The sequence below is a fragment of the Solanum lycopersicum genome, chromosome 8, assembly GCF_036512215.1.
Source record: "Solanum lycopersicum chromosome 8, SLM_r2.1".
NCBI classification, from domain to species: Eukaryota; Viridiplantae; Streptophyta; class Magnoliopsida; order Solanales; family Solanaceae; genus Solanum; species Solanum lycopersicum.
The window spans coordinates 31,700,788-31,772,876 of record NC_090807.1 but is presented as its reverse complement, the minus strand read 5'-3'; the positions used below and the strand labels follow the sequence as shown (position 1 = coordinate 31,772,876).

The 72,089-nt window shown below is 32.6% G+C and overlaps 1 protein-coding gene across 1 annotated transcript; it reads left to right on the top strand.

The window, feature by feature from the left end:
• Positions 1-20,863: 20,863 nt before the first annotated feature.
• On the top strand, positions 20,864-54,511 carry LOC138337649 (uncharacterized). The gene is made up of 3 exons (XM_069287791.1): positions 20,864-21,099; positions 27,387-27,453; positions 54,188-54,511. Exons 1-3 carry the CDS (start codon positions 20,876-20,878, stop codon positions 54,416-54,418), a joined length of 522 nt encoding a protein of 173 aa, XP_069143892.1. The 5' UTR covers positions 20,864-20,875; the 3' UTR covers positions 54,419-54,511.
• Positions 54,512-72,089: the final 17,578 nt, after the last annotated feature.

Genomic DNA, 72,089 nt, shown 5'->3' with positions numbered 1-72,089 from the left:
ATATTGAATTGCTATTGATTTGTATGGTCCACTTATGGTGGCGGTTCTTAATTATTATAATTGTTACGAACATGATCTTGTTGGCATTATTATATGAATTGTAGTGTTATCAACCAAGGCAATGCACCGAGTGGATATTACAAACAAGGCAAAGCACCGAGTGGATATGCTTAAGGTAGTAGCTCTACTTGAAGTATGAGACTAGAGTACAAAGAAGCCTTTTTATATCCCCTAAACCATGAGCCGAAATGGGATGTGTCCTCATTCTACCCTTGGCAAGTAGAACAACATCCACGGGGTAGGGTAGACTACGAATTCCATACCTAGCTTGTGTGGCCTATGTCGGTTAATATCTTTTCTTATCATGTGAGATTTACACTTTAGCTATTGGATAGGTTCTACAATGTGTAGGTAGTGGAATGGGATGCTATTTACACATGCCATTAGTAGGATTTGGAGATACTAGAGTGGGTTCCCTAGGTTTTCAAAGACCATTATGTCAAGTCCCGTAAATGTATAAATATCTCCTTTAGGATTTTTAGTAAGGAATATTGACTTGGTGTGGTTGTGTTGGGAAGGAAATATCCTTATATTTGGTAGTCTTGAGGAACACTTATATGTGTATTGAAGAGGTTGTATGGGTGGTCTCTTCATGGCTTACCTAGGTGGATCTTAGGATAACCTTAGATAGATGGTCTAAATTGCTAAATGGGTTACTTAATCATTGTGGTCTTACCTTATATTTTAATATTGACTTAAAGATATTTTTTATACTTGTATTATGAGATATTTACCAAAACGAGCATAAGAAGCATATTTCAACTAGAGTGTCCCTTTTTGCATGGTTTTCTTTCATGTTCAACATACTTAGTGCTTAATTGTACTAATTCCATATTCTTTTTATGTCTCCATGTGTAGGTGGTGGCAAGTGAGGATTTCTAGAGTTGAAGCTTGTGAAGTATTCTCTCAAGATTGGTATCTCCTCATATGTTCGAGGACATGGATTTTATTTCTACTTCGCTTTTATTAAAGACTTTGTATTAGACTATGAGTTTCTTTTTAATGTAAGAGCCATGACCCTATAATAATGAAATCTGTCTAAGATGGCTCATGTTGAGACTTAGTTCTGCTAATGTTTTATTTAAGAGTTTCCTTATTGACTTTATTGTGAAAAGTTTATATTCCACACTACTTTTCATACTTTTGTGATTAATGTATGCTAAGGGCTTGTAAAAGAACTCTAAGTGGTCAGGTACACCGTATCACAACTTGGGGGTGCTCACGGTTCGTGACATTCAACCTTTAAATTTAGTTATTATTTCACATACCCATGTAATATAGTCTTATATACAGTGTACTAATGTTAATCTACATCCATTGTTTTATGATGCATATGCATATGTTCAGGATCATAAACAGATGTTTGGCTTAGATCACCTTGTCACTTGTCAGCTTTTTGTTAGGCCTCCTAGATTTTTGAGGACTCTAGTCTAAATTTTACGTGGTAATATTTTAAAGTTTTTTTGGGTCTTGACATAGTGCTTCTCTTCAAACAGTAGAGGCTTCATGAATAGATAATATTGAGAGTTTTTCATTATTGCTATTGAGATGTTCTGTTAAAATAATTATTTCTTTCAGTTTTATATAGTTTAATTTAGTATTTTGACTTAATGATTTAATTCCATTTTGAAGTCTACATCTGCTTGAGTGAGTCTTTCTCTAAGTAGTTAGCCAGTCCCAGGTTCTCTCAAGGACTACCAAGGTTTTCGAGTGTCAACCACCTCCAGGGGTTGGCTGGGGCATGATAGTTATTATTGGAAAGTGTCTTTTTTTCCTTAAATGGTATTATGTGAAGAGTTTTAGTTCATGTAGTTTGTCTACATGAGCATTGCACGTGTATGCTGAGTCAAATGATGTATGATTCTATAGGATAATTTTATGTAATAAATGTCTAATGGAACCTAGTAAAAACTAAGTGATTATTTAATTTAATTGGATGATGATATATACGTCCACTTCAAATATTGTCCCTCCAACTGTCTATTCCAAAACCAAATGCCTTGTATTTTCCGTAATATCTTTCGTTGTATGCTTTTTTAAAGAGCCCAATTTCTCACGAAGTATGAATATGATTGTTAAATGGCCAAAAAATCAGAGACTTGTGAATCCAAATGGATAAGTTTGCCATTATATGTAAATGCTTCATTATTACATGAAAAAATAAAAATAGTATCAATCTCAAAATATTCTTATGTAAAAAATTTTATAGGTATTTTCCACCGGTCAAATTCCAAAAGTCGTGTCATCATCAAAAAAACCAAAACACCTCATTTGTGTTCACTACAATCAAAGGATTATGGACTGTCATAAAGTCATTGTTGTTACCGAACATTGATATACTTTCTTGTGATTTGAAAGGATTATTTTTGAATGGTTTCATAAATAACTACTTGTTGAACTTTTCAAGTAAAACTGAAAAAATCTTATGAATCTTTCAATATCATTTAAATAAGTGTTGCCTAGATATCATCAAAGTAATTCTTGTATATTTCATTGTACTTTTTGAGGTTAACATATTTTTTGTCTAATAAATTTGAAAATATAGTTTTCAATATTAGAGGAGTACGTTATACTTGGCAAAGATTCTAACCGTTTTACTAGGGAGATGATATCTCTTTTCAGACATAGAAAAAGAAAACTGTTAAAATAAAAAAGGAAAAAAATCAAAGAGGATTAATACAAGATTGAAAAAAATTAGGATTTACGGACCTTGAGAAGATAGGGAAGTTCAAAGGTAACAACATTGGAGCCTCACGAATAATGGTTAATGGAGTTGTTTGGAATCTTGTGTATTGAAGAAGATATAGATAAAATGAGTGGAAACATGGTAAAAAAAGCTGGTGAGATTTTTTAAATCTAAAACTGTCACGACCCAAAACCGGGCCGCGACTGGCACCCACATTTACCCTCCTATGTGAGCGAACCAACCAATCTAAACCTTAACATTTCAATATAATATCAACAAAAAGTAATGCGGAAGACTTAACTCATTAATAAAATCAATAACTATTATTATCCCCAAAATCTGGAAGTCATCATCACAAGAACATCTATGATCAATCTACTAACTAAAAATGTCTAAGAAGCTAAAAATACATAAGAAGCTAGTCCATGCCGGAAGTTCAAGGCATCAAGACTTGAAGAAGAAGATCCAGTCCAAGCTAGAAGCATTAGCTCACCCTGAATTTCCGATGTAGTAAAGACTGGCTTGAATTACTGTTGAGTCGAAGACAACGGCACGTTTGCTGCACTCCACAAATAACAAAGAAGAAAACATAAAAGTAGGGGTCAGTACAAAACACGGGTACTGAGTAGATATCATCGGCAAACTCAAAATAGAAAACAGTACATACCAAGTAATATCATAAAATCAACTATGATACTCAACATGTAGCAACAACAAGTACTATATCATTAACAATTACCATCAAGTTCACACATGAGGACTCAAGCCTCAATACCATACTGATTTGGGAATTATGTTCATTTGATTGAGTATATTAACATCTTTCAAGATTCATTATCTTTATTTCTCTTGTGTCGGTACGTGACACTACGCTCCGTCATATTCATTAATCCTCTTGTGTCGGTACGTGACACTCCGATCCCCTAAATCTACGTGTCGGTTCATGACACCCGATCCCCTAATTCTACGTGTCAGTTCGTGACACCTGATCCCCTAAATCTACGTATCAGTTCGTGACACCTGATCCCCTAAATCTACGTGTCAGTTCGTGACACCTGATCCCCTAATCTCATTCTATCAATTCATCAAGCCTTCTTTTATACCAAGGCATCATCAATCTCATTACTTTAGTTCATCAAGCCTTCTCACTTACGAAGGCATCATCATTAACAAAGAGATTAGGGTTTTGCAAGATTTGGGATTCAATAACTTCATCATGCTTAATATAATCACAATTATATAATCACGTTCATGCAAGCATACAATTAAGTACATAGCAGGGTTTACAATATTATCAATACATATCATTCGCTATTAAGAGTTTACTACGAATATCGTAAGAGAACCATAACCTACCTCCACCGAAGATTAGTGATCAAGCAAGCAAATTCCCCAAAGCTTTGTGTTTTTCCTCTCGTTTGATCCTCTCTCTATCGTTTCTCTCTTTTTCTCTTTGTTCTTTCTATTTTCTTTATTCAAACCCTCTTTCTTTTACCCTAATTAGTATATAATTAAGAATAAAAGATGGCAATAATAACCCACTAATTAACTTAAGGTTACCTCTTTTAATCCCCAAGTAATTAGACTTATTAGAATTAACCCACTAACTTTATAATTAAAGCAGGAATAGTCAAAAACGTCCCTTAAAACGTATAAAGAAATCCGACCCAGACTGGGATTGCGCAACCTGCGACGGCCCGTTGTGACTGCGACGGTCCGTCCTGCAGGTCGTCGCAAGGTCCAGAGAGTGGATTTCCACTAAAGGCTCTGTGACGGTCCGTCACACCTGCCATTTCGTTACGAAGTTCAGAGAGTTGATTTTAGTACCCAATTTCAGATTTTCTAAGTGTTTTGAAACGAGACCTGCGACGGTCCATCGTGCCCATGACGGTCCGTCGTGGGGTCCGTTGCCTCAGCCTATTTTTCCAGAAATAAAATCTGCTGTTCCAAACGACTAAACAGGTCGTTACAAAAACAATGCTATAAAAAATGATAAAATAGTTCCTAAAATTGATGGATATTTAGAGTCAAGATAGTTCTATATTTATTATTGGAAAAGAAGTTTTTGATAGTCTACGTGAAAGTAGTTTCTCGGTATGTGCCTTGCACGTATATTGCATGATTTTGTTCAATAATATTAGTGGTAAATATCTAACCAAAATATAGAAAAGATAAGTGATCTAATAGTTCATTTTTTTGAAAGAGAATAAATATGTCAACTTCAAATGTTGTCATTCAAAAACCAACTACCTTTTATTTTCTTTAATTTCTTTTATTTGTTTTGTTCTTTCGAAGAACTTGTGTCCCCAAGGCCTAAATTCAATTGTTAAAGGGAAAAAACTCAAAGATCAGTCAATTCAAAGGGAAGAAGTTCAATTTTATTTTATTCCTCTATTAGTATCCAAAAGAAGAAAAATAATGTCAATATCAAAATATTCATATGTGATAATTTCTATTGATGTTTAATGAAACGAGAGCAAAGATAGGAAATTTGTATGTCTTATTATTGACTCTAAGGCTTCTGTATAGAGAATCTATATGATACATAGAAAACATAAAGACTATTAAATAGATTCTAAGGATTCGGAAGTACGACAATGAATTCTACAAAAGTAAGGAGTCTCACCTATTATTACGCCCTCGTAAGTCGGTAGTGTAAACAACACCCAACTTGTAGAAATGCTTGACAAAAGGACCTCTTGAAAGTGGTTTTATAAGTATATGTGTCACTTGGTCAGCGAAGTGAAGGTGTTGAACTGCGATATGCTTGTTTTAAACTTTTTCACGAACAAAGTGAAAATCAATAGCAATATTCTTCATCCGAGTATGAAACACCAGGTAGGCACAAATATATGTAGTTCTGACATTGTCATAAAATATGTGAGGAGTGGTGGAAATATGAAAACGATGTTCATGGAGTAAACTTGTTAGCTAATTTTTTTCAGAATCAGTACCAACAACAACCTGATATTCTGCTTCTGTGGAGAAGCGGGACGCAGAATTTTGCTTTTTAGAGGACCGAATACAAGAGAACTGCTAAGCAAAACAACATAACGTGTTGTGAAGGTTCAATCAATAGACCCCCAATCCAATCAGAATCTTAGTAGGGTATAAGATTCTGGTCATATTCTTTGGCAATTCGAAGGCCAAACGAAGATGTCTGGAGAAAATACCGAAGGAGACACTTTATTATTATCCAATGTGATAATAAGGGCTCGTGCATGGACTGTGAGAGTTTTCTAACTGCAAATTCTATGTTTGGATGTGTAAGATAAAGTTAATGTACTTCACTAATTATCCACATATAAAGATAGCCATCAACTAGAGATTCTTCAACAGACTCTGGGAAAGCATCAGTAGAAGCGATTGGTATTGGAACACCTTTGAAATTGTACATATTAATTTCCTGCAACATATCTGTAATGTGTCTCTGTTTAAACAATAAAACACAACCACGATAAGGTAAGACTTCAACACCAAGAAAATAATGAAGTGGACAAAAATCCTTCAATGAGAATTGGGTTGCATGATTATCAATGATGTTGTGAACACTACAAATATGACTACCCGTGGAAATTATTTCATGGGATAATGCACAAGTACCCCCTCAACCTATTCCCGAAATCCCAGTGACACACTTATACTATACTAAGGTCATATTGCCCCCCTGAACTTATTTTATTAATAATTTTCTATCCCTTTTCGGCCTACGTGGCACTATCTTGTGGACCCAATGCTGATTGATTTTTTTCAAGTTTGTGCCACGTAGGATGAAAAGGGGTAGAAAATTACTTATAATATAAGTTTAGGGGCGTAATAGGACCTTCGTATAGTATAAGTGTGTCTCTGGAATTTTGGACATAGGTTTAGGGGGTACTTGTGCATTTTCCCTTATTTCATCAATGTATACCAGAATACAAATAGTAAACAAGGAATAATGCAAGATGAACAATGAAAAATTATATTGGAATTTAAAAAATCCCAAAGTGACTAAGTAATTTCTGAGTTCAGCGTAGCAGTCACTCATAGCCTATTTGAGGCCATATATATCTTTGTGCAGCTTGCAAACATGCGTCGGATGCGCAGAAACATTAAAGTAGGCCATTGGTGCATAGAGACTTCTTCATCACAACGACCTTCCAGGAAGGCATTATTGATATGAAGTTGGTGAATTGGACAGCTTTGTTGTGTTGTCATCGCAAGAACGAGTCAAATAGTTGCAAGTTTTATCGCAGGACTAAAAGTACAGTGAAAATCAAGTCTAGGTCTTTGTATAAACACTTTAACAAGCAAATAAACGTTGTACATGTCAAAGAACCATTAGGATAACATAGTAATTGGAAAATCCACTTTCAATCTACCACATTTTATGAAGGATAACATAGTACCAACTCCAATGTTTGGTTCCGACTAAGATATCAAATTGATTTCTCATAGCTTCACGCCATTGTGGGACATGTTGACCTTGATAATGTTTCTAGGTAGGTGGGAAGTGATTTGAACAATTGTGTGTAATTATTTAGGCTTAAGGCTATTGGTCTTAGACCGAGTAATCATTTGATGAGTGGGCATGACTATAGAGGTAGAGGCTACAAAGAAAGGTTGTGTGGCCATGGGAGGTTGGACAAGCGATGAGGAAGAGGGTTGTACTAGGGTTTTTTTTATCAGACGACCAGTGGGATTATTTCGGCGTTAGTAAGTGATCATTGTTGAATGCAGCTGAGAATTTATCTTGGGAGAAGTATGAACTAGTAAGGTTTAAACAGTTGGTTGTGGTGAATTGTGGCATGAAATGTGATTTTAGTTGGTTTTGGTATGGGTCAAGGGAGGAACTAGAGAAGGAGAAGAAGTATCATATGAGGGAAAAATGGAAGTACCTAAGACGGTGGCACCTATTGAGGCAGAGGAGATGGGTGAATGTGTCTCCACGGGCTGCTGCACAATCTGTGATGTAATCTGACAAAAATCGTACGATTATCGAGTATTATCATGTGATTGTTGTGTAGACAAACAGATTTTCCAAGAGACATTTTTTATGATGTTTTCTTTTCGAATGATGAAAAATATTGTCAAATCGGAACTGATTTTCCAAAAATAAGATGTCACTTGATAGATATATTTTGGAAGTTAAAGGATCAAAACATTGATGACTATAATGTTTATTCGAAAAGACTAAATAAAGACATGGTGTAGAACGGGGCTCTAATTTATTTTTTGCATATAGTTTGAGCCATGGATAACAGAGGCAGCTAAATATTTTAATGGAATCATACTTTGGCGTCTTTTGAAATAAAATTTCAAATGGACTCTTATGCAAAAATTGGGTGTAGTTAGCCTGTTTATAAGATAGACAACTTGTTGACGCCAAAACATGACGATTATGTTTAGCTAAACCATGATGCCATTGGTGAATTTGAACAGCCACATTCGTTGAGGAGAATGATATATACAGATCATTGGAAACCCATACAACTCATCTTTATTCTGACCATGAACTAGATACGTGCCCATATTCAGATCCTTCACAAGATAATGGTAAGGGAAAAATTCAATAGAGGAATGATCATCACAACAAAATTGAGAAACTGAAATAAGATTAGTCTTTATTAGAGGGGAGCATACAGTATTGAGAAATTTGAAATGGTGATTTCATGCACTGGTGTTAGAATTACCTGTTTGGGATATCGGAATGGTGTGACCATTTCTCATAGTGATCACTTCATTTTCGTTGTACTCAGTGTGTAGGCTTTGAGCAACAAATGCAATATGATGAGCGGATCCGTTTTCCATGATACAAGGAGTCTTTTGAGGAGGGAAACAACCAACAATGCTTTCCCAAGATTGTAGATGGTTATGAGATTGAGATCTGCAGACACTAGTAGAAAGACATACGTGATAACATAGTTGACAACGAAAGACTTTTCAAAGGGCTGGTTCTTGTTGTTTCTTTGTGGTCGACATGGTTGTTCCTGCCATTGTTGACTGTTGGGAGGATTTTCGCACCTATACGGTGGCTGAGGGAGTAATTATTTTTAGCCTAGTGAGGAGGAGTTGAGTAGGTCTATTATGCTATAAAGACGATGATATAAGTTGATAGCGGCTTCTTGTCGTCCTCATACTTTAGAAAAAGCTCGTGATCCAGAAGATTTCGTAAATCTCTTCATAGCAAATTGTTGAATCTTTAGCAAGAATGGAAGAAGAGAGTTCACAAAATTCAGATCCAAGTCCACTGAAAATTTTAACAATGTGTTAGAGATTCGATACATGCACATGAGCAGTTGCAAGTTCATCACAAAGTTGTCGAATCTGATGGAGATAATCTGCAACTAGATAAGTGTCATTAGTGAGGCGAGCGAACCAGTCTCCCATGCTGAAAATTCTTGTTTGAGATTTGTTTGCAAACGCGGCATGTAGAGAATCCCAAGCAACTTTGGCGGAGATTGCAACAACAACAGTGAGGGCAAGTGTAGCATCAAAGAAGGCCAAGATAGCACTTTTGAATTTACTGATCTTGGCTGTCACAACCAAAGCCTATACCCTTGGTTTGGCCGGCAGTCAATGACTATTGCTGACCTCGAACAGACCCTTGGCCTAACTTACTTAAATCAGCGAAAAATAACAATCAATAGCTTAGTGATTAAAGAACTTAACTAAAATGAACAACTAGATATATGGGAATGTTTTCATGATTTAAAAGGCAACCCAAGTCTTCAACATAAGAATGATAATGCAATGATCACTAAACAGAAATGAATGTTATGAACAAACCCTACAACTTCCTTATGAACTTACTACAAAACAATAAAAGATGTCCTTCGGAATACAATTACACTCATCAACTTACTCCGGATTGCTCAACTGGATCAACGGTGAGCTGGATGCTGATCCTTATTACCTGTGTCTGCATAATTATACGATGAACGACAACTGACATCAGTACATTTAATGTATGAATATGCAAGTTTAAATTCTAAAACAACTTAAGCTTGAAAAGAGTAAGAAGGAACACTTGCCATGGATCTGCTCAACCCTTTAATTGCTCTGTTTCGATATCTTTTCTAAAATTTAGTTAGATTTCACGTACCCATATCATATATACAAGGATCTAACCCAGTGAATTCAAGAAGAAACACTTCGATCATCAAAGAACTCCTAAATCTCAACTCATGTTCAAGAACGAAAGCAATTTAACAACAACATTCAAGAACATTCAAATTCCAAAACTTTTAGAATGAAAACACGTAAATCAAACATGCTTGGCACGTGGGTGGACAAACCTAACGTTGAGTTAGACCCACATACATTTTTAGGTATCACCCCGACAAAATCTACAAGTTAATTCGACGATCTTGGCGAATCTTGAACGGCTTTCTCCTTCTCCTCTTTCTCCTCTATCAAAACCCTAAAAATTTTGGTAGAAGTGTAAACTGATCTAAATCAACTTAGACACCTAAACTTATTAACAAAAACTAAATAAATTCATATGATAAGAAAAAGACCAAACTACCCCCTAAAAATCCAGATTTGGGAATTTCCTTATTCCAACTGCCCAACTTGCAAAGCGCATAACTCACTCATACGAAGTTGAAATCTCGCAAACTTTGAGGAATTGGTAAGATCGTTCCAGATATCTCCGACCGTATTTGGAACTACACCTAATTCATCCTGATCTAGTAGTTATGGCCATTTGAAATGGACAAAAACTCACTTTTCAACTTAAATTTTCAGATTTTTCTGATTCTTTCCAAAAATAAGTAGTTCCAGATTCTAAAATCTTTTCTATTTCTTTATAGTTCCGAGATTTTACAATATCTCCCACTTGAAAACATTCATCCTAGAATGAAGTTATCTTTACTATACTAAGGGTAGTAACTTCAAGTTCAAACACCAAACAAGCAATTGCAACAATAACATGCTCACTCATAACATAAAGAGTACTAAGAATTAAATTACTGCCTTGGTCTTCATTTTCTCCGGATTCAAAGAAATGTGGATATATCTTCTTCATGTCCTCTTCAACTTCCCAAGTAGATTCTTCAAGAAATTACATCCTTTAAAAGACCGTGACTGATGATACCTCTTTTGTTCTCAACTTGCGAACTTGGGGATCTATGATCTCAATCGAAATCTCTTCATGAGATTGAGTATCCATGATCCCAAAATTTATAGTTGGAATTATCAATAAAGGATCGCCCATTCACTTCTTCAACATAGAGATGTGAAACAACGAATGAACTGCTTCTAACTCTTTGGGTAACTCTGACTCAAAATCTACATACCTAATCCTCTTGTCTATTCGATAACGTCCAATATACTGGCAACTAAGCATCCCCGTCTTACCAAACCTCATAACACTTGTCATGGGTGAATCTTTTAGATATACCCAATTAGTTACTTCAAACTCTAGAAGCCTCCTTCTAAAATCAGTGTAGGATTTTTGATAACATTGAGTCATTTTCAATCTCTCTGTAGTCACCTTCATCTTTTCCATAGCTTGGTGAACTAAATCTAGTCCTATCAACCCTTCTTCATCAACTTCAAACTATCCCATAGGAGATCTGTACCAATAAAAAGTTTCATGAGTAGCCATTTGGATGCCAAAGTGATGACTGATAATGTAAGAAAATTCAATGGATAGGTGATCATCCCAGTTACCTTTAAAATCGATCACACATGGCCTTAACATATCCACTAACGTGTGAATTGTACGCTCTGCTTGCCCTTCAAGGATGAAAAGGAGTACTTAAGCTCACCTTTGAACCCAAACCATTCTAAAAGGACTTCTAGAACAATGAAGTAAATTTGGCAACTCTATCTTAAATAATTGAGATAAGAACTCCATGAATTCTTACAACCACTTGAATTTACAACTTAGCATAATCCACAACTGAATGAGTAGTCTTTACCAGCAAGAAGTAGAATGGTTTTGTCATTCTAATGACAATCACACAAATAAATCATGTTGTATACGAGATCTAGTTAAATATAAGATGAAATATATATTAGTCATATCTGTCACGACCCTCAAGAACAACCTAGAAGAACGGATCACTCTTGAGTTGTAACAAGGTGTACTTGACCTTTTGGGGTATTGTACTAGACTCTTAACTATCGCTCATTACATAAGACATGAAAAGTAGTGCGAAAATTAAGACTTTTCACGATATTAATAATAGTAAGGAAACATCTTTTATAAATACTAAGGATAAGTCTCGTCGTCACAAGCTAACTTAAAGAAACAACTTAAATATCTTATGGACACGACCAGTTACATTGAAGGAAAATACATACTAAATATTATACAAGCCTTAACGTAAAACTAAATAAACATAGACTATGTCCTCGAATATATGAGGACATACCAAGTCTTGAGAGAGTCGTTTCCCAAGCTTCGCCTTCTAGACATTCACTTGCTTTGAACCTATACTTTTAGAGTATAGAAATGTATGGATGTTAGTACAAATATTGTACTAAGTATGGCATATTAAAAAACATGTAAAAGCGGACATTTAAGTTAAAACAAGCTTTCATGATATATAAGTAAAACATTCATCAATATAGAAGTAAAACAACATATAGATCATCATTTAGCACATAGATCTAGAGTAGAACTTCCATAATCTTAGAACAAAACTATACTTTACAATGAACTTAAGAAACCTTATCCTAAACTCTTTTTTCTTGAACTTACAGTGTACCCATTTCATAGCAACTCACAGTGAACTCATTCAATTTTTGAAGTATCGCTAACAAAGGTTATCCTAAGACTCACTAATGTAAGACATGAAGGAAACGACACAATCCCTTCAATATACACCTAAGTGATCCTCAAGACTACCCATTATAGGCTTAGTTTTTTGGGGTAACAAGTCCAAATTCTATTTTAGACACTAGAAAAAGATGCTTGCATTAAAGGACTTCATGTAAGTGCCCTTCTCCACGACAGCCCTCAAGTTACACATAGTGCTATGTGAGAGTAGCCTCCCATACTACTACTCCAACCAAGTGCTCCTTGAGGATTCTCTTAGATTAGACATACCACATTAATCAAATATAAACTTCATCAAACAAGACATAACTTTAACATGATTTCATAACATTAGACATTGAGTCACATGACTTCATTTACATCACATAATGACATATTCACACATTACATATAAAGACAAGGAAGATTCCCCTTTCAAGTGTTTACTCGTACAATGGATAGATAGCGTCCTATATCACCACTTACCCTAAGTAGTACACTCTTGAGGAGACTTATTTCAATACATTCTTTTGTGTGGGCTAGATTTGATTCAACATAGATTGTGAAAGCTAGACATGCAGTCCTGGCATTATCTCTTACCGGATGAGGGATTCCAACTTGCCTAAGGTAGGGTCATTCTTGAGCCTTTCCATGAAATATCCGTTAGCTAGTCCTATGAGGTCGCATAGTTAAGGGATAAGGAGATTGCTTCTAAGTAACTAATTCTCTACTAATGAGGAGTACTCACCTCAAGTGATACGTCGGGTACAAAATCACATCATGAAGTGTAACTACCCCTTCTTCAAATCCTCTCTTTGCTAAGCATAAGTCCCCCACAAATTTTTAACATTCATTACTAAAGGTTAAGGGATAACTATTGGAAACCACATCTCAACTCATGAAGGGTATCCATCCTCCAACCTAACTTAGAAAGCTCTTGGGAATAGTGAGGTTGCTACTTAACACTTCATCTCAAGTCACGAAGAGTGTCCACCCCAAAACTCCCCTTCTTCTTACTATAGGAATAATAGGTATGGTGTAGACACTTCATTTGTACTCACGAAGAGTTTCCACCCTAAAACTCCCCATACACATTCATTACTTTAATTCATTCATTCAAAGTGTGTGTGTGATTACATGTGAACACATCTTTCACTTCATCACCATTTCCTTAACATTGACATCTAGACATGTTTACACCCTGATTATTCACATATCACACACTCGCATGCTTAACATATGAATATGCTTAACTTAGACATAATCTAAACAAAACATACAATTCAAGCTTCATAAAGCATGTCAATCATGAACATCATCACTATCAACTTATTTCACATATTAAGCCTTCAAGACTGTACGCGTATTACACATATAATTACATAATCATATGCTTCATATAAACACCTCCACAAAAAGTGGACCATACCACTCTAGAGTCATTTCAATGAAAACTACACAAGATAGAACAACTTACTCTTCATCCAAGATCTCACCACTTTTTATCAATATTTCACCAAAACATCATACACATACATACATAGGCAATAGCTAATCCATAATACAACATCAAACACTCAACCTTAACAATATCTAGCTAAAAGTAACAAACCCACTTCATAAGCCAAAAGTTTATAATAATTATAATCATGGTTTCATTGATGTTTTGACATTAAAATTATCAACTAACACTTATAACTACATATTTGAATCCTTAAAACATTTTCATGAAAAGACCCATGCATATAGTCAAGAATAGAAGAAGTTAGAGTTTTAAAACCCTTTTTCAAATAACTTTGAAGTGACTTCTTGAATGAAATAAAGTTCAAAGATGAACTACCATACCTCAATCAGAACAAACCCACGAAATCTTGTTGAAGAAAACGTGTAAAACCTTCATGCCAAGCCCTTCCTTGAGTTCTAGCATGAATGGAGTCTTGAGAGTTCTTTTCTTGAGGGAGGGGTTTTGAATATTTGAAAATGAAGTCTTGTATAGGTATATGGTTTTTAACCTAATTAAAATAACGTAAAAACCCCAAAATAATCATCCATTGTTCGCAAAATACTTGGGTGAATTTACTAAACACCCCAAGCCTTGGCCGATTCAGTAGATTGTTTCACAGGTGACCATCGACAAGCCCTAGCAACGAGGCGTCATCTGATTGATGGTCCATGATGCTAGTACTTTGTTTGGTTCAGAGACTTGTATTGTGGGGAAAATATCCCCACCACAAAGTATGGACCTACGACCAGCACAACGGGGCGTTGTTCCATGTACGGTCCATAGATTAGGGGGAGTCCATTGCCCAGTTTTGGCAACTTGGTTGCAAAGTCTTGGTTCCTAGTCTAGAACCCCTTGTGGGTACTAGGGGGATTCCTACCCGGAAGCTAAACCCTTATACTTTGTCATCTAGGTCTTAGGAACTTCTACCATTAATTTCAACAAAAACGAACACGTATAACTAGCAAAAGCATACTAAGACACACAAGCACTTACAAGGCACATCTTTCGAACGTCATGGACGTTCTCGGTCGTCCGACCTCCAAACTTAAATAAATTATAGACTGACTCAAAACATCATTACTAATCAGTTTAACGCATAATTAAATTATTCGAAACCTTTATGGAGAGGTTTTTCTCAAGAGAATCGAGGGAGGCAAAGGCTAAGAAATATATGAACCTTACCCAAGGAACTATGAATGTCTAAGACTATGGGCTCATGTTTATCCTACTCTCCAATTATTCTTCTCATAGGATTTGATTCCATAGCTCATATGAATAAGTTTATGTATGTAGTGTTAGACTTGGTGAAGACGGTATGTAGGAATTCTATGTTGCTTGAAAATATGAGAACCTATAGGCTCATGACTCACGCTCAGCAGGTTGATGTTGATAATCTTAGGGAACATGCTAAGGGGAACAAGAAGGCTAGATCAAGGAACTATGAATATTCTCATAAAAATTGGGTGGTAGAAATTACTCATAAAATCAGCATAATTTTTCATCCATATCCCCTTCATCATCTAGTGTTTAATCCTCCAAGAACACCTATGATAAAAAAGGTAGGGCATCAGGTTCTAAGTCTGAAGGATATGTGTTTAGGTACGAAAACATACCCCCAGTTGACCTATGTATGGTAAGAACCATCCGGGTGAGTGCCTTGCACAAAAAGAAAGATGATTTTTATGAGGTTAGTCTGGTAACATGTTGAGGGATTTCTCTACTAGACAGGGTCATGGAAGTAGTAATGGTAAAGCTTAGTCTACAAAATCAGCAACACCATTACGTAACTTGGCTTAACATGATAACTCTTCTTTTACAGGTGGCGGACAGTGCCAGAATATCTTGTATGCTCTTTAGGATTCCTACGATTATTAAGGTTCTCCTACTCTCTCTAACTCATTTTATAATAGTGAAGTTCTATGTCAATCTACAAACCTCTCAAAACCTTTCTCGCTCTCTACTCTACACTACAAGAAAATGCACATACGACAACAATAATTTGGTGACATTTCAAACAAATGTCGGAAAATTAAGAACTTTACGATATTTAAGAACAAAATGTCATAAAACAATGACATTTGATGTCAAATATCGTAAAAATAATGGCATTTGTTATCAAATATCGTAAAAAATAATGAAATATGGTCCAAAATGTCACTATGATAATGACATTTATTGCAAAATGTCATTGTTTTAGCGACATTTAGTAAAAATGTCATATAAATGATGACGTTTGTTACAAATTTTTAAATATAATAATAACATTTTGTTGCAATATGTAATTGTTTTAGCGCCATTTTGCGAAAAATTCAGATAAATAATGACATTTGATACAAATGTCGGATATAATATGACATTTATTACCAAACTTAATTGGTTTTGGTAACATTTACAAAAAAATCGCTTCAACAGTGACAATTGGCATAGATGTCGAATATGTTATGACATTTATTGCAAAATGTCACTGATTTTAGTGACATTCAGAAAAAATGTCATCAAAATAGTGACATTTGTTGCCAAATGTCATTGAATTTAGATACTTTTAACAAAACCGTTCCAAAAATAGCGACTTTTAATACAAATGTCAAATAAATTATGACATTTTTTTTGCAAAGTATCGTTGATTCGATCGACATATAGTGAAAATGCTGCTAAAATATTGAAATATTTATACAAATATCGAATATATTATGTGACATGTTGAAAAATGCCAATGATGTCTATGGCATATGATTAAAATTAATGTTAAAATCCAGGGCGGACCCTCGTGTGTTTGTGAACCCCCTTTGCAAAATATTACATGGTATAAATGAGGTAAATTTATTTATTTCTATAGATATATATTTTGAACGCTCTCAATAACAAAGAGAATCTAATGGCACATTGGTAAGTCCCCTTGAAATTAGGTTGTACGTTAATTATTCGTATCTTTGTGTAAGCATTTTATCTTTCTTTTTTTTGTTCAGTTTTTTTATTTTTTTAATTTCATTTTTCGGTTCTGTTCTTCAAGATCCTTGTTTACTTTTAAAAAGATAATAAGTCTCGCTTTAAATCCAAAAGAATTCAAGGTTTCCATTTTTAAAGGCTTTTACACATTTATACTTTTATTTTTCTAACCCCCTAAACAAAAATCCTAGGTCCGTCACTAATTAAACATATTATTAGTTAGTAATTATGGACGTTTACACCTAATTTTAATATTTTACTTATTTGCTTAAAAATTATTTATCAATCTATATGGATAAAGATTGACAAAATTTAACCCCCTCCCCCCCCCCCCCCAGATTATATGATTTGAACAAAATTTACTTTATCATAAAAATATCTAATTTTTACCCTCGATATTGTTAAAATGACACAAGTTTAATTTTTATGAGCAAATGTAACTTGATTTGATGACAATATTCATTGTGGAAGAAGAAATAACATTTTGTTGTTATTCTAGAGAAGTTGAAATATCCCGAAACATCGACATATTTGTCAATTGAACCTCACCTACATAAATGACTCATTGGTCAAGGTTCCTATTTGTCTTTTTCTTCTCACTTTTATGACAATTTTTTAATCTTTTTTTAGTGTAAAAAAGAATGTCACAATTACCACCCTAAAAAAATCGATTGTTTTTACTTTTGTTACTCCCATAATTTTTTATAATCATAACTCCTAAATCATATTAAAGTTAATGTTTATGGTATCATTTAAAATTCAATATTATGTCCTATAAATAGAGACAATAGAAAATATTGTTACAAAAGAAATGATCAATTTTTAGGGGTCGTTTGTTTTGAATACTAGTTATGTTGAGATAAGTTATATTGGGATAAGTTATGCTGGAATTAGTTTTTATTACTTGTTTGGTTTGTTAAATTCAAATCATTATTCTTTGTATAATTTTTTGAAATAAGTTGTTTGTTTACAAAAATACCTTCACCTTATGTAGTTTTTTTTTATTACATTTTCTTTGCAAGCATTAGTTATTTATTCCTAAAAATAAAATTTCCATCTTATTGATCTTAAATATTTTTATATGTGAATTTCCAAGATTGTGTCGTATGTTTTAAAAATTAAACTTTAATCATATTTAACTTAAAAATTAAACTATCATCGTATTTAATTTTAAAATAAAATGTTCTTCTTATTAAGCTTAAAATAAGGTTTTCATCTTATTTCTCTTAAAAATAAAACTTTCATCTTATTTAGTCTAAAGTAAAATTTTCATCTTATTTAGCTTCAAAATTAAGTTAAGTTTATTAAAGTAAAAGAAAGTTTATTATAAAATTTATCTACATTTTATTTATAGATAAAATATAATTTTCAATGAGTAATAAACTACATATTGAAAAATATGTAATTTATTAGTGGAGTGAAAATTTTAAGAGAAATCAAAATACAAATAAATATAATAATAAATAAATAAATTCAACTTATAATATATTCACAAATAAAAATTTTAATTGTAAAATGTAAATTTTTAATAGAAAAATATGGTTATCATAAAAACAACGAATAATTAGAGTTGTGAATGTTATTATAAATGTTGTTAATAATTTTGTTAATTTGTTTGAACGTAAAAGTGGTGTATTAAAGAGAGCTTAAGGGTAATTTTGTTCATTTACCCATCTAATCCTAAGATAACATATCATTGGATTACTATACCTCCCCTAGTGGGGGATAATTTATCCATGGACTAATTGTTAATCAAGGGATAAATTATCCCATCTTTGCAACTAAACACTGAATTAAGGGGTCGTTTGGTTAGCCGCATTACAGTATTGAAAAAACATTGAATCATAACCAAAAAATTACCGACCTCAAATGGAGTTCGGTAATTTCTGACCTCCGGAGGTCGGTATTGTTAAAAACAATAATATTAAAAAACCTCTATAAAATCGACTAATGTAGTCGATTTTTATGAAAAATAAAGTGGAAAAAACAAATTTTGATCTCTGGAGGTTGGAATTTTTCTCGAAAAAATGAATTACAATAAAAATTGACCTCTTGATGCCGGTATTAAATAAATAAATAATATTTTATTTTTTTCTCAATTAAATATAAAAAACAAAATTTAGAAATATTTTAATTTAATTTTATTTAAATCGACTTTGGTAGGAAGATTTTGTGTAAAATAAAAAACAAAAATAATTATAATACCAACTTCTGAGAGTCGGTAAAATCAAATAGTATGTAATTAAATTAATTTTCATTAAAATATTTATGTAATGACTTCCAGAAAATTAATAAACTCATATTTTTAATTAACTTTAAATAAATTGTCCTCCAGGTGATGGTTTTATATAAGTTAAAAAATAACTTAATATAAAATACCGACCTAATGAGGAATTTATTTTTATTTCATCTAATTACTTTTAATAAAAGCGACATTCCGATGTTGATTTGTTTTAAATGTTCATGTTAATCATAATTTTTCTAGAATAATACTAAATTTTTATTTTTCACCTACCATTAGTTGTTTTTAAAAAAATGTAACAATTTTGTACACTTTTATAAATGAAATGTTAGATCAATAATCCATATTTAGAGTATAAAACTACGTTGATATGAAAATCGACTATAACAAGTCGGTTTTTATGCAAAATAAATCGAGAAGACCAAATTGACATCAAGAGGTCGGTATTTTCCCGAAAAATGAATAACATATAAACCAACCTCTTGATGTCGGTATTAAATAAATAAATAAATAAATAAATAAAATATTTTATTTTCTAATTAAATATGAAAAAATAGAGAAATATTTTTGATTTGATTTTATTTAAATCCTCTTCCATAGGACGGTTCTCTATAAAATAAAAAATAATAAAATTATAGTAACGACTTCTGCAAGACGCTAAAATTAAATAATATGTAATTATATTGATTTTCATTGAAATATTTTTATAGTGACTTCCAAAAAAGTTAATAAATTAATATATCAATTAACTTTAAGTACATCATCCTCCAAATGACAGTTTTATATAAGTTAAAAAATAAATATAATTATATTTATATTTATATTTGTAGATTAATGTACAAATTCTACCAGTCCGTCGTCAAATCATGAACTTAATATCTCAAGTCACGATGTAAAAGTGAATAGCTAAAATATAATCAATTTGAGTATGAAATGCGATATAATACGAGTAGTAATGTCATGATAACAATTAATTAAGTTTTATATTTACAATTATTTGTATATTGTTCGAATGTATAACCTTAAATGCAGTAAATCGTTTTATGAAATAGATAGTAGAACAACATAAACTATTATACAAAGCAAGTTCTATCAAGATTATTACATAGTGATCATATTGTCGGCAATGACATGTGTAAAGGATATTAATTGGACAATGAAATACGTTGATGAATTATTAGTGGTTCAAATATGATATACATTATCAATTAAAGCAATATCAATGATCTATTCAAGGAGATTTAATAATAAATTTGATATTGATAAACTTCTATTGATCGATAAAATTAAATTTACACAATAAGGAGGCATAGAAATTTTAAAATTAAATTTATACAATTAGAAGGTATATAATTTAATTTCATACAATTATGAGTTATATAGTTTAAATTTATAAAATTGAATCAATCTATAAAATTGAACTTATCAAAATAAGACTTTTGTTAACATGTAGATAAATTAGTTATATATAATTTTAATTAATAAAATATTAAATTTTGAACGATATATTTAAATTATTATATTATTAAATAATATTGACTTCACAATATAGATATTTATTCAAAATACATAATTATTTTAAGAAATACGAACATCTCTTGATCAGTAAATTAACAATTCTTTTTTTAAAAAAGAATGATAATGTTAAAACCCTAAGTCCTAAGTCATCTGCTTCAGTCCTAAACATCTATGCTCCTCTCTCATGCCCACCCATTCCTAAACATCTCTGACTCCTCTCCAACGCCCACCCATCCCCAGCCCACCCCTGACCGGTGTTGCAGCCTCGACCACCAGCAGCAGGTTGTGCCACCATCCCCTATCACCACACTCCCTAGATCAGTAGCAGCAGGAGGTCGCATCAATAGCAACACGTGGATGGCAGGAGTAGAAGCAAACTCCGAGCTCTATTTTCGGTAAGGTTTACTCCATTTTCCCACTGTTTTTAGTTCAAAAAATCTGGAAATTTAATTTCTTATTCCATAGTAATTTTGTTCCAGGTACTAATTTTTCTATTTTCCCACTAATTCTTACTCCGTTTCTAGTGATCTTTCCCGATATTATTTGAGCGGATCCAAAGAGGTAAATTTAGCAGTAAGATATACCCATCCATGTTTGAAAATTGTGATTGAACACTCCGATTATGTGATTTTTTTTGCAGTCAGATCATTCGGAGAAATTCCAAATGTATTTCAGGGTTTATGTAAAAGGAACCCACTTAGATCAATGAAACCTATAGATTTAAAATGTAATGAACATAAGTTATTTCAATTTCCTTTAGTTTATCAAACTTCCATTAAGGATATATGGTAAGGATCGTTGTAATTCTTCATACATTATTTGAAGAAAACCAAGTGTTCTTCGGCCTTTCCTGATTCACATTTGTGTTTGATCAATTTCAACATTAATTGTCCTTTCCTGTTGAAATCATTTCTCTCTTACATTGGGATTACATTGAACCCATTGATAATAATGTGTTATTTCTTTAAACAAGAGGTATGATAAATAGAGTTTAGGAACAAGCATTGGGATTCATAAAGTCCATCAATTATTTGTACTAATGGATCTCATGGGCTTAAACATGTCTAGAAAATAATAGTTTTATCAACATTTGGTTGAAAATCTCATTCCTTGTCTTGAAATTTTTAGTTATACTTGGGAAATATATGGAGACATTAGACAGGAACATAAGTTATTTTAGTTTCTTAATAGTTCAGTTGGTTGACTATCTGAACTTTCGCTTGGTGAAGATTCAATTCCCAAACTTATTTCCCCTTCCACTACTCCCAATTTTTTTTAAAAAGAAAAGAAAGTTGTTAGTGTATATATCTGGATAGAGAAAAATATAAGGGGAAAATATTATTGTTGTGTGATGTAGATTTCCTTGAAATTTCTATAGCAAACTTGTGCATTGACCTGAGGATGGCAAACATTATTGTTTTTGTGCTAGACAACCGAGGAAGATCAACATCTAAAAATGTTGATACAAGATTATATTGCTTTTTTCATCAAAGTACCAGATAATTTTTAATGATTCAACATTTCTAAAGTACAAGTACAACTTTTTTCTATAAGTGTGTGTGTCCATCTTGTATTGATACTTAGCTTTAATTTTGTGATAGCTTATTTATGTCCATTTAGTGTTTGTTTTGGATAAGTAGCAACATTAGTTGATCCTATAAATGACTGAATTGATTTCACTGGAAGATCAATTTGTGTCCATCTAACGTTCATATTAAGCTTCAATTTAGGAATAATTTGTTTCTTAAGGATAAGTACCAATGCTAGTTGATCATGTCAAATTGATTTTCTTGCAAGATCAATTTGTGTCCAAACAGTGTTGACACTTATCTTTAAATTTGTAAATAATATATTTGTTATTCATAAGTATCAACACTAGTTGATCCTATTGATGACAAAATTGATTTTCTTGCAAGATCGATTTGTGTCCATCTAGCGTTGGCACCAAGATTTAATTTAGGAATAATGTGTTTGTTAAGCATAAGTATCAACTTTATTTAATCCAATTGATGAGAAAATTGATTTTATTGCAAGACTGATTTGTGTCTATATTGTGTTTACACTTAGCGTTAAATTTAGAAATCATATATTTGTTAAGCATAAGTTTCAAGATTTCGGTTGAGACAAGAAATAAAAGACAACTTAAGGGTACTTTAGTAATTACTCTATGTTAATTAATTCAATTATCCATATTATTAATTAAATTAAAGGGGTAATGCAAGAAACGTCCTAGTACTTAACATACGAGGTCTTAAAGGGTTGATTATGGTTCCAATGACTTAGAGGTACTTTAGTATTTACCCTAGGTCCCTAAATTAATTAAATTGAGGATTTAATTAATAAATATAATGTCAAAATATTGACCTAAACCATAGTCAACACCAAAATTTCAGATTTTAGGTCAAGTCAATATTATGCTATGCTTAGTCAACTTATGAGGGTTTTTTAGTAATTAGTTAATTAATTTATTTATTTAATTTATTAAACCATAAGTTGAATAAGTCAACGTAGTTTCTAAACCTACAAACCACGTTTAAACTCAAACAAATACACGACTAAAACCAGAAAATAAGTGTGACAAAAATAGTGAACAAAACGCAAGAAAAAAAATAGTAAATTTCTTAGACGATTTTCAAGGTTTCTTCAGGGTTCGTTCAAGGTGGTATTCGTAGATTAAGTTCTACTTAAAGTATGGTTTTCTCTCCTGGAATTCTTTCTCCAAGAGTATTTTCCTTCGAACGATTCACAAGATCTTTCAAACTAGGGTTGTTCCCGTCGCTCTCGTCAAACTTCCTTTCGCTAGTATCCTTTTCAATTTCAATGTTGAATAAGTTAGAGAACATGTTATTGGTATGTGGTGTTGGCTGTTCTTAATATGATTTTTCTTGAATGATGAGTATCGAATAAACTTATGAACTTGTAATTGCATAAAGTTAATCTTATCATGATAATTAAGGATTGATAATAAGGTAAGTTAAGTCTGTGATTTGTTAAGTGAATATGTGTCTTTGGCTGAATGTTGACTCGATGTAGTTGTGATGTTATGGAGATGTTAAATTTATCAAATGTTAATATAATGTTATCCAATATGTTCTTAAGACGTTACACTAAAATTTATAAACTAAGAATTGCCTCAAAGACATCTATGAAATCATATCTTGAATAAATTGGCTATCTGGTTTCAATAAAGTTGGCTAACTCTTTTTGGTCAAAATGAATATATGATAATAGATAGGAACTTATTTAAATGATTAAAAGATTGTCTGAGGGTTCGTACATATGACAATTTAAATATTAACATACGTAAAAAATTATCTTATTCCAAAAAGAATGAATTTGCTAGTCTAACATCCCAAATCTTGAGCCAATTCTAATCATATGACAATTCTTGTGTAGTAAGAGTATCAAATATATATTAAGAACTTCTAAAGTAATATCACTAAATCCATAACAAAAGGCATGACATTCATTAGGACAACTCCCAACATGCTCCACAAGAATGAACGATGAATACATGAAACTCATTGAATGAAGTGCTTATTGTCAATAAACGGTGATATGGAGCTACTACACTAAAGTAAGTAAGTGACGTTAGTTATAACATAATTGAAGGGGTATACAAGTGACCAGAATGTGGTATTAAAGTAAGTGAGGCAATTCTTACTTACACCAAAGATAATTTGTTAAAAGAATACTCACGAATCAAGGTTTTAGAATGTGTGAAACTAGTCTCATTAACAACTAAGGATGATATGTAAGGACAATTCACCTTCATCAATGTAAATTAAAGATGATATGAAAGAACAATTCACATTTCATCAATGTAAAGTAAGGATGACAAGTCATCAATAAGGTAAGTAGATCTCAACCTAGAAGCATGCCTCCATAATGCTTGAGTCAACACTAAAAGATGATGAAATAAACGTTCACGTAAAAAGGGATAAGTAACTAAGATGTATGTAATGAAATTATGAAACCCTAGAAGGGTTAAGTAAGAGTGTGAAATACACTAACTGGTCAAGTGCATTGGCATATGATGAAATAAATATTCACGTAAAAGGGATGAGTAATTATTAAAAGCAAATGTGCTAATGATAATGAATGTGGTGACAATATGATAAGAGGCTCATGTGAAAGATGAGATCAATCTCAAATGATCTTAAGTAAATAAACATACTCAGTTATGAGAGTGTAAAGCTAATGAAGAGACCAATCTCTATGTACACTCTGATGAAAGTATTGAGACTGGTATATACTCAATTCTAATGATTGGATGAGAAATAATCTGTTGAGATATTATATCCTCATACTAGAATTCAGCTTTCATGACGTATGAGTTGAATCAAATGAAACTTTATACTGAGCACCAATACGCTAGCTATGAGCGGTGATGCCTTCTTTCGGGAAAGGTAGAGGTTCACCTAACTCTCATGAGATGATATTGTCAGGCATGCCGGGCATGGGACTCCTTATATCTCCTAGTCTTTTAACCTATATTGCCAATATATGGATCTACCAGGGTTCGACTCCCTATATGCGCTAGCATGTTCGGGTCACTTTGGCCGGTGATTCTACCTCTTCTTGGTGTGGGGAAGACATTGGATTTCATGATTCTCACATGATCTATGTCATTAAGGTTAAAGTTCCCAAAGAAAGGATTAGCCAAGCCTCAAAGTATGAAAGATAATTAAATGAACGATACCGAATGCGTTTGTGTAAGACAATCACGAGGTGAAATCAGATTCAAGTAATGACATTAGGTCATTCTTTGTCATTGCACTTCATGATCACGATGAGCGTCTTAAACTTCATCCTAGGTATAGTTGGTTTTTACATAAACATACGAATGAATGAAATGAATAATGTGATGTACGAATGAATGAATGAAGCAAACTCTGTGTTTGTTAAAGAAGGCCCTCGGGTTGAGGTCTCATAAGTTGGGCCCTCACTTGAGATGTCTTTATGCTACATTAACGATTCCAAAGTCTCGTGTATATGAGATGTATAGTATATTAAATATGAAAGTAATTAAATCAATGGCATGATCAATAGAGATTGTTTATGGAAGGTAATGAAATTTTACTGTAAAAGAATGACTCACTATAAGGTAGGGAAATCATTCCTTAGTCCTTGAATTACTTACATCAATTCATTGTGGGTATGGGAATACAATGAATCATTGCACTTGTAAGTAAAACATACGACCAAAATAATTATTGAACTACACAACAACAAAAAGAAAAAAACTAAAAAATAATCTAAGTGTACAAAGAGGAGCTTTCGGCCTAACAGGATCAAAAATCTCAAATTTTCACTCGAGTTATTCTAAAATTATGTTAATGATAATAATAATTTGTAATCATATAGAAAATGAGTTGTGTGCTTTGAATGCATTAAAATACATCATATTCATAACACAATTCATATCTAACGATTTAGAAAAGTCTAGTCACTAGGCTTTCAAGAAATAGCATGTTGTTTAGGAAGAACTTTCTTTGATCATGCATAGACTTATCTGTATGTGTGCATACACCCATACTTAGTACAAGTGGTGTAATAAACCCTACTATTTACTATTTTATGGATGCATGTTAAGGGACAAATTGACGACTCTTGCAATGGTTTGGACATCAGCGTTTCTCCATACCATTTGATAGGTACTCTTGATTTCAAGGATGCTTCAATTTTACTCTAGCCTTTGTTTTAGGCAAAGCTAGTGGATGTTTTCCCTAGCATTTCTTTCGTACTTTCATTTCAAATCTTTTGTAGTAAGGTCATTTTGGCAAACGTATTTACGATATATTCTTATTCTTTTTTAAATTGATTCTTATGATAGATGGTTGTTACATTTATGTTGAGCTTATTATATGATGAATTCATGAAATAACTATATGAAGTCTATGTATACTTATATGTTTAAAAGTTTTATATTTTCCATAAAAATTAACCATATGAATGTGATGTATGTAAAATGAGGCTTGTCTGCGACCTCTGAGAGGTCAACAAGGCCAGTTGTGATTCGGATTCAAGAATCCGGGTTGTGACACTTGAATTACACATGCTAGTCAGATATATATGTCATTCATTTACACATGCCTTAATCATAAATGCGTCATAATCATACTAATTGTTGTACTCTCTATTTGCATGTTTAGTTTTGAGCTATCAAGTATTACAGAAACTCTATCATTGTATGTTAACAACTTAGTTAATTAGGAGTAGCATAATACCAACTTGGACTAGTGTTAAGCATAAGCAAATAGTCCTAGAACTAATAGTCATGTAGGTTGTAAGTCCTCTCTGCGGGTATCATTTTAGTGACACCGCCAATATGCCTCTATACATTTGGCGGCTTGTATTGGGTCCTCTTGATAGGTAGTATACATCACACTCCATATTTACCTTACATGGTTTTATTGTTAGTTAATTGTAGCTCCCACAGTTTATTCACACTCTATTGCATTGACCATGCTTATAGAGCAATCATTATTCACTCAACATTTTTTAAATGTGGTCCTTACATCCAGTTAGATCAATATTCAATAGCTATATCATGTTCAAATTATATAATTGCTTATTTGTATTTTTCAGTTAAATGTTATTTCAATTGTAATTTATGTTGCATGCTCAATACATTTCAAGTATTGATGTATACTTTGTGCTACTTCTTCTTGTGATGTAGGTTCAGGTTCTCATCATCCAAATCACGCTTAGATCGGTTCTCAATCTCTACTTCAGCAGAATCAGAGGTGAGTCCTCATTCTCCAAGGACAATAGTTATGAGTTTCTTTCAAGTATTTTTAGTTCTTTAGTTTCATTTTTACTGGCCTTAGCTGGGGCTTTCTAATCATATCTTGTCAGTTAGAGGCTATTTTTAGACATGGATAAATTAATCTTACTATTGAGTTAAGATGTTCCTTGTATTGAACTCATCTGTTTTCACATATCCCCGTTATAGGATATCAATATTCCCTATATTTTTGGTGATTATAGCTTCTGCACAATTTCTATCATTCAGATTATGTTTAGTATGTTCATGATAATTCTAGAAGGATTAGCTTGGGATCACTTATGTTCCTAGGTTTAGTGTCCACGTCTAGGGGGTAGCCTTAGGGCGTTACATTTCCAGTACTCAACAAAGAAAAAGAAAGTGTTGAATCAGTATACCACCACAGAGTACATGTAGGATCCCGCGACTATCCCAAAGTAAAACATATATAAGTCATTACAACACAATAAACATGCATACATCGAGCATATAAAATATCAATTATCTCTTAAGAATCCCGTACAACTTCACACTCTCAAAGATATACATATATGCTATGTCATTTATCCTTTCACAACACTCATACCCAAGTTGTTAGTATACTGGTACATGGTACCTGATCCAAGTTATTGTACCGGATGTTAAACTTAATCCATATGTGCATCAGAACGTGAAACCTGATCCAAGTTAGTGTGTCAGAACATAACACTAAAAATGCACATTTAATATGTGTATGGGTGACTTTTATCATCATTTTCTTATAATTAGTCAGCTATATTTATTAGGGTATTAAATAATTAAAAAGAAAGAAAAAGAGAATGGAGAAATTACCTGGGTGGCCGATTACAGAGAGGGTCAATGAGATCCACAGGTACGTGATAGATATATAATCTCATTATTTAGCAATTAATAGTGATTTATTAACATGTCCAAAATCAATGATTATCCAATCATCCTAGATAATGATTACTACATCATTAAGGTGGTATGCTTAATGGAAAAATTGAAAGGTTAATATGTAGTTTAATTTTCTCATTATTTAAGTAATTTTATGTCTTATTTTAATGGAAGATCGTATTATATTTTTGTTGAAGTCATCATATCATTGGCAAGGAATTGGAAAATTTTTGGGTCGTGCTTATTTCATATCTTTTTTAACCTTCGAAGTCACTGTTCAACAATTCTAGTTTTCAATATAATATCGAATGAGGTTCAAAATTGTTTTGATGAACTAAATTTATATATTTATACTAGAACCTATGCATGGAAGTATTTGGATAACCTAACCTTAGGTTTGAATTTTTAGAAATTGAGTATAAAATTAGATGAATTTTTGGGTTAAGGTGAGGCATAAAATAGTGTGAGTGTCTATAGACTCGTTAACTTACACATTATGCATATTTAATTGATAGATGGAATAAGGCATTGAGGGAAGAAAACATATTGAAGAAGTAGCTTGCTTAATTTCGATTCTTCAATGGAGGTCGGTTATGATTTATTCTATTTGGCAGATAGACTCTCAATAATGATTGATATGCATTTTATGATATTATGAAGTCTTCTATTTACTTAATTGTGTTATTGTGTAGTTTGGTTGTGTGGTTTGTGATTATTCTAAAATTCAAAGACCGTGAAATTTATAATCTTGACCCTTTCTATCGAAGTGATGTCATAAATAAATAAGACTTGATGAATATTGTCAATGAATTCAAACGTCGTGATGATAAACGATAAATTAATGTTATTATTGGATTGGACTGTCACGTTCCGACACATTATTCTTGGATCGGAGTGTCACGTTCGAAACAGTATTATTGGATCCGATTGTCACGTTCCAACGTGGAAGCATTAAAGGAAAAAGATATTAAATTAACTTATTGTATTCAATCTCAAAGAATTCATTTTCCAAACGAGTCGTGAGTGGCACCCACACTTAACTTCATAGGTGGGTGAACCAACAAATTTAACCTTAACTCATATTTATTGTTCAATTTGCAGAATACAAATAAAAATGTGGATGCTGAATCTTATGTATGTATGTAACACAAATCTACTAAAGTATATTAACTATCGTGTCCCAAAGCCTAAAACTAATCATATCAAGGATATCTAATATCAAAACAATAATTCTAAGACTATCAAAAACATCGAAAAAAATGAAATAAACTAATTTGTGTCTGAAACCTAAGGACACCGGGTCATGACCGAGAAAACCCAACACAAGCTCGAAAGAACGGCTCACCATTGAACCTAAGATGCTGAGACTAGCTAGAGATGAGAGCGAGTCAAAGTTGTTGCTACACTCGCTGCACTCCATAAAAGAAAAACAAAGAAAAATAGAAGTAGAAACAGTACGGGGCAACATCTACTGAGTAAATATCATCGACCAACTCGAAATAGTAACTAATATGCAATGAATAATAACATAAAATCAGCTATAGGACTTAGTAGGTGATAATCAACAAACAACATAAACAAGTGACAACTAGCAAGTACGTAGTCAGTCACAATATCAAACACACACACGAGGACTCATGCCTCCACACCACGCTCGTTTGTGAAATGAGTTCTTTGAGATTGAGTACATTTAAGTTAATTTAATATATTTTTCCTTCATGTTACCTTGTCGGAACGTAACACTCTGATACAATTACGTTGTTCGGAACGTGTCAAGAATACAGTGTCGGAATGTGACACTTTGATCCAATAATTCTGTGTTGGAATGTAACACTCCAATTCAAGAACACTGTATTGGAACACTTCGATTCAAGAATATTGTGTCAGAACGTCACTCCGATCCAATAATACCAGTAATTTATCATTTATCATCACCACTTTTCAATTCATTAAAAATATTCATCAAGCCTTATTTATTTAAGGCATTACTTCGATAGAGACGGTTCAAGATTATAAATTTCACGATCTCGTGTTTTCAGACAAATCACAAACCACACAACCAAACTACACAATCACACTATTAAGTACATAGAAGACTTTATAATATCATGAAATGCATACCAATCACTATTGAGAGTCTATTTATCAAATAGAAAAAATTATAACCTACCTCCACCGAAGAATCGAAGTTAGGCAAGCTACTTCTTCAATACGTTTTCTTTCTTCAATTCCTCCAAACCTTTTCAATCTATCAAGTAAATGTGCATAATATGTAAGTTAACGAGTGTATAATTATTTCAATTATTCTATGTCTCACCTAAACCCAAAAATTCACCTAATTCTATAGTCAATTTCCAAAAATTCAAACATAGGGTTAGGTTATCAAAATACTCCCATACATAGGTTCTAATATAAATAAATAACTTTAGTCCATTAAAACAAATTTGAACCTCATTCTATATGACAAGTAAAAAATAGAATTAACGAACAGTGACTTTGAAGGTTAAAAAAATATAAAATAAGAACGACCCAAAATTTCTCACTTGATATTGACGACTTTACCGAAATGATAATACGATATTCCATTAAAATAAGACATAAAATTACTGACAAAATGATAAAATTAAACTACAGATTAAACTTCCAATTTTTCGATTAAGCATACCATCTTAATGATTTAATAATCATTATCTATGATTATTGGCAAGTCATTGATATTGGACCCATTAATAAATCACTATTAATTGCTAAATAATGAGATTATGTATGTGTACGTACCTGGAGCATTCGTCGACCCTCTCTAATCTGCCGCCCAGGTAATTTCTCCATTCTCTTTTTTTTCTGTTTGATTGTTTAAGACCCTAATAAATATAGCTGACTAATTATAAAAAGAATAATGATAAAAGTCATCACTACTAACTCTAATGTTATTTTCTTCAACCACAAATTAAAAAAATTATTAAAACTATCCCATTAATTTTATAATTATGGTTATGAATAGTTCAAAAATATCTATTTTGAATATATGAAAAAGTATTTTATGACATCAAAAGCTCCAATACTTCAAAACGGTCAAATGGGTTTTTACATTAGATATCAATTTACCCATCGTTCATCCTCGGACGATGAAAAGAAGGTAAGAGTAAGAAAGGGTAGTTGTATCAATGATTCCTTCAAAATATTATGTACCCAAGATCTCATATAAAAAGTATCGAACCAACCAATTGGAGATCTACACCTCCCCAAATAAAATGTCTCAAATGGGCTCATATCAATACTCTAATGATAAAAGTTGTTGTATGTGAACTCAACTAACAACAAAGTTATGTCCAAGTGGACTCTTCAACTAAGCGATTCTCCGACTAGACCTTGACACAATCATCAAGACAATTATTTTCTAACATAACTATGATAAAATCTTTAATCAATATTGGCTACAATCAGGAGTGAACCTAAACCAACCACCACACACTCACAATACATAAACCATCATAGATCTTATCAAGATTACATCGTTATAACAAAATATTTCCTCAAGATTAAGCTATAAAAATTATGATCTTTTGACATCAAGTAATCATCAATGAGAATCAAAGTCATCGTATCCAAAGAAGAAAGTGATCAAGTACCAATCATCGACTGATACACCCAAGCATACAGAACCTCTCACAACATGGTCGAAATGTTAGATTAGTAGTTATTACAGGCAAAACTTAAGAATGACAAAACTAAACCCAATAGTCCTCACATTCAATCAGACATAGACAAAACATGTTACCAAGGATGAGATAAATCTTAACTCTATCGAATAACTGTAAATTTTCATGGTATCTCTCCTATGAATTTTTATGAGCAAAGTTATGTGTTTTGAGTCACTAGAATACTTCAACTATCCATAATAACATAAGATCTTCCATAACTGGAATAAACAAGTCTAAGAAAGCATGTCAACCTACCAGGATGACAATCACGGAATTGTACACCCGACCCACTACTAGGGACTCACCCATGTAAGCAAAATCATTCACGAATGTAGAAAGTGAATCATACTCTAAACCATACCCAAAATAAAGTAGTAGGTAACATAAGAATGTACATGACCAATGTATAACTCTTTTTGCGTAGTGTCCATATCAAATATTTTTGTTCATCTGACTCTATCTCTTTGATTTTCTAGCTACACACAATCAACAATTTTGTCACTCTTACAATTTCACACATACTTTCTTTATCAAACACCTTTATTCAATGAAGTCAATACTCTTAATACTAAGAAAATATCATAACCACATCGATCATCTACGTGACTTTCAAACCATCATTGGTAGCAAAGTATTCTTATCAAATTCAAATTTAAACTATGTTGATTTCTATTTCTATTTAAGCATTTCATGACAAATATGAGTCCTAAATAAGCTAATAGAACTAATTTCAAATTTCGTAGTACCTTTCCGTCGATATAAAACTATTAAATTACGCTCAAAGTCAACTCCTCACCACTCAAACATACCATGCTTTAGCTATCATTCTAAACCATCAAATACCTCATGCCAAGTCTTACACACTTTTTTGTATTTTATGAACCCATAACTCTATCCATCATTAAATATCAATGTAACGCATCTTAACATTCTATATAGTCCCATCAATAAAGTAGTATTAACCTAAATCTATATTATTAATAAGCAAGTAAAATTTTATCTTACCTTGATTTCTAAGGTAATTTTCCCCGCTCATTAAAAATAATCTCACTGGAAATTAACCCATTAGTACTGGGAGACAAACTTGCCTCCAACAATCCAACATCACTATCCATTTTATATTCATATCAAACCTTAATTATATAATAATTATAATAAAACTACAACCCCTGCAACCTCATCCTTTCCAATATCTCGTCTAATTCTAATATTATAATAATAATCATAATGCCTCGAATCAATATTAGCAAGTATTGTTGACCAATTTCATTCTCACATGAAACTCCAGCAAATTATACTTGACAATTACATACACACATAATCCTAGGATTTCATCCTTTTACTCCAATATAATGATGATAATAACAATAATAAATTCATATCAATATACCAAAACTTGAATCATATTATAATAACTAAAGGAAATAACAAAGGATGACCCTAAATCGGTGGCATACTACAGAACAATAGTTGACGACTACTTTTACTGTTTTTGATGACTATTTAAATCAATAAACACAATTATCATAACACTAAAATTAATGTCTCCCCGAACTCCAAACCCAAACCGTAACTGTTCACTTTCAGTTCTTATCTAACAATTTGGTAATTTATTACGTACAGACCTTGTCCCTCAACTTCAACCTAACTCTAACCTTTTTTCCACCTATAACACATGCAAAAGCCTAATATCAACTGTAATCCGTTATAATTCACGTGAAGTAATAGAAGAATTTGATATTAATTACCTGGATATCCATCTTCTTGACAGATGCCGAATGTATTGCTTTCTTGCCTCAAACCCTTACCATTTATGTAGAATATTTACTCCTAGAAAGTCTGTACCAAACTAGTTTACACTTCACAGTCATCAAAACTCATAGGAAAAATAAATACAACTTTCAACTACACTTCGCTCGAAATTACACTTTTAGTTCTTGCAATTAGAGAAAATATTCCTGCTCACACCTATTTCTGAAGGCTACACATCCCACAAATTTTATTTTATTTTAATTATGACTCTAGCTCCTTTAAATTCTATTCGAGTGGTGCCCCAACACTCCAAAAACTTGCCATACAAATACTTTACTCACTTATTAGCAAAAATTAAAAATCTTAGATGTTCACAAGTCTTTATTACCATACAAATTTTATTTTACCAACAAATCCTTATTATACAATTTCATCCCAATCACAATCCCTCATGAACTCTTTTTATCATCATGCTCAGTTAGCGCTTGTCATCACCATGAAGTAAACCTGTTTCTCGACCTGACAGCTTAGGCTCAGGTATACCAATCAAATTCAAAAGACTAACCCAATTTTATATGCACTTTATTGCTAAAATCTTCAATTTATTTCACCTTAAGTATACTCACGAGGAAGTTTTTTTCCTGTATGTGTTTCATTCTAGTATCAATCTACCCTTTGAACCTTAAGATAAAATCACCACATGAAGAAATCCTTATTGTACAGTTTCACAATCCCTCATGAACTCTTTTTATCATCATGCTCAGTTAGCGCTTGTCATCACCATGAAGTAAACCTGTTTCTCGACCTGACACCTTAGGCACAGGTATATCAATCAAATTCAAAAGACTAACCCAATTTTATATGCACTTTCTTGCTAAAATCTTCAATTTATTTCACCTTAAGTATACTCACGAGGAAGTTATTTTTCCTGTATGTGATTCATTCGAGTATCAATCTATCCTTTGAACCTTAAGATAAAATCACCACTTCTCATTCAGAATCCTCAGATACACTTTTCAACCTAAATGCACTAACATCCTACCGAATATCCACCACTAAATTCTTCCGTAATATAATGCTTAACCCATGAGTCCATAGTTTAATTAGTTTCTCAAATATGAATGCAACCCCGAATATTATTATCTAATAATGTCATCCCACCATTAACTCCTTAAGTAATTAGTATTCATACTTGACAATCAATGTATTCGTTTTCACATAACACCAGCACTTCACCGTGAAAGGTCGTTAAGTTCATCACCACACCATTTTTATCGAGAAGATAGTATCAAATAGCACACACATTTCTACCTATTGAATGTTTGTAAAGAAATATCAAATATGTTCTCTTTAGCCCCAACGATTGGATTTACTTCTTAGATCAAGTTCATAACAAAAGTAATACACTTCATAACTGTAACCAAGTAAGCATTGATGACCCTATCTGATATACCCACAATCTATGAAGTCATAGTAGATATTCTAACCTAAATTGGTGAAACATAATTTCATCATTGTCTAAACAATCCATACATGCTATGAAAACTCTACTAACTACATTTTCTAAAGTAAAGATATTCATTTTGTAATTGTCCCTTACGAACCTTCTTGCATGTTGTCACATGTCTAAATAAAGTACGAAATTTGACCTCATAGGTTGCAACACATATCTCCATTTCTCTAAATTCAAGAAACCATCTCTTATACAATAGCTCAAAGTTTGGGAATATAATTAGATGAAGAAGTTAGAAAATGCTACCTTAATAGGTAGTGCCTTAGGTAATCGGCACTCGACATGAGACTACCACCACATTTGACGTCTCCCTCGAACTAGTATGCCACAAACTCACTAAGTGTCTCCACTAAATTCATTTTATGAAGCATGTCAAAAAAATTAACAATCAAAGAAAAAGAATCTTCATAATTCAATACTCATAAAGATCAAGGGTTTTAACTTTATGAACTTTATAACAAAATCATGTGGATCACTAGTCAGTACAGGCCCTGTAGTCATTCGAGAAAATACAACTATTGTCAAGGACACATTTTTTTAATGTTCTTGTTTCAACTATAATACTTCAGTACTAACCATATGTGAAGTATGAAGAAGTTCAAACACGAATTCGTATCACCTAGAGACCAATTGGATTGAAGTAGTAGCACGAAAGAAACAAAGAGATAAGGAAAGAAGTTTTTCTAAATTACTATAGACTCTTGAAGAAAGTAAAGGCATCATTTTACCGTTCAACAAGACTCTATTAGACTAGTCCTTCTAAGATGAGATCGCCGAACCTAACGCTCTGATACAACGTTTGTCACGACCCAAAAGAGTCGTGAGTGACACCCACACTTAACTTCCTGGGTGGGTGAACCAATAAATTCAACCTTAAATTATATTTAATGTCAACTTTCATAATACAAATAACAATGCGGAAGCTTAAATTTATTTATGTATGAAACACAAATTTACTAAAGTCTATACACTATGTTTCCTAAAACGTTGAAGTCATCATATCAAGGACATCTAATATCCAAATACTAAGTCTAAAAGTATTAAAGACACCGAAATGAATAAAATAAAGTTATTTGTGTCCAAAAACTAAGGACATCGGGTCATGACCGAGAGAATCCAACACAAGCTCGAACGAATGGCTCACCATTGAACCTAAGATAATGAGGCTAGATAGAGTTGAGAGAGAGTCAAAGTCGCTTGTACACTTGCTGCACTTCATTAAAGGAAACAAAGAAAAATACAAGTAGGAATCACTATGGGGCAACATGTACTGAGTAGTATAATCGGCCAACTAAAAATAGTAACTAATATGCAATAAATAATTACATAAAATAAACTATAGCACTTAGTAGGTGATAATCAACAAACAACATGAACAAGTGACAACTAAAGCAAATATATAATCAGTCACAATATCAAACATACACACGAGGACTCATGCCTCCACACCACGCTCATTTGGGAAATGAGTTCTTTGAGATTAAGTACATTAAGTTAATTGAATGCAGTGTGTGTACAAATGACTTTGACTCGCTCTTAACTCTAGCTAGTTTCACTGTCTCAGGTTCAATGGTGAGCCATTCGTTCGAGCTTGTGTTTGATTCTCCCAGTCATGAGTTTTTAGACAAAAATTACTTTATTTCATTTATTTTGGTGTCTTTTTTACTCTTAGACTTAGTATTTGGAGATGAGATGTCCTTGATGTGATGACATTCATGTTATGGGAAACAATAGTTAATAGAATTTAGTAAATTTGTGTTTTATACATAAATAAGACATAATCTTTTGTGTTGTTATTTGTATTCTTCAAGTTGAACAATTAATATGAGTTAAGGTTGAATTCGTTGGTTCACCCACCTCGGAAGTTAAGTGTGGGTACCACTGACGACTCATTTTGTGTTGTGACAGTAATTCCCCAAAAAAGAACATCTTTCAATATTTAGTAAAAATTTAACTTCACATTTCTTGTTTTACTTTATATCCATAAAGTTTCAATAGCTTAGTTTTTACCACAAGTTTCAAAATTCCTTCTGTTTCTCTATTAATCAAACTTTTTTTCTATGGTCATCTATTAAAACATATCCACCTGAGTTCAACTCATGGCTTTTATATTGTTTTGTGTAATTATGTTTTTTGGATTTTTCCTCTTCTAGAATTTGTTCTTCAGTTTGACACGATACTCAATTGCTGCCACATGTTATGGAAAAAGATTCTAAAATCAGATAAAACAATTAAATATGTGGAAGTTATCACGACTAAATCCATCTAGCGCATGATAAAAAGCTTAGAGGCTCCTCCAATGCAATCTGTTAAAAATAAATGTGTGAACGATGCTCAGAACAAATATCAATGCTACAACATCAAAGGTAAAAATTGTTAGAATTAATGCATCAATGTTTAGTCTTCCAAAATTATATCTTAGTTATTCAAGAAGTCTCTTTAGAATTTCGTAGTACATTTATCTAGTAAATTGTGATACATGTATTTAGTTATTTGTCCAAGACTTTTTGTTTCCTATTTTGAGTAGTATAAATTGTGATGTAGTTTATTGTAATAGTCTCAATTGACCTTAAGTAGCCAATAATAAACTTGAGCATTTTCTAAAGATATTATTTTTCCTTTCATATTTCCTACAAATTGGTATCAAGAGCAGGTTTTCATTCTAAATCTGGGGTTAGGTAAACAAAAAAATATGGCATCCAAAACAAATGAAGGTGCTGATTCTTCGGTTATTCTTACTCAATTTTTTGATGGAAGGGATTTTTAATACTGGAAGATAAGAATGAGAAGACATTTGAAAGCTAAAGGTTGGTGGACTACTGTTGCAAATGGATTTGAAGAGCCAGACAATGATGGCGATCTTACAGTAGAAGAGTGAAAAATCTTGAGGCTAAGTATCGTCAAAATTCAAAAGCCTTGAGCAAAATCCAAATGGGAGTCTCAAGAGCATATTTTGCAAAAATTGCTACTTGTGTGACTGCAAAGGAAGCTTGAGATTTTTTGGAAACTGAGGTGTATGGTGACGAAAAGGTACGCACTATAAATCTTCAAACTCTTAGAAGAGAGTTTCAATATTTAAAGATGATAGAATCTGAAAAAATTGATGAATATTTCACAAGAGTCATGAATATTGTTAATGAAATGAGAAATCATAGTGATACAATTCTGACCAACAAGTTATGGAATAGATTCTAATTAGTGTCACAGAAAAGTATGAATACATCGTTGCTATCACTGAGGAGACGAAAGATCTTTCTAAGCTTTCCATCAAACGGCTGGTTGGATCATTTCGTGCACATGAGAAGTGAATATTTTTTTTTGAAGATCAACCCAAAGAGATGACTTTCCAGTCTAAAACAAATGAGAATTCTAAAAATTTCTCAAAAAATCATCAGAGGAAAAATCACAAGCCAAAAAAAGAAGCAAGATCATGATGGTTCTTCCAAGAAGGTTGAAGAAAAAGGTGAGAAAAACTCTAGCCTTTTTTGTAAAGTTTGCAAAAAGACTAATCACAATACAGAAAAATATTGGCACAAAGGCAAGTCCCAATGTTACTTTTGTAAAAAGTTTGGCCACATTGAAAAGGATTGTTCGCACAAGAAATGGGAGCAAACAATTTTTTGTGAAAAACATGATGAAGAAAGGGAAGAAAATCGTTTCTTTGCTTCTAAATCTGATACTTCAACAAAAAGCATGAATGATATGTTGATAGTGGTTGTAGTAATCACATGACTGGAGATGAAAAGGCTTTCCTCTCAATTAATAATAGCATCACTACTAAAGTGAAGATGGGGAGTGGAGACTTAGTAGATGCGAAAGGTAAAGGTACTATTTCTATCAACATGAAAGGATGCGGTAAGCAAATTTATGATGTTCTTTATGTTCCTAACTTGGAAGAAAATTTTCTTAGTGATGGTCAACTCATGGAAAATGGTTATTCTCCCGTGTTTAGAGATAATTATTGCAAGATTTATGATAAAATTGAGCCAAATCAAGTCATTGTTGAAGTAAAGATGATAAAAGAAACTTCCTTTGCAATTTCATTACAATGCACTAAAAAATGTAATTGTAGATGATTCATGACTTTGGCACAAAAGATTTTGTCACTTGAATTTTCATGGTTTAAATCTTCTCAAGCAAAAGGACATGGTGCAAGGCCTTCCTGAGATACATACTGAGGTGGATACATGTGATAGTTGTATAATGAGAAGCAACACAAGAAGTCTTTTCCAAAAGGGGTGTCTTGGAGAGCAAGTGTATTTTTGGAACTAATTCATACCGACATTTGTGGACCAATGAAGACTCCATCTCTTGGAAGTCAAAGGTATTTTCTAATCTTTATTGATGATTTCTCAAGAATGACATGGGTTTTTTTCTTGAAAGAAAAGTTAGAAGCATTTGATACATTCAAGAAATTTAAAGACCTTATTGAGAAGCAAAAAGGTTGCAGCATCAAACCTATTCGCAGTGATTGAGGAGGTGAGTATACAAGTCGAGAATTTGAAGAATATTGCAAAAATGAAGGCATTTAGAAGCAACTTACAACAGGGTATACTCCTAAAAGAAATGGTGTATCTGAAATAAGAAATAGAACAATCGTTGAAATGTCCAGAACTATGATGAATAAGAAAGGGCTGCAAAAATATTTTTGGGCAGCAACAGCGTATACATCAGTTCACAGCCTTAACAAGTGTCCAACACAGACACTGAAGGACAAGACATTAGTTGAAGCTTGGAGTGGAATTAAACCTTTTGTAAGTCATTTTAAAATTTTTGGGTGTATTTGTTATGCTCAAGTACTTGCTTAGAAAAGAACAAAATTGCATGAAAAAAGTCAAAAATGTGTCTTTCTTGGTTATAGTGATGTGACAAAAGGATATCGGCTTGTCGATGTCAAAACTAACAAACTTGTTGTTAGTAGAGATGTCATTTTTGATGAAAAATAATATGGAATTGGGAGGATAAAAAGATAGAGAATACTGCTATCACATCTTCAAATCAAGAAGAGGATGAGAAAGATGAAGATGTCTCTCAAGGGGGAGAAATCCTAGATTCAAATAATGAAGAACCGCCTCCAAGAGGAACAAAAATGTTGAGTAACATTTATCAAAGATCTAATTTTATCGGTGTTGAGCTAGAAAATTATGAAGAAGCAATAAATCATGATTTTTGGAAGAAATCCATGGAAGAAGAAATTCGAATAATCGAAAAAACTAATACTTGGGAGCTTTTGGCTATTCCTTGAGAAAGAGAAGTTGTAAGTCTAAAATGAAATTACAAAATCAAACTCAACCAGGAAAGAGATATTCGAAAGCACAAAGCAAGGTTGGTTGCTAGAGGCTTCACGCAAAAACCAGGTATTGATTTTTATGAAACTTTCTCTTCAGTTGCTCGTCTTGATACAATTAGAACTGTAATTGTTGTTGCTGCACAAAAGAAATGGAAGATATTTCAACTTGATGTTAAATCAACATTTCTGAATGGAAAACTTGATGAAGTGATTTATGTTGAGCAACCCCAAGGATTTTTTGTTCAAGGGGGAGAAGAAAAGGTGTATAGACAAAAAAAGCTCTTTACGGGCTGAAGCAAGCTCCAAGAGCCCAGTACATTGAAATTGATACATACTTTCTGAAAAATAATTTTCAGAGAAGTAAATGTGAAGCCACTTTTGATGTGAAGAAAGATCATGGCAGCATTATCATTGTTTGTCTCTATGTGTATGATTTGCTCTTTACAACAAATGATGTAAAAATGATGCAAAATTTCAAACAAGATACGATGCAAGCTTATGAAATGAGTGATCTTGGATTGCTAAATTATTTCTTGGGCATCATAGTTTCTCAAGTGAAAGAAGGAATTTTAATTTTTCAAAAGAAGCATACTAAGAGTATTCTAAAAAAAATTAAAAATGATGGATTGCAGGTCTTTGGCAATATTATTAGTTGCAAATAAGAAGTTTAGAAAAGATGATGGGGAAAAGAAAGTTAAAGCTAACATTTTAGGAGTTTGATTGGAAGTTTGCTATATCTTACTTCAATAAGGCCAGATATTATGTTTGCTGCTAGTTTATTATCCAGCTTCATGCAAGAACATAACTAAGTGAATTTCGGAGCAGCAAAGCGTGTTGTACACTACATACAAAGAATAATAAATTATGGGATAATGTACAAATTTCGTGGAAATTTGAACTTAATTGGTTATTATGATAGTGATTGGGATAGAAGTATAGATTACATCATGAGCACTTCTGGTTATGCTTTCTTATTTGGATCAAGCATTTATTTTTGGTTATCAAAAAAACAAAGTGTTGTTTCTCAATCCGTTGCCGAAGTAGAATATGTTTCAGCATCCAAGGCTACTTCTCAAGCTATTTGGCTTAGGAGAATATTAAGACATTGGTGAAAAATAAAAAAAAAGGGACAGTTCCGTATAGTGATAACAAATCCGCAATTGCAATTTCCAAGAATCCAGTCAGCCATGAAAGATCAATGCATTTTTTCATCAAGTATCATTTTATATGAGAAGCACAAGAGAAAGGTGAAATTCAGTTGCATTATTGTCAGACAGGAGAACAACTTGCTGACATCTTCACCAAAGCACTTCCTAGTGAAAAATTTTGCTATATTCAAGAACACATTGGACTTATCAAGAAAATACATTAAGTGGGAGTGTTGGAATTAATACATCAATTTTTCGTCTTCCAAAATTGTCTCTTAGTTTTTCAAGAAGTCTCTTTAGAATTTCGTAGTACATGCATCTAGTAAATTGTGATACATGTATTTAGTTATTTGTGCAAGAATTTTTGTTTTGTATTTTGAGTAGTATAAAAAGTGATGTACTTGATGATTGTAATCATCTCAAGTGGCCTTAAGTAGCCTATAATAAACTTGATCATTTTCTAAAGATATTATTTTTCCTTTCTTATTTCCTACAAGAATATCTGAGTCAATGGATACCACAACCGCAAGGTTAGCATAACAAATTGACCGGGTTGTAGAACTGAGGTAATTGGAATCAAGGTTAATAGGGAAACAAATATAAGTTCGGAAATAAAAGTGAAAACTTGTACATATCTTCTAGATGGAAGATATGTAACTCACCATAGTGGTGAATGAAGCTTGAGAGTGTAAGAGAGGAAATATGCAAAAGTTAGCACCATATTTGAGATGATCAGCCCTCATACTGCCTCTATCCACAAACATGAAATGCAAATTACAGATATCATAAAAGAGTGTAACCCCCTCACAGGGCAACTTTAAAGAAACACTATTGAGTAACTATCACATTTCACAGAAATCATCAGTTGGAGCAGAAGGTTTCTCCCAAAAGAAGTAGAAAAAGTTTATCGTTGTTGAAAAAACTATAGTTATGATTACCAAGAAAAAGGAAGCCCACAAAGAAGAGATAAAATTCACTCGGTGGGTTTTCTCTATTGCTTATTTAGATGAAGTAAAAAATAAGGACATTTTGGACCTTTCACCATTGGCAAGCATGAGTTTGCTAGTGTCTAATGTGATAATAGGGATAACATCTACATGATTGCTTTTGCTATTGATAAACTTTCTAGTCGATTTAAGACATAGTTCTATAATTTTTAGTGATACTGTATGACATTAAAAATCGTATTTCTATAAATACGATATAAGGGATGATCTTCTTGTTCTTTTTTTCCAGTAGATTCAATATAAAGACTATATTTTTGGAAGATTTTCTCTTTTTAAGGTAAGTATTTTATAGGCGAAGTAGTATTGGAATGATTTGGATCACACATGGTTCTCTTCGCCGTTATGATTTTGTATTAATTCCCCCCCCCCCACCCCCATTCTTCCTGTTTTGCCGGAACCTCAACAAGTTGTGCTTTAACAAAAATAAATAAAATGGATGATGACATGACAGTACAACTAGGTTGTGGGATTCACAAGTTTCCACAGGACAACATTAAGACTATTACTTATCAGCAACAGTTGAATGAAGTGTTTTAGTTACCTACATTAATGCAGAATACATTAAATGAGAGGACATAAAGATCAAATACCTGTCGAGGGAACATGTAGTGCATTTCCTCCCCTCTATATCATAGATAAAATTTCAATCAATGTACCAAAAATTAATCACTAGATAATTAGTCCATTATTAGCATTCGAGAAAAGTACTTAATTATGTAAACTTTCACAACACTTCTCTCAAATATGGATGATGATTTTCAATTTAATCATAATTTGTTTATCTTTGGACTGTTTTGTGAGTGGAGTTTTCGGTCCTTCCCTTAATTCTTACAAGGAAGAAACCACAGGGATGGACTAGAGACTATTTCTGGAACAGTCTAGAGAAAAAAAAATCATGATTAGATTGAAAATACACATCTGTTGTTTGATAAAAGTGTCCATGAAGTTTATGAAATGAAGTGTTTTTCTATTATGTTAATAATGGACTAACTATTTTATAATATTATCCTTTGTACACTACTCAAAACATTATTAATGATTTAGAATGGAGGAAGTAACTACATGTCTATTGTCAACATATTTCATCTTTGTTTACTCTCTTGTAATGTAGTTTGTAGGTAATATTGATAACTAAAATTGTTCATCCAATTCCTACCGATATGAAACCATTTTAAAGCCATCCTTTGGGAACTTGTGAATCTCACAACCATGTTGTTCAATTATTTTATCATTCTATTCATCGGATCTATCTATTTGTGTTGTACGCCCATGATTTCATTTTTAGTGAAAATATATAGAGTTACTAGAAAAGCAAGAAGAAGGGAGAAAAATAATTGCAAAACCGTAACTACTGAGAGAGAACTACATGTTACTCAAATCATTCCAATATTAATTTACTTATAAATTATTTACCCTACAAAAGAAAAATTCTTCCAAAAATTCATTATTTACAATGAATTTAGTTGAAACAAGAGAAGATCACCTTTGAAGTATATATATAGACATATGATTTATTAAATAATGAAATATCTCTGAGCATGGTTAATTTTTCATCTTCCTTCTTTAAGACCATTGAATCTGTCAACATATTGAAATAATTTGTTAGTACAATATCCTAGTGTAAGACAATAGTAAAATATACACATCGTCATATTATATCATATCATATCATATATTACTAAAATTTAGAAACTAAAAAGATAAAAAAAATGGATTACCATTTTATCCCTTGGCTAATTTAGAAATCTAATTCAATAATATTAAATAATAATATTTCAATTATTTGTTTGAAATGTAATTTATTTATTAGAAATATATTGAAAAAATTAATAATTAAAATGTAAGTTAAAATGTATTGTTACTTAATTTACTAATTAAATTAGCTAGGAAGATGAAAGGCTTACTGGTCAATTAATTGTATGTTGTAACAATGAAATTAAATCATGATATGTGTATATATATACACACACACTTGCTATTCATAATTAACATCCAAGTTAGCTTAAATGTTTTTTCTTTTAATATTACTACATTATGCATATGATTTTTTGATAGAACACATACAATATTTTTAGGAAGAAAGAGGACTACTAGCAATTTATTTCTATTTGCAACCTTCATTTATCTTCATAAATATTACTATTTGTGTATCACTTACGTGCATGCCTCTTCGTCATAAATATATTTAGGAGAATTGAAAAATCTTTTTCAAATTATAAGGATGTAGACTTATTAATTAGGACTAATAAATACATGAAAGAAATGATTCAAATAAAGCAAATTAGAAAAGCGAGTTTAATTAGCTATTAGAATCTATTACAATAGCTCTTCTTCTAGTTGCCAATATTTTAAATGTACTTTTAGTAATTGTTTGTAGTTTGTTTAAACAAAGAATTAATATCTCATTATTTTTATTTTTTATTATTAGAAACTATTTTTTATTTTTAAAATGTTTAACTTCATAATAAAAAATTAAAAGAACATTCTGGACTGCAGGAATTATTACTTCTAACACAAATTTCAATTTGGAAAAAATATTAAGGTATATAACATAGTATTTTGAATTTCTATAATAAAAAGTAAATTTTGAGGTCAATCTACAAAATATTCACCTAAAGAGGTACACTTGAATATTCTTTTCAAAATTCATCTCGTCAAAAACATTGTAACAACCTAAAATGAACTAAGGTTAACTAGATCTTTGTGAATGTTTCTTGAGTTAATTTTATTTTAAAATGAGTTATAATGATGTCCTTAGGCTGTCTGTGAAGTTTTGTTAAGTTTGGAGGTTAAACGTCCAAGAACGTCCATGACTTTTGGAAGGCGTGCCTTAGAAAGTGCTTGTGTGTCCTCATGTGTTTGAGTGAGTTTTACGTGTTCATTTTATTTGATATTAGTATGAGATGTTCCTAAGATCTAGACGAATATGCTCAGGGGTTTAACGTCCGGATATGACCCTACTTAGGACCCATGAGGGGTCCTAGAAGAGGACCCCATTCCTTTGGCTAGAAGCTGCCAAGCAGTGACCAACAACGGCCACAAGGGACGGTCCGTTTGTCAACAAATGGTCCGTCCACGTTAGGCGTCGAATGGACCTACAAGGCAATCAATACTTCTTAAAAATAGAAGTTAATTCCCAATGGACGAACCCCCACCAACGGGGCATCGATTGGGAAACGGTCCATTCGTGGGATTCGTTTGTGTTGTCTGCTAAAGCTGCTAAAAAGCTTGGCTTGGGGTGTTTGGTAAATTTACCACAAGTCTTTTAGGAACCTTTAGTGATATTCTTAAGGTCTTTTAGGTATATTAAGGTGTTTCAAACCCCATGACCTAATTTTAGACTTCATTTCCTAATACCCAAAACTTTCTGTCAAGAAAGTCTCTCTCTAAAACTCCATAGAAGATAGAAGTCAAGAAGGAACTAGAAGGGATGTTGGTAGACGTTTCTTCATAAAAAATCAGTAGGGTTTCTTCTATTTGAGATATGTGAGTCATCCTTAAACTCTTTTCCATTTATGGAGTCCTTTCTAAAATATTTCAAAAAGGGTTTCCAGCCGTAACTTCTTCCATTTTTAACTCCAAATATGGGTCTTTCATGAAAACGTTTTAAATGATTCAAATATGATGTTTCTAGGGTTTTTGAGCTTTTTCTCCTCTCTTGCTTCTAATTTTGTAAGTTTGGATTTAATGATTTGACTTAGATTTGTTTTAATTATGTTTCTAGTATTAAACTGACTAAAATATGATAATTTAGAGTCAAAACGACATAATTTAAGTTTTAAACGAAGTAGAAAAAGGACCAAAAGACCCCTAGGAAAGTTGCTGTCAGACTAAATGACGGCCACAACTGATGGTCCATCGTTTGACCAACGCCTCACCGTAGGTTCTGTCGATTTGGTATATTCGACAGGCCTTTACTAAAATGGACATAACATTTTACTAGGACGTCTGATTTTAGAAAGGTTGGTATCTATGAAAATCTAATTTAATTATCTATCTACGGGTAGGTCATAGGACACTTTATTCATTTTTTCTAAGATTTATGACCATTTGAAGTTGACCCCACTGCATTTCTCCTTAACTGCCTGCAAATTTTCCACCTACGGACCATGCTGGTCATCCGTAGCTCTTATCAGAAGGGAGTGAAGGTAGTCTTGATCGACGATCACGGATTATGGACCGTTGTCTTACCTATGGACCGTAAGTCCATTGTTCTTCCAAGACTTAACCAATATTTTTGAGGAGTCTTGATCGACGTTCACTGACTACGGACCGTCGTCTGACTACGAACCATAAGTCCGTCCTTCGTCCAAGACTTAACTAATATTTCGGGGCTGAAATTTTTTTGAGTTTCTGATCCCATCTATGGTTGTACAGGACGCACCGTGGTTCAGGCTAAGGACCATCTATGCCACCGTTTGTTGCAACATCAGATTTTTTGTTGTAAAGCTGGTTTTGGTCTGTTTTGGCTATTGGGTGTTACAGTACAAGCCCTTAGTGCAACTCCATGGAAAAATTGTGGAACAAATAGTTATTCCTAATAAGCGTTAAAGATAGAAAAGGTAAAGTAGTAAATATTAGTCTTTAAATGTTCATCTAGACTAGATCATAATTTTTCAACAATGTAGCTAGTCCACATGTCAACTCTCTTTATTAATAAACCTTTTTTTCATATAAAAAAGTTTGTAGACATAATGATTTGTCAATAAGACGAAACATTAATAATTTATTTATTACCCAAGATACCAATTAATTTTTTCAGTTCACTAATTACATTTAAAGTTTTACACTATTTTGTCATAGTAAAAATAATTTACTATCACAATTATGTTACTATCATCAACAAAAAGGATTAAGTGTACACCAACAAGTGTACATCATTCGACTTTCAAATGTTGTTAAAATATTGTTGGAATTGTTCAATCACAAGTGAAAAACATTGAAGCGTAATTGGAAATTAAAAGTTTGGATAGATGTGATTAAACTTGTATTAAGCAGTTGACGTATTAGTCCAAAAACATAAAAGTTGATGTATTGCTAAATGACTAAAATACCTTACATATTTTTTAAAAATATTTATATAAAAAATAATTCTTTAAACGAAAAAAGGGACACCCAATACAAATTAGTTAAAGAAAAATATATATATTAAAAATTTGAATACAATTTTGTTTCTATAATAATCCATATATTTTAAATTATCTAATTGACCATTAAATAATAATTTTTAATCATTCATTGAATACAAATATCACAAATTAAATTTTACCACATTTTGTTTCCTTCATTTATCAACAATATTATGTCCTTGTAAGCATTATCAAACTCTTTATTTTTCTTCATTTATCGATTAAATCGGATAATCAATTCATACAAAATTCTACTTATTATGTAATATTTTATAAATACATCAAGAATATGTCCAAACCTCACCATTAAATATTTCATTGAAGATAAACAATAATAAACTCAACTTTAATTAGATATGAAATTAATATAATTTCCTTGGGAGTTTCTCTAACCAACAACCACCACTATGAGCCTAAGTGGTGATACGGCGTCTTGTCCTCATTGTCAAAACTGTCCTATACCTTTCCATCGATATAAGACCTTAATTAGCTTAGTCGATCCACTAGATTACCTTACATGATCATCTAAAAAGAATGAACCATCAATTTTTATGATGGCTTCATGGTTTACATGGACAGTTGAATTAATATTAATTCTCACCCCCACATCAGTACCCAATACTACTTCCGATAAATACTTTAACTAATACTTTTAATAATATTTCCTTCCTTTGGTTTGACATAAATTTACTAAACCCTTTAGCTTTAAAAAGCTCCTTATAGAATCAATGTTTCCCTTTTAGTTCAAAACTCTCTTGGAACTATTAGTTTACCTTTTTAACTTAAATGTGAAACATTTATAAACCTTTAGGGAATACTTAGTTCCCTTATAACTTTAGAGAAATGAAATTAATTCTTGCTCTTTACATAACTTGAAACTTTAACTCTTGGGGAATACTGAGTTCCCTAATAGCTTTTGAGAATCTAACTCAAATCTTTTCTCTTTGATCGACATGTAACTTGAGCATTAAAAAAAAGTAGAGATGATTATCTAACACTCTTTGAAAACTTGAAAAAACTCACTTTGACTTGCTTCTTAACTTTTAAACATGAATTTTAACTTTTTTTACTTTGTACTTAGGTTCCCTTTAATTGGATTATGAATTCAAGGATCATCATCTCATGTTTATGATGATTTAGTAATATTTAGATATACTTTAGAGTGTTAGAATCAACGAGGAATTATAGGTACATCACTTAGGAACTAGCAAGAAAAGATAGGGAAAGAACGGGGTCTCCAGGGGGTCTTGGCGCTTTGAGGGGCGCGGCGTGCCAGGTCTTGTTAGAGGGGCTCTGGCAGGCGCGGCGCCCCAAGGGCTATCGACGGAACCTTTGATTTTTCTTCTCCATTTTTCATCTCTAAACCTACTAAACTTCCATGGGTCCCACCCCAAACACATATGATCCCTAAATACGCTATAATCCAGTAGATCATACCCCAAAACATACCGAAAACATGAATCAAACTTTCTAGAGACCAACTACAATTCAACTCACAATAACTTCAAAACTTTTCATCAAGAACTTAAATATTTTTATTCAAATAAAATATAAGTTGGTTTATTGAATCATTTGGGGTATGGGTGAAAGGACCAAATGCCGAATGATCTCATATACCTCGATAGGGATAACCCCCAACGATCTTGACGTTTCTTGGACAATTTTTTGATCTTTCTCTTCTTTTCTCTTTTCTTCCAAGCCCTAAGCATTCTTAATTTTTATAAAACATATTTGGGACTTTGTATTTACCTCTAAATAACTCTTAAATAAATTAGGCAAAGGGTTTAAAGACAACTTTGCCTTACTAAAATTCAGATTGGAGTTTATTTAGTCTAACAACCCCACTTCTGAAAGACATATCTCCCTCATACGACATTGGATTTGTGGAAACTCGGTGGAGTTAGAATGATCTTCCAAGTGATTTCCATGCATATAAATAACTCATCCAAACTCCTCCTAAGATGGAAGTTAGGCCGTTTGAAAATGACCAAAACTCACCTCTGAAAGATTGAAATTTTCTAGATTTCGCAATTTATTTCTGAAAATTCGATTTCTTAGATTATTCAAGTTACGAGATGATGCACTCACCTTTCTTTGATTGTTTGATGAAGAACAATGGGTAAATTAGTATCTAAGGTAACGATCCATTTGATTGTTTTGAATACTAGAGCTTCTTATTTCATAAAGAATTTTTGATAGATTTTAAATGGATATTTTGGACTATTCGTAATTATATTGTTAAATTAGTGGGATAGTTTTGATAATTTATTTAGTTTGTGGTAACATTAAAAGTATCAGGGGTTACTTTTATCACTTATTTTATTAGTCTTTTAATAACTAGGGTAGTAAATAATCTATAAAAGAAAAGAAAAGAAAAGAGGGGAAGAGGAAAACAAAGAAAGGACGACGTGGAGCAATAACTGAATTGAATAATGGTTTCCTTCAGGCAAATCTTAAAGTAGCCGCACTATTTTTCTACAAATTTTAAATGTTGAGTAAGGTCTTATACCATTTCAAATACTACTTAGTGTCATGTTATGCGAGAATATATAATAACAAAATTTAAAGTCTAAGGGAATAATTAATGATAAGAAATTACTAGAACATTATTGATATGCATTGAATGATATTGTAAACTTCTCTATGTACTTGATGATGTGATTGTTTGCTTAATTGTGTGGTTTGTGATTGGCCTGAAATCCTGAGACTGTGAGATTTATATGTTTAAACCTCTCTATAGAAGTGATGCCTTAAAGAAAGAAGTCTTGATCGAAGATTATCAATAAATTGAAAAGTTGTGATAGTTAATGATAAATTAATAATATTCTTGGATCAGAGTGTCACGTTCCTACATGGTATTCTTGGACCGGAATTTCACGTTCCGACAAAATATTTTTTTATCAAAATTTCACATTCTGACACGGTATTATTTGATCGTAGTGTCACGTTCTGTCAGGATATTCTTTGATCACAGTGTCAGGTTCCAGCACGATACTCTTGGATTGGAGTGTCACATTACGACATGTTACTCTTTGACCAGAGTATCACATTCCGACATGATATTCTTTGATCGGAGTGTCACATTCCGACATGGTACTCTTGGATTGGAGTGTCACTTTCTGACATGGTATTATTGGATCTGACTGTAACGTTCTGACATAATATAATTGGATCGGAGTGTCACATTCCGACACGGTAACATTAAGCAAAAATGTTATTTAATTAACTTAATATACTAAATCTCAAATAACCCATTACCCAAATAAGAGTGGTGTGGAGGCATGATGTCATGCCCGAAGCCTACACCTTCGGCGAGACTAGCGCTTGGTGACCATTGCTGCCCTCGAGGGAACCATTGCCCTGGCTTACTTAACACAGTGGAAGATAACAATCATACTTATAAGAATGAAAGAACTTAACTGAATTGAACATTATTATTATTATATGGAATATTTTAAAAGTTTAAACATCCAAACTGGCCAAAATGACAATCAAGTCTTTAACATAAGAATGAAAAGTAAAGACTATTGGCCTACTAAATATGTATGAATCCTCTAAAGTGATCGAGATGAATGTTTGAACAAACACCACAACTATCTTCTGGAATGCAAGGAGGCTCACCAATTGATTCTGTAGTGCTTAAACTGGATCAACATTGAGCTAGATGTTGATGCTCATTACCTGCGTCTCCATCATGATACGATGCACGTCAACTCGCATCAGTACATTAAATGTACGAGCATGCTAGTTTGGAAGCTTAAAAAAACATAGGCTTGAATAGGAGTAAAAAAGAACACTTACCTTGGCTCTGCTCGTCTAATGAATATATAACTCATTATGACTACTCATTTCATTATATAGTTGTTTAAATACATGTGCAATATAAAGAAAAGTTTTTTAAAACATGGTTTTAAACTGTCTATATGCAAAGATACCATTAACTGTATAATGTATTTAGAAATATGAAATAATCTGATGTAAACTCATAATCATAATAATAAAGAAAACATATTACGCTTCTTCTCAAAGTCTACTCATGCAATGCATGAATGGATAGCCATACCCCCATTCACACTAAGCAGAACCTCTTGAGGAACCATGCAACTATTACTATGGGGGTTTCTCTAACCAACAATCATCAGTGAATAGTAAAGTGATGATACATTGCCTCACGCTGCCAACGACCATCTTAAACCTGTCAAAGTATAGGACCTGATTTGCCTAATGGATCCACTAGTAACTACGATAAAGATTCATCTAAAATGCACGACCCTTTTCTAACCATGATGTCTACATGGTTGTCATGGAAACTTGAGTTAATCTGAAACTCGCATCCCCACATTAGTGCTCAATACAACTCCCAAAAATATACTAGCTCTTATGTTTTTAAAACATACTCATTTTGTGGTTTGAGATTAGTGCCCAAAAGAAAGCTCTAAAAGCGCTGTTGGAAATCATAGAATTCCTTCTTGGTTCATTTTATAAAGCTATAAGTCTTTTATAAAAAGTAGCCCGAGGGCTATTTTGAAAACTTAGCCTCCTTGTTTAAATGTGAAAACATTTCAAAATCTCTTTGCGGATACTTAGGCTCCCTATAATTTTGAAGGAAAGAACTTCTTCTTAACTCTTTAGTCTTTACTGTTATATGTCTTGAAACTTGAGTTTTGAAACGCCTCTTCATCAAAATGCTTAGTTTCCTTATATTTCATTATAGGATAAACTTCAACTCTTTAGGGAAATTCTTAGTTCCCTTATACTTCTTTGAAGGAATGACTTCAACTTTTACACTTTCTTTTATTCGAGACTTGATTCTTAAAATGAAGTTTAAACGTTTAAATAAGACTCTTGGAGCATTAAGAAACATTACTTTGTCTTACTTCTTAACATTTAGACTTAACTCTTAGCTTCTAAGATTTTGATCCTAACTTCGTTGAATAGGATTATGGATTCAAGTTTCATGATCTCATCTTTAGAGATGATTTCATGATGTTTAGAAATACCTTAGAGTGTTGGAAAAAACTAAGAAATGTGGGTACATCTCTTAGGAACTAGTACAAAAAAATGGGAATAAATAGGGTTAATCGGCGTCCTTGGCGCTCTGAGAGACGTGCAGCAAAGGACACCAAAATTTAGAGTCCATGGTTGGGTGCTCTGGATGGCTCGCCACCCCAAGACCCTAGGAACAAACACTGCCCTGTGGGGCTGTGGGAGCTGCGACGCCCCAAGGTTCTACAGACGCGCGTTTTGACTTTTCTTCTACATTTTCAACTCTAAACCTTCCAATCTTCCATGGATCTTCCCCAAAACACGGAGGATCACTAATATTCTCAATTCCCAACAATTTAGACTCGTAAAATAGTCCGAAAATATGAATCAAATGAACTACAATTTGCTACTACCCATTCAATCAAGAATTTGATAACTATTCATCAAAATAACAATGTTCATCATCCAATCTACTCTAACTTTACGAATGGAATCAAATTGTTGTGTGGGTGGAAGAACCCAACATAGAAATATCTCACATACTTATTTAGGGATCACCACCGACGATTTCCACAAGCCGAACTTCGACGATCTTGAACGTTCTTGCTTTCTTTTCTCCTTTCTCCTCTTTTCTCCTCTTTTTTTCTCTTCTCTCAAAACCCTAACTTGTTCTCTAAAAGTGTGAACTAAATAAAATCAGTTTACACCATAATTTATTGCCCAAAAAGAAAATAAAATAGTTGGAAATGGAAAAGACAACTTTGCCCTTTCCAAATCCTGATTGGACTATCCTTTATCCAACAACCAAACTTCTAAAAGACATATCTCACTCATACAAAATCAATATCATGAAAACTCGGCGGTTTTGGAAAGATATCTCCAAGGTCTTTCCAACCATATCAAGAAATACATATAACTCATCTCTATCGAGGAGTTATGACTGTTTGAAGTTGATCAAAAACTCACTTTTCTCCAACTTAAGAAAATTTCCAGATTTTAATTAAATTGTCTTTTCAAAATGGCTATTTTGCTTCTTCCTAGCTATATAAATTTGCGAGATGTTACACTTGAGTCCTCATATACGTGATTGATATTGTGATTGATTGTAGACTTACTTTTGTGTTGTTCTCAGTGGTCATGTTTTTGGTTTCTAGCCACATGTTAAATGTCATAGTTGATTTTATACTATTATTCTATGTACATAAGTTTCTATTTTGGATTGACCGATGATACCTACTCAGTACATCTTGCTCCGTACTGATCCCTACTTGTATTTTTCTTTGTTTTCCAGTTATGGAGTGAAGCAAGTGTATCAGCGACTTCAGCTCGCCCTCAGCTCGCCCTCAGCTCGCCCTCAGCTCTAGCCAGTCTCCAGCACATTAGGTTCCTGCGTGAGCAATTCATTCTAGCTCGTGTTGGATTCTCTCATCATGATATGATGTTCCTAGATTTCAGGCATAAACCATTTATTTCGCTCATTTTGGTGTCTTTGGTACACTTAGGCTTAGCATTTGAATATTAGATGTCCTTGACGTCATGACTTTTAGGTTTTGGGAATGACATATAATAGACTCTGGAGGTACATTTGATTGGTTACTTTAATAAGAATTGAGCTGCTACATTTTATTATTATTCGTAGTTAAATTATTCATACATGTTGGGGTTTTTGATTCATTCATCTGCCCACTTATGAGGTTATGTGTGGGTATCACTTATGACTCATTTTGGGTCGTGACAATATGTTTATGTCCTGTCAAATTTACGTTCAATAATATTTTACACCTATATATAAAATTTTGAGATCACAAATTGTAGAATTATACAATTTGCAACAAAAATCACAAATTGTAGAATTTTCTGTGATGAAAAAAAATCTCAGAAAACTCTAAAATCTTCATTCATTAATAAATAAAAGAAAATTTTCATGACAAATCCAAACATTTTAAATATATTTTACTACTTTTTTTGGGATAAGACACAAGTACCCCCTTAGACTATAACTAGGATTTCAGAGTCACATCTTAACTACACTAAGGTATCCCGAATCTATTTTGTAATTTTGTACTCTTTTTTTTGCCAATGTGGCATGTAAAAAACTCCCACGCGCCTCAACTTAATGAAGTCTCAATTTTTTATGTAAGTCAAAAGGTGCTTAAGTTATAAAATAATCAATGTAAATTACTCTTTCTCCGCACGAGATCGAACTATTTTATTAAGGTGAAATATGATAATTCAGTAATATTTGTATTGGTACATGCATTACATTGTCAAAAACATTTGATCTTAGGAGAAAGCGTTACTCTGAGATCTCAAAATTATATATATATATATATATATATATATATATATATATATATATATATATATATATATTAATTTTCATCTTTTCTATAAAAAAATTATGAGTGATATAAAGATTTTAAGTACAAAAAAGAAGTCTAAGAAAATCTCCCTAGAAATTATTGGTCAGATGAAATGAAATTTTTTGAAATTACAAGAAATTATAATGAACAACATCAGACGTTAAAAAAGAAACCAAAAAACGTTGAATAAAAACAGTCTTAAGTAAACTAGAACATCACATACATACAAGATAATAATTAATAAAATTCAAATGGACGACCTTTGTCTCCTTTTTTATGAACCTCAATCAATCTCTTGTTTAATATTGTATCCCAAATCTAGTATATGCTAAAAATAACCCTGAAATGATTATTATTATAAATTTTGAATTGTCATTGTCTCATAATAGTCATTACTATTTTTTAGGTTTCATTCACTGTCCCTAACTTATTTTGATTAAACCATAGTTAATGATATGGTAATAGTATGGAGTTAAATAACTCAACGCAATTGCCAAGAAAGCACTAGGTGACATCTGAATGTTCACAACGACATATATTAAACAAAAGATTTTGACATATAACATACTTAAATCTCACAACATATTTTGTGAGCTCCTGAACTCACAAGTATAAAAAAAATAATAAAAAAGACCTTACTTTCCTAAAATTCCACAAGAAAAAGGCATGTTGCTCAATATATTTTTGAAAAAGATAGTCTTAAGGGTTATTCCCAAGTTTATAGTTCACAAAGTTAATTGAAAGAAGCCAAATCAAACAATTATTACTTCAGTATCAAAAAAAATTAAAATTTTATCAAAAGAATGAGTAATCACTATAGAAAAAATGATTTTTAATGATAATTAATAGCTTAATTATTCCTAAATATGTATTTTCCGAGGCAATTGGTACTCTCTATAAATGTCTCTAAAGTCTATAGCCACATTGAATCTTATGATTATTAATTAGTATCGGTAAACGCTATAGCACTCTTTGTGAACGTGCATATTAATTGCCGAAAAAAATACTTTTGTTAGCGTATTTTGGGCATTTGTTACTTTCACGAAAATATGATCTCCTATGTAACACCCGTAGCCAAAACAGATCAAAAATTAGTTTTTTTTAAAAAAATATGCAGATGCTATGAATGGTAGCATCGACAAGCGGTAGCGTGAACCTAAGTCAATCCTGCACAATCGTTGATGGGATCAGAAACTCCCACAAATTTCATCCCTGAAAAATTTATTATGTCTTTGATGATGGATAAACTTACGGTCCGTAGGTCAGACGACAACCCGTAGTCCGTGATTGTCGATCGAGACCCCCATTCACCCACTCTCTGACAAGAGCTACAGATGACCAGCACGGTCCGTAGGTCTGACCATTTTTCGAAAAGTTGCTGACAGTTAAGGGGAAATGCAGTTTGATCAAATTTAAATGGTCATAACTGTAAGCACAATATGAATTAGGTGTCCATGAGCTACCCACATAAATATAATTGAATTAGCTTTCCACAGCTACTAACCTTGCTAAAATCAGATCTCCTAATAAAACGTAATGCCTATTTTAGTAAAGACTAGTCGAACATGCCCAGTCGACGGACCAAACGACGGGTCGTCGTCAAACGACGGACCGTCAGTCCAGGCTGTCGTTTGGTCCGACATCAACTTTACCAGGGGTCTTTTGGACCTTTTCCACTTTGTTTAAACCTTAAGTTCCGTCCTTTTCAACCTAAATAGTGATATTTAGTCAGTTTGAGCCTAGGAATATAATTAAAACATATCTAACTCAAATAATTAAATCAAAACATAGAAAACTAGAAGCAAGAAAGGTGAAAAAAGCTCAAGAACCCTAGTGTAAGAACACAACAAGATCCAGCCGTTCCAGCCCTGAAACTTAACTATTTTTCATGGATTTCATCACCAGGTATGTGGGATTTCACTAGTGGGTTGCTTTCACCCATTGGGTCCCTAGTTTTCAGTCAAATTCTTGATTCTTTTATATGATTAAACCTACGGTTTGTGGAATTTTGATAGAACTTCATGATTTAGTAAGCTATAGGTTCCAAATCAGAATATCATGTTATTTAGATTATCGCATGAATTTCAGAACCCTAGATATGCATTTCTGTATGTTCTTGAATTACCCATGCTAGGTCAAATATTTTTGACACTTCAGATATAGAAACCTCAATTATAATTGCATAATTAGCAGATTAATTGTTGCAATCTCAATTTGCATGTTGAGTTTTGAGCTACCTAGTATATATAGAAACTCAGACATAAATAGTAAATTTAAAGAATTCATGGGAAGTATTATAATACAAAGTTGGCCTAGGGTTCAGCGTACCCAATAGTCCTAGAACTACTAGCCAAGTAGGTTGTAATTCCCCTCCGTGGGCAATAAGTTTAGTGATGGCGCTAGCATGCCTTTATACATATGTCAGGGTATATTGGGTCCTCTGGATGCGGCGTATAGATCAGACTTCACATTTAGCTCATGTAATTTTATTATCGGTTATTATTAGCTCCCATAGATCAGTCAGACTCTCTGCATTGAACATTTATCAATATATTCAGTATTCAATTTCAACATGTTTTAAATTGGTCATTGCATCCAGTTAGCTCAGAATTAAATTTATCATGTCAGATTAATATACTTGCTATTATTCTTGTTCAGTTTTGTTTTATTTTAGCGTTACTCTATCCTACATGCTCAGTACCTTTTAAGTATTAACGCATACGTGCGCTATATCTTCTCATGATGTAGGTTCAGGTTCTCAGCATCCAGATCACGCATAGATCAATTTCCGATCTCCAGTTCAGCAGATTCATGGTGAATCCTCATTCTCTGAGGATAACAGTGATGCGTGTCATTTCAGTCTTTAGTCATTTAGTTTTAGTTTTGGCTAGATTTAGCTGGGCTTGTCCCCGTATTTGAAGTTCAATTTAGAGTAAATTTTCAGACATAGTTAGATGCAACTTAGTGTTGAGTAAATATTTTCTTTGTATTAAACTCATTGTTTTCTTCTCGGTTATAGAATATGGGTATTCCCCTATCTTTTTAGATTTAATCATGATTTCACTTTTGCATGTTTATTATATTTAATATGCTCAAGATCACGCTAGCTGGGTTAGCTTGGGATCACTTCTGGTCCTAGGTTCCGTGTCCGTGTCACGACAGTAGCTCGGGGTGTGACAAAACTTGGTATAAGAGCACTAGGTTCAAGAGTCCTAGGATGCCTGAAAAAGTCACACTAAGTAGAGTCTTTTTCATCGGTGTGAAGTGCACCACATCTAATGTGAGGGAGGCTATGAAGTGTTTTAGGAAAAAATTATTTTCTTTTTACTCTTATCGTGCGTAAGGTGTGATCAAATTCCATTCTAACTTGACGTTCTGCACTTAATATCATTCCTTCTTGTAGATCTTAGGAATGGAATGCTAATGCACGCAATGGTAACGCAGTTTCTCTAGTACCAGATAAGGAACTTTAAATTCATAGTTTCAGATTGCCAATCAAGCTTTTGGCTCAGACTATGACCAACAAGAGCAATGGAGAGTTTGTGATTTGGTTAGGATTAATCTGCCTATGTTTTTAGGGTCGCAAGTTTGTAAAGACCTACAAAAGTTCATTGATATGTTCAAGAAAAAATTTGTTTGATGTTAGTAACTCGTAGTTATAGGTGAGATTGGCATCCTAAAAAATCAAGGATGTGACTCACATATGGTTAACTAAGTTGAAAGACAACAGACATGACTTTGTCTTTTATGACTCAGTTTAGCAATGGTAGACTTTGATGTTATTCTAGTCATGGACTGGTTACATTTATATTACCATAAGTCCAGAAAGATGGTTCTCTTAGAATGTGCAATAACTATAGACAGTTGAACAAGGTCACAATCATGAATAAGTATCCCATCCGTAGGATTGATTACTTGTTTGAACAACTTTAGGGTGCTAGCCATATTACAAAGATAGACCTCAAATCGGGTTATTATCAGCTTAGAGTCAGAGATAGTGACATCATGAAAAGATCCTTTATAACACGGTATAGTCATTATGAATTTGCATTTATGACGCTTGGACTAACTAATGCTCTTGTAGCATTCATGGATTTGATAAATAGAGTGTTCAAAAAGTACTTGGACTTGTTCTTTATCGTCTTTATTGATGATATCCTCAGTTACTGTAGGAGTGAGAATGAAAATGCGAGTTATTTGAGATTTTCTATAGACTCTCAAGGATCGCCTGTTATTTGCTAAGTTCCACAAATGTGACTTCTGATTTCAATCCGTTGCTTTTCTTGGTCACATTGTATGTAACAAAGGGTTCCGAGTGGATTCACAGTAGATAGAAGCAGTGAAACAATGACCCAAACCTACCTCTGCTGCAGATATCAAAAGTTTCTTAGGTCTAGTGGGTTATTACAGAAGGTTCGTGAAAGGATTTGCATCCATAGTCTCACCATTAAATAGGTTGACTTAGAAGATAGTCGATTTTCAATGTTTAGACGACGGACTGTGCCCCAATTGCCAGCAAGTCAGGGGAGAACATCAGAAACCAGGAGGTATAACTCAAGAGATCAATATTTCTACTTGGAAGTGGGATTTGATCAATATAGACTTCATCAAAGGATTACCGCATACTCGCAGCCAGCATGACTCCATTTGGGTGAAAGTTGATAGGATGACTAAGTCTTCTCTCTTTTTAGCGGTCAAGACTACAGATTTGGCGGAAGACTATTTAAATCTTTACATCAATGAAATTGTGAGGTTGCATGGGGTTCCTTTGTATATCATATAAGATAGTGGTCCTCCGTTTACCTCTCATTTTTGGAAGTCATTTCAGAAATATCTTCGTACTCAAGTTAACCTTAGTATAACATATCATCCACAAATGGATGGGCAGGCAGAGCGTTCCATTCATACCTTAGAGGATATGTTGAGATCTTGTGTGATAGATTTAAAAGGTAGTTCGGATGATCACCTTCCTCTTATTGAATTTGCCTACAATAATAGCTACCATTCAAGCATTCAGATGGAGCATTATGAGGCTTTATATGGGCGTAGATGTAGATCTCTTGTTGGTTGGTTTGAAGTATGTTAAAATGCTTTGATAGCGAAATATTAAGTCCTATATGCTATGTAGAAAGTGAGTCTAAATAGAGATTGACTTAATACAGCCCAAAAACGTCAAAAATCTTGTGTAGATGTAAGGAGAAGGGAACTAGAGTTCAAAGTTGATGATTGATTTTTCTAAAAGTCTCACCTATGAAAGGGGTCATGAGATTTGGAAAGAAAAAGAAGCTCATCCCTAGATATATAGGCCCTTAAAAGATCTTGAAAAGGGTCGGCAAGGTGGCATTTGAGTTAGAGTTGCCAGCAGAATTACCAGCAGTGTATCCGGTCTTCCACATCTCACTCTTAATGAAGTGTATGGGTGATCCAGCCTCTGTAGTGCCTTTAGAGAGTGTGGCGGTGAGATATAGTCTTTCTTATGAGGATGTACCACTTGAGATTCTTGACAGTCAGTTTAGAAGGATGAGAAAAAAAAATTGCTTCAATCAAGGTTTTGTGGAGGAGTCAGTACGTAGATGAAGCTACTTGTAAAGCAGAAGTAGCAATGAAAGTCTAGTATACTTACCTCTTTCCTTTTGATTCCACTGAAGCTTGAGATAATAGTTCCTCTTCAATTTTATAGTCATTCATGTGTAAATTCAATCTTAGAATAATGTTCCCTCAGTTTGTTCTTGCATTTTCAGTGTATTTGCATGTTATCAGAACTCAATTTAGTCATAAACTCAGTTCTCAGTATTTAGTAGTGGGGTTCGCAACTCTCTCCATCTATTTCATCTAGTTTAGTGTTCATTCGAGGACGAATGTTCCCAATGGGGGAGATAATGTAACACATCGTAGCCAAACAAAAAATTATATTTTCAGAAAAATCTGCAGGTTCTACCAACGGTGGCATCGAGGGACCGTATGCACAACCGTCGATGGGATCAGAAACTCCCAAAAATTTCAGCCAAGAAAAATTGGTTAAATCTTTGACGACAGACGGACTTAAGGTCCGTAGGTCAGACGATGGCCCATAGTCTGTGACTGTCGATCGAGACCCCTTTACACCCAATCTCTTACAAGAGTTACGGTTGACCAGCACAGTCCGTAGGTTTAAAATTTGCAGAAAGTTAAGGGGAAATGCAGTTGGGTCTACTTCAAATGGTCATAAGTCATATCACAAAATGAGTTTAGTGATCCCTACCATACCCAAAGATAGATAATTGAATCATATTTCCATAGCTACCAACCTTGCTAAATTCAGACCTCCGAGTAAAAAGTTATGCCCATTTTAGCAAATGTCTGTCCAACAGGCCCAGTCGAAGGACGTAATGATGGGGCGTCGTTCAGACGATGACCGTCAGTCCTGGCCGTCGTTTGGTCGGATAGTAAATTTTCCAAGGGTCTTTTGGACCTTTTTCTCTTTGTTTAAACCTTAAGTTACGTCGTTTTTACCCTCAATAATCAAATTTTTGTTAGTTTAAGTCTAGAAATAAAATTAAAATATATCTAAGTCAAATCACTAAATCAAAACTTAGAAAACTATAAGCAAGAAACAGAAAAATCTCAAGAACCCTAGTTCAAGATCACAATATGTTATAGAAGTTCTATCTTCGAAACCTAAGTATTTTACCGTTGATTTCATCACCATGTATGTCAGATTTGACTAGTGTTTTTCTTTCACCCATTGGGTCCCTAGTTTTAGTCAGATTCTTGATTCTCTTATCATGATTAAACCTAGGGTTTCTAGACCTTTGATAGAACTTCATGATTTAGTTAAATATAGTTCCAAATAAAATTATCATGTTATTACTTATATTATCTCATGAATTTCAGAACCCTAAATATGTATTTCTTTATGTTCTTGAATTACACATGCTAGGTCAAATATTTGAGACACTACAGATATACCAGCCTCAATTATAAATGCATTATTTTCTAGATAAACTATTGCATTCTCCATTGTCATGTTCCGTTTCGAGCTATCCATTATTTACAGAATGTCAGACATAATCAGTAAATTTCCAGAATTCATTGGGAGTAGCATATACCGATATGGACTAGGGTTCAGCCTACCCAATAGTCCCAAAACTAATAGACAAGTGGGTTGTAAGTCCCCTCTGTGGGCAATCAGTTTAGTGATCAGGCCAACATGCATTTATACCTCTGGCAGGGTATATTGGGTCCTCTGGATGGGGCGTATACATCGGACTCCACATTTAGCTCATGTGGTTTTATTATCGGTTATTAGTAGCTCGGAAAGATAGGTCAGACTCTCTTCATTAACCATTTATCAGTATATTCACTATTTTGTTTCTGCATGTTATAAATTGGTCATTGCATCAAGTTAGCTCAGAATTCAGTTTAACATGTCAAATTATTATACTTCCTATTATTCTTGTTCAGTTATATTTTATTTTAGGTTTACTCTATTCTACATGCTCAGTACCTTTGAAGTACTCACACAATCGTGTGCTACATCTTCTCGTGATGTAGGTTTAGGTTCTCAGCATCTAGATCACGCATAGATCAATTTGCGATATCCAGTTCAGAAGGTTCAGTGGTGAGTCCTCATTTTCCGAGGACAACAATCATGATTGTCATTTAAGTCTTTAGTCATTTAGTTTTAGTTTTTGCTAGATTTAGCTGGGGCTTGTCCCTGTATTTCTTGTCCAGTTTAGAGGCTATTTTCAGACATAGTTATATTCAACTTAGTATTGAGTTAATATTTCCTTTGTATTCAACTCATTATTTTCAAATATCTGAGTTATAGAATATGGGTATTCCCTATCTTTTTAGATTTAATTATTGTTTAGATTCGGCATCAGTTTATTATCTTTAATATCTTCATCATCATGCCAACAGCGTTAGCTTGGGATCAGCTGTGGTCCTACGTTCCGTGTTTGCGTCTCGAGGTTAGCTCGGGGCATGACATCTTATATGCCCAAAAAGAAGTGACGAAGTAATATGAAATTAGGTTACTCTCTATAAAAGATGTGGACTAATTATCTCTATACAAATATTCTAGGAGTAGGTGCAATTACATACAAGATGCTTGTACCCAAGAAAAGCTAATCAAAATAATATACTAATTATGGAAAAAAAAGAGAGCAATCATTTTGGTTTTTTAAAAAAAGTTCATCATAGCTCCATATTAGTTATCAATTGTTTGTTGTTGTGTGCTATCAAATATCGTAAAACTCAAAAGTAATTTTTCTAAAAATTATATGAAGATATCCTGTAGAGAGGGACAAGAGAGAAGATAAATTTTCAATCATCCTTACCAAAATTTTGGACATATTTCAAAGATAAAAAGTCACCAAAATGACAAAACGAACTTGCAATAGACATATGAATCTCTAAGATTTATATTAAAAAATTAAGCTTCATGCAAAAGGAGGAAGAAAATATTGAGAAATGAAACAAACATTGTAAGAATCCTAATTAATGCATTTGAATTCAAAAAAACATACAAATAATACTGACACAAATAAAAGTTTTGTTTACTCAATAACAAAATGCAATGAATTAAACAATCAACCATTTCAGCAGCATATAGCATTGCAATTGAATAAATTTGACTTACAATAAAGTTTAAGATTCATGAAAACATTCTAGAATGAAACAAACATCATAAAAACATAATCAATATACTTGAATTTCACTACCCTATAACGAGACAAAACATACAAATTATAGTGGCACGAATCTATTTATAGACAAAATAGGGTATCGTAAACAAATATGTATTGTGCTTTATCGGAAAGGCCACAACTCTCTGAATAAGATAGAACCCTTCAAAAAAGTCACATCCTTACATTAAAGTAATATTTTTCATAAAAGTTGCAAGTCTTCAAAAAAATCACAACTTTTCATAACAGTTACAACTTTTCATGAGAAGGAAATGGTAATTTTGGAAATATTATATTTAAAAGGGTATGCTGGTTTATTGTGGAGCCACGTAGGCGGGCATAGGATTATCTTTTATATAAATATATGAGTAGTTCGAGGGGATAAAGAACCTTAGTTTAGTCAAGGTATGCCACTGAAATTTTAGTCTAGTGTAGGGATTCTTGTGCCTTATCTCATTTTACTATTATAAATAGGAAGTGATATTTGTTTGTACTTTGTAATAACATTTTATAGAAACTTCTTAGTGAAATACAAATAATTTCTTATGCACTGTAATTTCGATATATTGATGGGATTGTTAAAATGTTATATCACTTTTTCTAAAAGTTAAAAACAGTCTATTACCTCCATAAATCTTATATAGAAATAGATGTATAGTCAATAATATTCCATTTTTTCATTTGCTATGAAGAAATTTTTTTGTCTTATAGTTGTTTTAATGGTCTACTTGATTTAAAGGTATTGCAAATTTGGTAATAATTTTACACTTTAGTAGTTACTTGTTTTAAACTATTACATATACACAGAGGCAACCACACCTACTTTTATTGTTTTATTTATTTATTGTGTTGTTTTAGTATTCAAACAAGATATTTTTCACATCTAGACATTTCATTTAGTTTGAGACTTGCATAATATTTTAGAGGCTCTTGTACTTATGACACTAAATCGTGGAGTAATATTTTAACTTTTCTACATTTCGTTCCGTAAAAAAAATAGGGGTTGTTTGGTAGATTGTATTTGAAAAAATAATGTATGTATTAGCATTATGTATTACTAGTACTTTGTGTGGTACTCTTTTTCAACAAGTGAATAACTAATGCTTAAACATACAATCTATTGTTTATTATGGTGTGCATACTAATATCATGGATCTAGGTATTAGAGGTCACGTCCCGGGCCTACCCCCTTGATGTAACATAGGACCAAGAACTACGAATCCGGTTGTCAGATAAACAAGAAATATAATGTGGAAACGAAATTATAATGATTAAAGACGAAATTGAAAGATATGTGAAATTCAAGAATAAAATCCCTAATTTCAAGATTAAGTGCTAAGAACCCTAATTCATATGAGTATTCAAAGATAGCGGATTAAGACTAATTATGATAATAATAATAATAAAGTCAACTCAAGAAGATGTGCATTAGCAATTCATGTAGGTTGACATGGACTCTATCATTCCCTTAGTCTTGGAAACAATTCGTCCTCGAATTTAAATCTCAAAAAATCAAGAAGATGTGCATTAGCAAACAACATCCATAACTCGAGAGAAACAATGGTAGGAACAAAAAAGTTACCATGTGTCCACTTAACCCAATTAATCCGGGCATGTATAAATACACACTCATAAAGATTGTGAACATCTTCATTCCAACACAAAATTCTCATACATATATAAACACAACAAACTCCTTATATGATGCCATTGTTTATGATACATGCAACTTCAATATAAATTTTTTAAATAAAGTTCTCCTATGGGCATGACAAAAACAATATAAAATTCCTATAAAATTGAACACTTGTGATATAGCCAAACATTTTCAATTAAACCTCCCAAAGATTCTTCTACTTAAATATTCTTCACCCATTCATCAATATACACTGTATTCAAATAAGCATTGAAGTGCTCATAATCATGTAACTCATCATCACTTGTAGCAATAGAAGACACATATACTCTTGTATTCATTTATACAAGAATAGGATGTGTAAGCCTAGCAAGTCAAGATTATGTAGTGAGAGTATTATTTCAATCACAACACATTAACATTCTATACATGATCATCATTCTATAATTTGCATCACGTGTAAGAATACTTCAAGACATTATCACCTTAATTCTAATAGATTAACATTCATATAGCCATCAAGTAAGCACCTCTACCATAAGTGGATCACACATCAATGTCTCAATATTGTAAATCAATAAGAAATATGTCTCAAATATTATGTACAAGCTACTACAATAAAGAACACAATTGACATATATCCATAAACAATTCCATCATTAGTATGAGCAGTTCAACAAGAAATTGATCACAATATACCTTCAAGGCTTTAGATCCAACCTCACCAACACTCCAATACATCAATACCTCAATACAAAATACTTATCCATCACAAGACATAGTTAGTGACATGAATCCATAAACTAACTTCATATAATCACATGATATTCAAAATACATTCATAGTCAACCAATTTCCGTTCAATTTAGGGGTTTAGAGGAAGATATGGGTTCTTGAAGGATTTGTCTATAAAATCAACTTAAAATCATCAACAAAAACTAAATACATACATATAAATGTCATAAAAACATTTTACTAATGAACCCATGCTTAGATTAGAAAGTAGGATTTTGACCTTTTGAAAAGCTTCGAAATCTATTTTGGTTTAGCTCATTGAATGGAAGATTAATCAAGGATATAGGGTCACCATACCTTATTATATGACAATAAATGGAAATTTACTTGAATACCTTGAAAAAATTGACCTTGGAATCTTGAGTTTTTAACCTCTTATGTAGTGGTCCTTGAGAGAATGTTTTGGGGAAGACGAGTTCTAACTTTTAGGGTTTTGAAATAATAAAAAATCAAAAATAAATTTTAAATCTTTAATATTCTTTAAATACCTAAAAACACCTAAAATATATGTCCATACACTTAAAAAGGTGGGTGAATTTACCAATTCTCTGCCACCGTAACCGAGCTTGCACTAGCAAACTAGTATCAAACCAGGCCCACCAATCCACCGATTGAGGACAAGTCTACTGAATATTGATAGAGTTCATGTTTTGTTAAGAGACTAAAAAAAGTTGCAATACATTGCAGTATTTATCCATGCCTAAACCTATCAGCGGTAGATGCATCTACAAGCAGTGTTTGGGGTGTTAGATCATGCTGCCTTGGCAACTTCTTGGCCAATCATGGGGTCGTCCACAACAACCCCTTAGGTGGTCCTTGGGGATTCATTCCCAGATGTTTAACCCCAAGAATCAATTATCTAAGTGTAGTAACCATTTACCTTTTTGATTTTAAACCTTCAAACGACACACAAAACCTCAACGACAAGAACTACAATAGACTAGCCCATAGGACTAGTTCCCAGACGTTATGGTCATTCCTTGATGTTTGACCTCAAAAAACATCACACTTAACTCAAAGTTTCTCATTATTTTAAACAACTTACCACATCAAACACACATACGAGGCTCTAGTTCTTTCTATTCTATTTTAGAGTCATTATGTTATGGATACTATAGCAATTGAAATCGTACGAATTCTACAAGATTTAAAAAACTGCAGGTCTAAACAAGATAAGTAGAAATAAGGAACTGACTGATTCCTAGGGACCTAGTGGATGAAAGGAACCCACTAGTGAAATCCCACATTGCCAAAATATACAAAGAAATCTTTCGATTTTTGGGCTAAAACTTCAGGCAAGACTTCTAACTTTTACTGGGATATTGGCTCCTCTTTTTGTCTTTGTGTTCTATGTTTTGATGATTTTAGGTGAATAAAGGTTTTAGGTAGGTTCTTACTATATTATTTTGGTTAAACTGATTAAAATGGCATTGGTTTAGATGCGCAAGGTTAGGGAAACAGACCAAAACGAACATGACATAAAAGTTGGATAGGGCCCACCATAGAGCCACTAATGGACAGTCAAAAAGAGCACGCCTCATCAACTGTGTCATGGCTGATGGCTTGTGTCTACTAGTTCATGGATCCCCCATCAATGGTACACTTCATGAACAGTTAATCATGATTCGATACTTGGGGATACGGGTCCACTGACTCAAGACAATAAACATTTCCACGACCCGTCATCGAGACCACGACCAGTGACATGCTCTGTGGTTTGATTCCTAAGCTATGGGAATTATTCCTCGTTTCCAATATCCAAAGAACGAATCATGTATGGTCTATTCCCTGTAGGGGCATTGTGGTCCACCACTTCTTGGATGGGTTTGAACCACGAGCATCTTGATAGATTGTGGTTCTTTCACAGTATGTGAACCCTTCTGTGGTTCACCAAAAGTTATATTCAGTTCTATTATGTTATGATGTATTACATTAGCAGTGCATTGGTTTTAATGCACATGTTAACATAATAAAAGAACCAATAGAACCTTAAAACCCATTATACATATATTCAACCACAAAAGTTTAAGGTATCTCGGTAAATTTTTTTTAATGTAACACATGCTATAGTCAATACATAAAACCAAACAATGCAGTAAGATAATCTATGTATAAATAATAAATGCATTTCTAATACAAGTATTACTTATACACTTTATTTACCATTATTATTATTATATACTCAACCAAATGAATCATTGTGTTTGGAATATTTCGTTTTTCTCTTGGAATAAATGAGGACTATATGTTGAATAAAAATGGATTAAACTTCGGTAACCTAGGTAGAGGGGTATTAGGTGATTTTAGGGTATTTTGAAGAGTAAAAATAACAAATCTGCATTATTAGTTAGTTATATTTAATGAATCGTACTAGATAACGACCAAAAATCAATATAAATATGATTTGGATCAATAGAGACCTTTCAAACAATACAACTTTAGGAAGTAAACAGGGTTGGAAGAATTTCTAGTTAAAGGATCAAGGAAACAAGTTGTAACACCCCAAAAAGTCTACTCATAGTCCAAATTGGTTGTCGAAGTGCATCAACTTGGGTTGGGAGATACACTAATAGTTCGTATATGTTAAGTTCCATTATTAGGTATGATAAGTACTTTGGATGTGTGTTAAGGTCATAATGAACCTTTAGCACAAAGTCGAGTTGAGAGGTTCTCTAATTATTAAGTTTTTTTGTGTAAATTCATTCAAGGACACTTCAATCAATCATACCTCCTAAGAAGTAGAAGGTTATTTTTATTAATACCAACTATATGAAAGGTCTTTAAGTCTTCTTTCAAGTAGTTTTGACCGTTCATAAATCCAAGTTATGTTTTAAAAGTTATACCCATTTTTCTAGGCACTATGTAGTCTATGCGAACCCATGTTCAAAGTGTACGTCAGCCATGTAAGATTCAGCTGCGTAACCATGCACATCACTTTATAATTCTTGAAGTATTCATTTCTTTTCACGTTTTAGGAGGGGTATTTTGTCTATTCCACATCCCAAAACCCTCTCATTATTAAAAACAATCTACGCTCAGAAAAACTTCAAGAAACATCAAGGCTAGGGTTCATTGTCCAATGTTTTTCTTCAGAATTCATCATATATAGGTATCTAAGACTATTCATATTGATGGACTTGGTTCTTCCTAATGTCGTACATCTCAATTTAGTCCTTAATATGGGGTTATACCCTTAGTTTGTAAAAGTCTTGATATGAGTTATATTATTGATTCTTTATTCGACATCCTTGATCATTAGTTTTTATACTAATTATTATACATTGAGATCCTTGAGTTGTTCATGTATATTTTTTACCATGTATCCTATTTTGAGTTAAACTTTTAGAATCTCTCAAAGATTTGTTTTTTCTTAAACTGATTTCATGGGAAAACAAATATGAGTTTTGAGAAAGAGTTTTAACAAGATTTGAGCAATAATATTTAAAGTATCTTTTGAGAAAAGTTGAAGGGAACACAAATGGTTCTAAAAACTATATTTTTTGTATTGAGAAGAGAACTTATTATTCATGATTAGTATGACACTCGAGTATGGAATCACTGTGAGAGGAATATGACATCTAGATATGCAATTTATGTTTATGTAATACAACTTCCTCAGTCATTAATAATCATGTCATAATAAACATTTGTTTTAAATTATTTTGCTAAGAAAATAAACAGATTTAAAGTATTGTTCAAAGAGAACATTTTATTGAAGCATAAAGGAACTAAGTAGTCCTAAATGCATCATTTTGTTACATTGAGAAAGAGAAACTTTTATTTGTAAATGAGTTTATGATTTGAGTGATATTTTAGAGCAATTACCTCTTTTAAGAGGATAGTTTGAATAACTATCTCAACCTAGAGAAAGAATATGTATTATTTATTTGAGCATGAGACAGTTTGTGAGTCTATATATATATACACACACACAAACACATATAGACACACACAACTCACATACTATCACCAAAAGAGGAGCGATTAGGAGATTGGAGATTTCACTATCAATTGTATGGAATAAGTGAATTTAATATTAGAGAATAATTTGTTTTTTAACTATAAAAACGAAAATGTATCATTTAAGGAGATCAACATTTTTGTGCGATAATGCTTCTTAAATTTTATATGTGTAAATGGATAAAAATTCAAACACAAATACATAAGTCATTTGGGCTTATCACACAAATTTATTAAGAAAAAAAAAACTAACAAACAAAACTAACTTCTGATCCCTCCCAAAAAGTAATCCCTTTGAGTACTTCCTTAACTATAGGGTTTCCTAAATCATCCTCTTTATCTTCGTTGCCATATTCCATTACCACTGGAAAGATGTTCCCTCTTAGGAATAATACCAAGTTCAACCTCCTCATGTAATTGATCAATATTTAATTCAACATGTTACTTCCTTTCTTATCGTAAAAATAAGATTAAGAGTTCTATATTTTCCTTATATTCTCGTTCATACACCTGTTTTAGCTGATGAAAGTGCTTTTGCAATGGCGCTCTCTAATTTAGTGGATTGTACTCCTTGTGCGTTGGATCTTAACTCAAGGTGGGATGCTGAAATATTAGGTTGGTGATTTCAATGTCTTTTTTTTAAATCTTTTCTTCATCTTGTTGATCTTATCTCAATTGCTATTAAATGATTAATAAAGTTAGTTATAGAGTTAATTATTTTGTAAGATGAAAATGAATAGATTTCATTGAAACATTTCAAATTACATTAAGAATTTAAATATGAGGAAAAACAACATTTCTTTAGAACTATTGTTTTTTATTTTACTCAATTTTGTAAATAAACTTAATAAACAAAATATAAATATAATATTGATATAAAAACATCACTAATAACCTTTCCTCTTGAGGTTATGACTATAAATGATGGACACCATTTAAGTATAACTTTACCATAAATATCAATACTTGAAATTAGATATGTGCATGAAAGTAATAACAATTATGATAAATATTTTATCTTTATATGTAATATATCTTTTACAACTTATTAATACTCAACTAATATTTAAGTAAGGTATCATAGAGATGTCCTTTTACAAAAAGTGTACTTCTATAATGAAATTCAATAATCTTATGAGTAGAGTGTTATGGGGACAAAAAATATAACATAAAATAGTTCTAAAGAAAATTAGTCTATTACACATAAATGCTCATATAATGATGGTGGTTAAATATATAAATGATTGTATGCAAATGTTTAGCTTAAAAAGTTCTTTAAACATCACCTACGGTGAAAAATACTATATATGGGTTATCCTTCACTTAACATATGACTGAAGAAGTTTGTATTAAGGATAACTTATCTCATGAAGAGTTTCCGGTTCAGATTATTGATTACAAGGTTTGCAAGTTGAGAACTAAGAAAGTAGCATCAATCAAAAGTCTTGTGGAGAAATCGTTTCCTAAGGATGCTACTTGGGAAACAAGGGAGGAAATAAGAGGAGATATCCAGATCACTTTGGGTCGGTAGAAATTGCAAATTAAGGTACTAATCCTTTTTTGGCAATTATTTTAGTTTAAATTTTTTGTTACTTACCATTTTGAGTGTTTCATCTGGGTGTTAGATTTTATCACCCTTAGTCGGTTTAGAGTAATTATATTATAGGACGGATGTTCTCAAGGGAGAGAAATTTTAGCACCTCGATATTTGAAAGAGGTAAATATAGTAAGTACTAAATTTGAAATAGCAAAACCTAATTTTTTAAAGTA

Excerpts from the sequence above, each read along its gene's own strand:
- LOC138337649 (XM_069287791.1), top strand. The coding sequence starts at position 20,876 with ATGCTCCTCTCTCATGCCCACCCATTCCTAAACATCTCTGACTCCTCT. Across the intron at positions 21,100-27,386 it reads AACTCCGAGCTCTATTTTCG|GTTCAGGTTCTCATCATCCA; the intron begins GTAAGGTTTACT and ends CTTGTGATGTAG. Across the intron at positions 27,454-54,187 it reads CTACTTCAGCAGAATCAGAG|TTATGGAGTGAAGCAAGTGT; the intron begins GTGAGTCCTCAT and ends TTTGTTTTCCAG.